Below are 72,089 nucleotides of genomic sequence, written 5' to 3'. Positions count from 1 at the left end.
AAAGAGAGATATATATCATTAAGAATCATCCAAAATGCATTGCAAAGGCATCAATGAAGGTGATCCCTTTTGAAGGCTTGGTGATTTTAAAAATGATCCATGGAGAAGGACTCATTCACAAATGTCTTCGGAGGGTTTTGAAAGAACTGAAGGCAGCACATCCTTTCTAGCAAAACAAGATATCTGCTAGGTAGACATAGGGCAAGAAAATATAGGGCATCCAACTGTTGGGAATCAATGTTCACAGTGACATTCATACAAAGCTTTGGAATGGCCTTTTGATCGTTATGGGAATGCCTATGCATATATGCTAGGTACCAAGCAAAATGGGTTGTCAATCTCACTGAAGGATCTAGAGATTGTGAATATTGGTGAGAAAAATAGAGGTAATTCTGGTATGCTTGACTAGCAGTTGTCCAGTCCCCTGGAATTAATGGCTAGTTAATATGTGGTCCTGTGAGAGAATCAATTGAGCTCCATCCTCTTCTTCTCGGAATCTGCTGATCAAATCCTTCATACCCACTAAGCAACTAAGGGGGTTGAGAAATAGAAGTAGCAGGAGATGGAAGAGGAATAAGTAAAAGAGGATGAAGAGATGGGTAGGCAAAATCATAAAACGAGGAATAAGTTAAAGAAGGAATGGCTGAAAATTTAAGTGAATCAATTAGGAAAGGTGTCAATTGATAAGCAGGAAAAGTAGAAGGTATATGGATAGATGGAGAAGGGCATGCCGGAGAAGGGGAAAAGACTCGATTTTCAATGAAAGAACAATAGGTAAAGATTGAAATTTGAGGAAAACCCTGAGGTTAGAAAAGGAGAGGTAAGATAGCTGTTGAGTTGGATTGATAAAGGGAAAGATAAGCATCATAGCGATGGGCCATTTGTTGGTAGTACAATAGGCTAGGAACAGAGGGACCTAAAACAGATCGTTGATGGTAGGCATCAAAGAAGGATGAATCAAATGGATGGATTTTGAAAAGATAAGCTAGGAGATCCACCCTCAGTTGATGCACATAAGAAGAAGCTCTATTCTGACGTTAGTTCGGGACTACAGAATCAATCATTGAACGCCATGAAGTGTCAGGGCAAGTAGCCACTTTAGAAGAATAGCACTGGAACATATTATTTATCCTTAACTCTAAATGATTGACATATAAGGCACCTTGTAAGACCACATCCCCCACATATCAAGCCAGATCTACATCATCTGAAATCAACAGATCACCTCATAGATACATATAGGATAGCAACATGGTATCTGTCGTCACAGAATCTTCAAAGACCATACGGACAACTTTTGTCAAAAAATCAGAATACCAAGCCCCACATCAACCATCCTCTGGAAGAGGGAGATCCATCGTTGAAAGCTTCATATAGAAGGCCAACTTCTGCAAATGATAGTGAACAAAGAAGGAATTGTCCAGAGGAACATACTCTTGAAAGTGCTCAAATGTAGACCATAACAAATCCATCCTGGACTGTAATCTTTCCACTTTATCTTGAAACAACGGACATAATGTGGCCTGTCTCTGGAGAACTACCAAGTCCTGGTGAGATATAGAAGGAATTGTAGGGATACTGAGGCTTGGAGGAATGGACCATGACTACGCCAGTTGGTCCTACAACTGCTTAATCTAGGAAGCTTGTGATTCCAATGTAGGGTGAGCAATCTGCAAAGCTGACAGTTTTGCATCTAAAAGAGTCTGAAACTCTTAAGCTTCTTTGGACATTTTCTCTTTCTCTTCCAAAACTCTAGTGACCTCTGACTGAGCTTCTTCTAACTAAATCTTCAAAGAACATAGTTCTTCTCTATGGGTCTCAATCATTTGTGTCTGCTACTCCATCTGCTTAAACAGATCAGCAAGAGTGTCTTTAGTAGAGGCTAACTCTGTGGTTGCCTTATGCAACTGGTCTTTGGATTGCATCAATTCTTCATAGAAAGAAGCATATAACTATTGAACACAAGTTGTCACTGAGAGTTCAATAGAACTCTAGATGTCATTACAAAGGAAAGGAATGGCATCCCCTGACACTAAATTGTTCAGCGAAGGAACCGATATTTCCAAAGAACCCTCTCGATGTGCCCTGAATAAATTATTGCATGTGAGGTAGGCAGGAAGGTCACTTCCAAAGGTAGCAAGAACTGTGATTGAAGGAATGATTGAGGGAGTTTTATCTGCCACATGCTTCAAGTGCTTCCACTGAATGACCAATGGAGGAGGGGAATCAAGATCCTTTATGTCAATAGGTTCTGAATCCTCTGAAGGTGGAGGGGGAGGTACTGGATCAGATGGAGGAGGAGGTAGCACACCCTTCTTAAGGCCTGAGTATATCAAGAAATCATATAAATAGGAACCATAAGTGACATTTGTGACATTCCCTCTGGTCACTTTGACAAAATGTTGGTCCATCTTCGTAAGCAAGTAAGTACTCCAATTAATGGCAACCCCTTTTAACACCATCCTTGGACAATAGTGGGATGGTGTTTTGGCAAGCATGAACTTGTCTTGGAGAAATTGGCAGACTAACTTCCAGATAGGATCAGTGATCATGGAAAAAGACACTCCTGAAGTGTAAATCACTTTCTTGACATCTAGAACCTCTTTGGTCTGGTTCTGTAATAGCTTGAGAATCTCATCATTTGAGAATAATTGTCTGGCTGTAACAAAGGGTTCTCCTTTGTAGGGAAGAGACAAAGCCTTCCCTAACCCTCTAGGTATCAATACCATGGAAGTACCACGAACCAAACCCGATTTCTTACTGTATGATGCAAGCAACTCATCACATAAGGATGGATCATCTGGAATCAATGGGAGTGAAGCAACCACAAAAGTTGCAAGGCTTGCTTTCGCTATAGGCTCAAAAGCCAGTAGGGAAGAATAATCCCTACTGATCAATGGGACATACTGGACAAGAGGAGGAGCGTAAGGCGCCATTCAGATGGAAAAGACACACACCACAAACACAGACAATCACAAAGAATGTCTGCAAATGAACCAAATAACGATAAAAAAGAAATCAATCAAAAGAAGCACACACACAGACGTAACTAACCAATTGACCACCCCCAAACAACCCACATCCTAGAAAAAAATCGGCATGACCTCTACACATATGCGACCGAAAGCTTCATGGGATGCAACAAACAGGCACCCAAGACCCCGTATCAAGCAAAAAAGAAGAAAAAAACTACAAACCGCAATCATATCATACAAGCAAACCATAATACTTTATAAACCTAATCAAGACCTAACCATAACTTTGACCAACAATTTCAGCTTAAAGGACTATATGTGCCCATCCCACGAAGCGTGTTTATTAAAAAGGAAAAAAGTGTAGTGAGGGGAATGGTTTTCATGAAGGGTTCATTTTAAGAAATTATTAATAATGGTGGAAATTTATTAGGTTATAAACCTTAATAAGAAAACAGCGACTCTTTCTTATAATTTTAATTACAATTTATTAAGGTGAAACAGTGCTTAAACGAAACCCGGACTTCGATACCGAGACTGGAGTCTCTAAATGCAAATTGATTAATTAGAAATTAATGGTGATGTGGAGTGCTTTTTTGCCAGCACGTGCTTTTTTGTGACGACTGGTTTGTTTTTTATTTAAAAATTAAAGTGCCTCTAAAGCGCGCATAGCACGTGCAAAGTGAACGGTGGGTATTTTTATGTTATTAGAAAAATGTGTGTTTAGCACGAGCGCGCGTGAAAAAGAGGGTGAATATAGTTTATTTTAACAATTAATTGTGGTTAAGGGATGACCTAAATAAATAAAGCATAACAAATAGATACCTGATAGGGATGTATATGCAAAAGACTGAGGGTGCACTGACTAGTCTCAAATGGAAGGAATCCAGTCAAAAAAGCAAAAACCACTACTGGAAAAAATAAAACACCTTAGTGTTTTTGTTTTTTTTTTTAAATAAATATCAAAGCAATACTAAGGGGATCACATGTGATACAATTAATGTTGATTAGTGTTTGGGTGAAATTGTTATTTTATTTTTATTTTGTTGTTTTTTTTAATTGTAATTTAGGTATGTTTGTATTTTGTTTTTTGTTTTTTAATAATAATATATATTTTTATTTTTAAAATGTTCCAAAAGCATTCAACTAACTATATTAATGGAGTTTTTTGTGATTTTTTTAAATTTAATTCTGATTTTTAGGGATTTTTAATGAATTTTTTACCATTTGTAGAGAATTTTAAAAGGATTTTAAATATTAGTAAATTTTTGCTATTAATTTTCTGTATTATAATCAGCAAGTTCAACCAAAAAATTGCCAAATTTAGTAATGAATTTTTTAATATTTTTTTAAATTGAATTTTTTAAATGTTTTTTAAGTGTTTTTAGGTATTTTTTAGTATTTTTAACGGATTTGTGAAAAATCAAAAGAAATGCCTGGCTACGTGTGAACAGCTATGTATGCTCGGGAACGGCACGCACCACCGCACGGACAAGTCCAAATGCGCGTCCTTGCGCGTGAACACCCCGCTGGCCACACCCGTACGCGCATGCACACCTAGAGAGGCCGCACGGCGTGCAAACAATGGAGGGAGAGGGGAGAAGGGGCAGGAACGGGGGCGAAAACGGGGGCAAACTGTGGTTAGTAGTGGGGAGGGAAGGAAGTAATCGAAGTTAGGTTAGGTGACGTAGGTTCGTGAAGTGAATTAAGGTGAGTAAGGTAATTAAGGGAGGTTAAGTGAATTAAGTTAGGTTAAGTTGATTAAGTTAAGTTAGTTAAGTAAAGTTAAGTTGATGAAGGTAAGTTAATTAAGTTACTGGTTAAGTTAAGTAAGGACAAACTAACCAGAAGAAAAAGGGAGGTGGTGGACGGTGTGGTGGTGGCGAGGGGAGAGGAGAGGAGGAGGCGAGGGAGGCGGAGAAGAAGGAGGAAGAGGGGGGCGTCGACGGCGGCGCGCGGCGAGGAGGAAGAAGGGGAAGAAGAGAGGGGCGGCATCGAGGGGAGGGAGGGTCGTGTGGCGAGGCGGTGGGCCAAGAGGAAGGCGGTGGGAGGGAGGGCCATGTGGCGAGGCGGCGGGAGGGAGGAGGAGGGAGAAGGGGAGCAGTGTCGCGTGCCAGGCGGGAGAGGAGGGAGAAGGCGAGGTCGTTGGAGAAGAGGACGAGGGAGGGAGTAGGAGGCGTGGGAGGCGGCGCGTGGCGAGGGAGAGAGTAGGAGACGTGGGAGGCAGCGTGTGAGAGAAGAGGACGAGGAAGGCACTGCGGGAGGTCGTGGAGGAGGGAGGCGAGGGAGGACTTGTGGAGAAGGAAGCACGCGGGGGGGAGAAACAGACAGGTACATTGTTTTTTTTTAAATGATTAGGGATTTTTTGTTCGTTTTTTTTTTCTCTTGTTTTTTCTTTGTACTTGTGGTTTTGGTTTTATGGATGGGTGGTTTTTTTTTTAAATTTGTGTGTGTGTGTGTGTTTTTTTAAAAGCTGAATTTTTTTTTTAGTTTTTGTTGGATAAGGATTGTTGTTTATTATTTTTTTGATTTGATTATGTTGATTTTGGTTGTTTGTTTTGTGTTGTTTTTTTTTTTGAAAATTTGGTATGGGTGTTAAAAAATGAGCACACCCCCGTCCCGCGCGCATGCGCGGGGCGGGAGTAAAAAAATTTGCATTAGCGGGATCAGACGGGGCAGGGATGGTGACACGCAAGCAACAGATGTCACAGGGGCGTCCGGAGGCGCATAAAACCAAAAACAGGTGCGTTCGCACTCGACACAAGAAATGCGGCCACACGGCAAAAAGGAGAAAAATTAATAAAACCCAAACCGTACGTTGGATCGAAAAATTGTAAAAATAAAAAATGTACCGAGAGACGAGGGAAAAATGATTGAAAAATGTGACACTGGTTTCGGGGCAAAATCAGGGTGTTCACATGGAAAAATGCAAAAAACAGACCTGAAAACACATACGTGTATAATATCAAAAAATCCACTCATCGGAATGAAGTGTGGAAAAAAGAAAAAATATGCAGAATAACGTGCCCAACAACCTATCATGGCAAAGCACAGTTTCGATCAAGATAGGATACGTTCACATGGGAAAAACTGCAAAAACGGACCCGAAAATGGACTCCGAAATTAATATGAGAATAACCAATTGCCGAAACGAAGTGCGATAAACAGGAAAAATGTTCGAGGGAAAGGGATTCACAGGGCTGGTGTATAAAACTCAGTGTGGGGGGATTCACAGGACTGGTGCAACTAGGGCATATTCACATGGAAAAATGTGAAAAATAAGCACGAAAAGAGCTCGAAAATTCGCAAAAATTAATAACAGATGAATCGTGCATCGGAATGATAGGGAATAAAATGAAAAAATATCAGGAGAAATGGTTAGGGCTGGGCTGGCATATTAGATTAGTGTTCCGAAGCCATAAAGATGCGTTCACATGGAAAACCATCCAATTTACGGGAATTGCTTCAAAAATTAATAACTTTAGAACCGTCTGTCGAAACAAGGGTTGTTAAAAAGGAAAAATGGGCAGTTCAAAGGAACGAACAGGGCTATAAGGTTGGATATGAGTCTCATTGAACGTAGGGTGCGTTCACATGAAAAAATCACAAAACAAAGAATAAAGGAAAACGGTCAAGGAACAGCTCTAGGGACAGGGTGAAATAGAACAGAGGAGTGGGAAAGAGACCCCATCAGAGCATAAAAAGGAATTTCCGCATTTGGAGGTCGATAAATGTATTTCCATGATGATATGTAGAAGTGATACGCAGGGACGCGTCCCCACAATTAAGACCTTAACAAGAAGGGTAAACCGAACATCAAGTACCTAGTACCACACATCAGACCAACCACGAACGTCCCCATACTTAAGACATGACCGTCACTAAGAAACAGAAGTGTAGGGTTAGAAAAACTTGGCCCATATTGCCGAGGAGTAATGTCGACTATCGAGGTTACGTCTTATGTCGTTGTCAGCTGCAGGAGGTACCAAGGTGTCTTCACAGCACACATCCTTCATGGCAGGGACCATGAGACAGCACCTAGGGAGGTAGCTGATGGAAGGAATCATAGGAAATTCGTCGATGAAGAGGGATATTGCACTCAACTCACGATCACTCAAATGGAATGAAAGAACAGGCACTCGTCCCATTACTAACATCACTTGAGGAAATAATGATGGAAACCCAGAGCTCACACCTGGTTTAGAAATTGACAAGGGAATGGTGCAAAGGGAGTATGTCAGGATGCACAATTGATGGTGCATCAGTGCGTCCAACCCATCTGGCATAGGTACAAGCAGGAAGGCTAGGGAGCCTTGCAGTGCAGTGTACATAACAGAGTGGCATGTCATGTGCTGATGGCAGAGACCCATCCCGTGGGTGCAGAGGGAAACGAGAACATACTTGACTCCAGGGGTCGTAACCTCTCTCAATCCTCACCTCTCGATAATTGATTGAAGAAACACCAGTCACACTCAGCCCACCCTCTATCTCATGCTCTGTTGAAAGATACAGAGGGTAACCCTTCCTACAATCCATTGATGTAATCCTCACTGTCACTTGTGCAAAGCTTGTATGCCTTGTGCGCAATTGATGGTGTAACTGTGCATTCCGCCCTGTGCATACAGTGCAAGAAGGAAGGCCAGCGAGCCTTATGGTGCAGTGCACAGGAACAGATCATGTGTTGTGCATTGAAAGGCCCAACCTGTGCGTGCAACACTCCGTTCACACATCTCACCTCTCATTTGATTTGAAGGGAAAGACTCCTCACTCACCCCACCCTCTATCTCACTCTCTAATAGATACAGAGGGCAGCCCATACTCACGTCCCCATCCTGTTAGGATGAAATCTCACATCACTCAAGGGGTTGGTGATGAAGATCATGTCAGTTGTGGTTGTCATCAGGATCTTGAAGACGAGGCGTACCCAGGGAGGCAGCCAACAAGTCTCGTACTTCAATGATTTGTAAGAAAGGTCGTTTGTTAAGAAGGACAGATGGACTGATATTGCAGAGACAACGCACCAAGGGAGGTGGCTTCAAATGACATACGGAAAAGGTTCTACTAATGAATCAACTATCCTGAACTACGGGGTGTTACCACCTTTTCCACAATCAGCTTCCCGTCCAAGGGTGTTTCCACATTTTCTTGGAACGAGGCCTGTTATGACAGGGAATTTCTTCCTTTTCTCCCATAACAGTTTTGTTTGTTGTTTTTTCTTTTTTCTCTTTTTTTTCTTTTTTCCTTCTTTTTCCTGAAGAAAGAGAACGGTAGAAACACCATGTGTCAGGACCAACCTCGCCACCATTGTTGCATTAGACGAGAAGAGAACAAGGTCGGGTTGAGATGTATCTACGAGGAATTAGCAGAACGAGACCGGCTCATGAGGAGAATCGTAAGGGCTATCAAAAGCACGACCAGAAGGACAGTGTGATGCCCAAAAGGGGGAGGTCGACTATGATTGTCAAGATCCCTAGGGGGGAAGTACTTCTTCAAACGATAGTCATTGATCAGGAAGGGATCATCAGAGGCATCAATGGTCTGCACCTGAACAGAGCCGTTAGGATTGACAGCAAGTACCTTGTATGGGCCCATCCACCGTTGTTGAAGCTTGCCAGGAAACTTGCCAAATCTCAAATCATAGGCCAGGACAAGATCACCTTCTTGAAACTCCTTGTGCTTGATGAAACTGTCACGATAGGCCTTGCGTCTCGCTTGAGTGGTTTCCATGCACTGTAGGGCCATCTGCCGTATCTCATCCAAGCGTTTCAAGTGCAGGAGACAGTGTTGCAGTGACTCATCATCTCCCAAGCGTTCTTTAACTACCACTCGTAAAGAGGGCAATTCCAGCTCAACAGGGAAGATGGCTTTTGTACCATACACTAGCTAGAAAGGGGACTGTCCTGTAGCTACCTTATGGGAGGTTCTGTATGCCCAGAGGGCCTCTGTAAGTTGATCGTCCCAGTCGCGACGATGTGCAGCCATTGTTCTTGTCAGAATCGAGCAAAGGATGCGATTGGTGACTTCAACTTGGCCATTGGCTGTGGGGTAATAAGGAGTAGACTTGCGATGGCGGATCTTATACAGCTCTGCCAGCTCCTCCATGATTTTGTTAAGAAAATGAGAACCTCTATCACTTACCAGCTCGAGAGGACTGCCAAAACGGATGATATTAGGAGATGTTGGCCAGAGAATCCTCCAGAGACTGAAGCCCTTTCTGATACTATCTTGTTGAGTACAGACCAACTGGTTGGACCCAACCCCTTGATAAATGACGCAATCAAGAGGCAAGCGTTAGAACGAGTCCAGAGATACGTGAGAAGAGAGAAGGAAAAAATCAAAGCTAAGAACGAGCTCGCAGTAGAAGCCTCCTTTGACGCCCTAAAAGCACTCTTTATAGAAGTCCCCATGGCAACTCAAGGTCCCCTTCCGAGTCAGATTTGTCCTAGATGGCAAGCCAGCAAATGTAGTCCCATTGCAAGTTTCTTCATGTAGCAAAATTAATAGTAGCATGTATGGCTAACAATGTCAAAACCCCTGAGCATTGGTTAGCGATATTCCCTGCCACTTTCAAGGGCGTGGCATTTCAATGGTATGAGAGATAAGTAGCAGGAACTTTTGGCACATGGGATGACCAGAAGTTGGCCTTCGTCACTAAGTTCAGGCGTGAAGGTTTTGAAGAGCAGATGCAAGAGGAGTTCATGAATCTAAGTCAGTCCTCTAGAGAAAGAGTAGAAGCTTATGTCTCACGAATGGAATCCATCCTGAAGAGATGGACTAACCATCATTTGGATGAAGGTATCCAGAAAGGAGTGTTTCTTAGAGGCCTACAACCAAAAGTTTGCAAGTCCTGGAATTGAGAAGACCAGTCAATCTGCAAACTCATTCTTCTTAGGATCGTTGTTGTGCCATCATAATAATGCCAGCTTCTGAGGGTTTTAATAGTGTATGTTGTGAAAAACACTCTATCTACCAACTTCTAGTGGGTTGCTAATTGGACGAACAGAAGATTGTCAGTGCACCAAGCATCCCACGTATCTTGCTATTGAGCATCCACCAACAAAGCCCAACTCTTTTCCTTCTTGTTTTTGTGAACCTCCACAGACCATGATTCCTGAAGCTTCTTCACAATCTCCCACTTGATGATGTCTGGAAACTTCTCAATGAATACCAAATCTTCCATGGATAGTCATTCTTTCTACTTCTGCTCTTCAATTTTTCCCCAAACAATTTGCCACCAAGATGCAAGTTTCCGCTACTTCAACAAGAAGAGGAAACAGTCCATCGCATAGAGCATGCATCATGATGGTAATATGTTTTCGCCATTGTGGAATGAACTTCTTGTGAAAAGTGGCTTTGGTAATAAGAATCTCCAACTCTTCAGTGGGAAAAGGAACTTCAAGAATCCATTGAATTTTCCTCTTCTTGGCAATGCCACTTCCTTCATTTTTAGTCTCTTCTGATGCTTGTTGATGGCAAGTTTCCCCGGCTGCGCGCCAAAAACATGGAGCCCCAAGAGGAACACCAAGGAAAAGGAGATTCTACTACAAGAAAGTCTATCTTGTAATATCAACAAGCTTTTATTTCATTCTTTTGATGATCAAAACAAAGAAAACAGCAAATCTTCACGCAGCATCATAGTAGATATCTCCCACCAATTTGATAGAATCAACCATAATCTTCAACATCTTCATAGAATCCTTCAATAGAACAATGAGCATAAAAGAATACACCATTTTTGAATGGAAATCAATCACATAGTATTCATTCTCAATGTCTTCATAGTTTTCTCTCGTTCAATCTCTCATATACAGTTACACTGTTTTGATAGAATTGACTCTCTCTCTCTCTCTCTCTCTCTCTCTCTCTCTCTCTCTCTCTCTCTCTCTCTCTCTCAATAGTACATCATCTCCTCACTACAATACTCTAATAATGACTCTTAATAATCCTTCTTAGGTCATGGATACACCTCCCAAGAGGTATGTCTGATGTGAAGAGGCACCAGAGCCCTACAGTGTCTCCATAGCTCACTACTGTCACTATCACTCCAGTCTTCTCTTCACTCTTCAGAGCAGCTACTTCTTCTATTTGTTTTAGCTCTTTTAAACTTAGATTCATCCTTTCTAAAAGTTAGAAAAATTTTCCAAAGTCACACATACATTCTACATAATACTTACAGAAGATCTACAGAACAGTACAGAACAGGGACAGAGCACATACAAAGCAGAGACAAAGGCTCTACAGAAGGTTTACAGAGGATTACAGAAGGTCATCAAAGAACATTAAATCCTCATAACTCAAACTAAAACCATCCCAAACTATCAAAAACTATTCAATAATCTTCCAAAAGATTTCAACCTTCATCAATTATCAATCCATACTTCATACAGAAGAAAATCAGAACAAAACAGAAGGTATACAGAAGGTATCAGAACCAATCACAACCTCAACAAAACCTATCAGAACATCACAGAGCCTCATATTTCCACTAAAAATCATCATGAGCTTCCAAAACGTAATCAATATCATCCAAAACACTCTCAAACACTTCCATTAACAACCATACATCACTCTAAATCCATCAAAAATCAATCATTCAGACCTCAAAAATAACAAAAATCAGTCAAAAATTCAGTCTTTTTCCACTATCAACACACCCTCACACACTCACTTCCTCACACTCTCACACTCCCTCTCTCAAGCACAAGCTCAAGCAAGCAAGAAGAGGAAGAAGAAGAAGAAGAAGAGGAGGAGGAGAAGGAGAACCACTTTTGGCCACACACAAGAATGAGCTTCTCATTCACTTTTCAACTTTATATACAAAACCCTAAATCTCTTTTGGGTGGTCATCCCCTTATCCCCTTTTTTACATGGCTGGCTGTGGTCTAGGCCCTTTTTCCCATTGTTCTCCTATCTTCCTAGCTTCCTTCCTACCGCCCATCTACCTTTACAAATTGCACGGGTGAGAGCTCGGCGCTCTTGAAATTAAATCATGATGTGCTTGCTCTCTTTTACAAAAGTATTGACTTGTACTTTTTCTTGTGCGCATTTCTTCTTTATTTAGGAATTTTTTACACTTCTTGTGTTTCCATATTTTTCATGTCGCGCCTTCGTCTTCCATTTACTTTTGCCTTAGCCTTTGTCTTCTACTTTAGATTTTCCACCTTGTTCGTCTGACAGTTCCACCTTGTTCATCTGACGGTTAACATGTTCAAGTCAATTTTCCAAGGCCCCAAACCGTGATTCGAGTCCAAGTGTCCGAGTAGACTTAGGTTGCTCAGACGTTTGAGTCTGAGTGGACCATCCAAGTCAGACATTTGAGTGGGTTAAAGCTCCTTGAACATTTGAGTTTAATGAGAATTCAGCCATCTGAAGCCTATGGATTGCCGTTCGAGCGGCATACAAGAAATGCTAAATGACAAGAAATGAATAAAACCAATTACATACACAATTATTGATACACCCACGGTTTTGCTTTCATGCAACAATCATCAGGGGAGACTTACAGCATACCTAGAGGACACAAATGCAATGATACCAAGGATTATTGCTGCTGGTGCCTCTTGGCCTGCAGCTCTTTGTATCTCTCTCAATAGCTCTCTCTCAAGCTCTCAATGTGCAAATGAGCTCTCTCTTTTCCCTTTCTCATGTTTTGTTTCTCTCTTTCTTTCCTTACTATCTATTTTTATTCCCGGGCATTAAAAATATTTTGTATTTTCTCTTTTGTTTCCCTATTTCCTGGTTATTACAAAGAATTATGTTTTTCTTTATTTTTCCTTATTCTTCAACCTTAATATGTCTTACTAATGAAAAGCAACACACCATTCATCTAATTAGTTCTCCTAAATCCTCCAACACCTAAACTATCAAACAATGAGAGATCAAGAACCCTTCGACTCCCTCACTTCCTATCTAAACCAAGCACCATTTTAGAGTTGAACTCCTATTTTGTTGCTTGATTTGGAGTCCACGAGCACTCAAGCTTGAATCCATTTGTCCTGGAAAAGGAACCAAAATGTCGACACTCTTGCAAGTACACTACCAAGACCAACGAACTACTTATTGCTTCAAGTGTTTTAAGCTGAGAGCTATGGCTACCTCTCACATAGCAATGCACACTCTCCCACACACAAATGTAGCGAGCTTACCTTTGAATCTAATCAAATTGCCTCCTCTCGTGCCAATCCACCAATAGCTCTACGATCCAAGATGTTCTTTCAAGCAAGCTCCATCTCCAAGCTCCATATCCATACACGCAAGAAAGGAGAAGAAGATGAAGATGAAGATGAAGAGAGGAGTAGAAGAGCTTCTCCAGGTCCCTCACTCTCTCACACACACTCTCCCTCTCTCCCTCTCTCATATATAAGAAATGAAGCAAGAGTAAGAAGAGAGCAAGTTTGGCCATACACCAAGAATGAGCTTCTTCATTCTGTTTTTGACATTTATACATGTCCTATCTCCTCCTTGGGCAGCCATCCCCTTTTTGGTCTCCTCCACTTTTTTTCCCCTTCTTCCTATTAGCATTGATCTTAACTTGTGCCTTTCATTATTTACAATTTACATAGGAGAGAGCTTGATGCTCTTTTACAAAATAAATTACAAATGTTCATGGTGCTCTTTTTGAAGAAATATTAAGGTGCGCTTATTCTTTTGCACCTCCCTCTTACATTTAAAATTTTTCTCCTGTGCTTCATGTTTTCAAATTTTCCTTAGTGTACCTTTATCCTCTGTCTTCTTCTTGCCTTGGGACTGTCTTCCACTTCCTATTTTCTGGATTTTCCATCTTGGTCTTTTGAGGGTTAAGAATCCACAAAACATTGAACTCACATTCACGAGACAATGTAGTTTGAACAGCATAACCCCCCAAAAATGGAGAGCAAAAGGAAATTTTCATTAGAAATCAGGATATATAAAAAAGCTAATCCACTCGCTTGTGAGGATGGATATATGTTAAACTACATACTAAGCTTTAGTCTCTCCAATGATCTGCTCTCATCTATAAAATAGATAGGAACACTATGAAGGAATTGGAGACAACACATTCTTTCCATCTGTTGATGCCCTATCTATGCAGAATACATAATAGGACAAACAATGCCTCATGGGGAAAATACCTAATCTTATATCAGAAACTCATAGAAACTATAACATCCAGGCACGTTTTTAGCGGTCCATCGAGAGACGAGTCTAAGCCTAGGGTTTCTTGAGTCCGCCTCACCACAGAACGTCCAGGGCCGGAACCCACTAGGATCGACCGTAAATTTGGGTTCCTAGTAGACAAGGTCTCCTGACAGCATTCTAGCGTCGGGTCCTAGATATCCTACTTTACGCAAAGATACCCAAACTGAAGCAGTCCGAAGCTGCACTTGGTTCAAAGAGAATGGGAAACGGGAGGGATGCACCGCTCAACCTCACTGCCTGTAGGGCATAGTCTCATTTCAGTCCCCTAAAATGGCATGAATTGGCTTCTAACTTAACAATACCTAAAGTCGAATGGCAATAAATCATTGTGAGAAGCCTCCCAAATCTATGGGACCACCCTACCAGAAGACAGACCCGTCGGGGATTCCACCCACCTGCTTCCCTTGATAGCTTTAGTTTTCTAATTAGGTCCTACAATATTTATGTGCGACATTTAAAATCAGCTTCATTAATTAAGCCTTTTAGGGAATAGGGTTCGTTCGCATAATTTATAGCACACCCACGAAAACAAAACAAGCAGTCCTTTTGACAAACAAGTTCCTTAACTTTTCTTCAAGTTAATCTTTGTCTCCTACCCATACATGAGAATTATGTATCCCTTTTGTCCAACAGAAGTACCCAGTCCAAATCACATGGCACCATAATTTCTATCCTGTATCTAGAATAGAATCTTCCAATGCCTCTAGACGTTGGGCTCACGGCAATCAACAGTTCCGTTCCGGTCTAGGCAAGGGGTGTCCAGAGCTCCATTGACCCCAAGTGACCTAGGAGTGATACACAACTTCCATGGTTGGCCTTTTCACCACTCGACCTTCGGCCCGTGAATCGAGCAGTGTCCTCTCAGGGTAATCAGTAGTGTAATCTTGGAGATGATCCACCTGTGCAAAATATCCTTCATTAATTAATCCAATTAAGAATCAAGCATAATCAAGACAATCAACCTAATATCATCTTCCAGTGAAACATTCCTTTATTTCCCATGGCTACTTGTCATTACTGACATTTGCCATGCTTTTACCATCCAACACAAGCACTTGGAATATTTATCCAAATCACAAATGCAACAATCAGTTGATCGCAAAAAGCATTTAGGGTGTTGTCCAATCAATCAACAAAACTAATTGTATTTTTCCCAAACAATACGAGAATAGACGGGATAATAATTCCATCACATATTCACTCTCCCCCTTGGGATCAAATAGCGATTCTATACAAAATTTACTTAATACTTGTATGCACAATTCCTAATGTTATTCTTTTTACAATTATGATATTCATAACCCCTGACTGATTGCTCTATCAACGAATAAGCCATACGCAACTAAGTGCAATTAACTTCCCTTGATACATGCACTTTGCAAACTCCATCTTTCGAATTTATGAGAAGAGGCCTATCCCTTCCCATGACCTATTCTCGCACATCATAGTATGGAGCCTAACGTATCTCATGTGAGAATCAAAGCAAGCATCTATCAATTTAGAAATACATTACTTACGACCAAAACCGCAGTTGGATTGACAGTGATGCCTTCACCCAAATCTTCGTTGTTTGATGGTTGTAGGATTGCCATCCGCACACGACATTCTTTGCTTGGAGGCCATTTTTCACAAGTAGACTCAAGAGATTAAGAAGGCGGAATAGATTCAAGATGGGAGAGTGTAAGAGAAGATGGCTAAGTCAAGGATCGAGATAGAGGGAATCGAGCTAACTCTCTCCCTTGCAGCCTCTCGAGGTAACTCTCTCTCTCTCTCTCTCTCTCTCTCTCTCTCTCTCTCTCTCTCTCTCTCTCTCTCTCTCTCTCTCTCTCTCTCTCTCTCTCTCTCTCTCTCTCTTTCAAGCTCTCTCTCACAATCTCTTGGAGGGGTATCCTTCTCTCTACCTCTCTCTTGCAGCCTCTCGGGGTCTCCTTATGCTTCCTATCTTTTCCCCCCTTCCTATGATTGGGGAGGAGGGGAGGGGGGGGAATGGATAGTGGGGATGTGGTGGTGGTGGTGGTGACCACCACCTTTTTCATGGCAACGAGGGCTCATGGCCTCCCAGCTGGCCTCGCCACACCGTCTTCTTCTTTTGCTTCATCATCATCGATCTCCTTCCTCCTCCCTCCGTCATCGTCATTGTCAACCCCCAAGCCACCAGCCACTTCACCTCTCCCTTGTCTTTCTATGGCTCCCCCTCCACGTCGTCAGGGGGCCGTTAAAAAAATTTGATTAACTTTATCAAAGTTAAGGGGGGGTCGTATACAGGAGCGGTAGGACATTACAAAAACTCAAAGATAATTACATAGAGACATAAGAACACAGACTTTAGTAATAATAATCAGAGAATGAGAAGTAAAACACAAAGAACGTGCTGAGAATAAAATAGAAACGCAATGAATGATGGCACTAATTGTCAGATATGCTATATAATAGTGAGAATCCAACATACATAGGTCATGAACATCAGAGAAGAGCCCAAAAATGAGAATGACACAGTGTGCCTCATTAGGTCACGTTTTTACAACTGCCTACAAACTACACTTCATGAGGCATTTTAAGACTGGTTCATGCAACAAATAGTAAAGACTAAGGCTCTAAACCATGTTAAGGGCAAATATAGTGTGAAACCACCATAGCTAACACCTAGCACATCCCGATAGATGGGTGGCATAGCCATGAATCAAACCCTTGCATGAATCATGGTGTCAAATGCTTTATCCAAAAAAACTAACATATCTAGTGAGAAAAATCATGCCTTACTCACAGCCTTGCACCATGAAGTAAGCCACAAAGATAAACAATAAGTAGAGCCTCTCTTGTAGGATACTTATAGCCCTCTACTGTAGTTACATAATCCACTCAAAAGATAGTCAAGACAAAATAAAGGAATACATAGTAAATATGATGGAAAAAAGACACAAAATATGATAGTGCAACAAGAGAGTGTCTCATGAGCTATGAGGCTCATGAGCATCATGAGAGTCAGTGATAGACTACTCATCTGCATGCTGCTCATGTGATACAAGAGGTAAAACATTTATGTCATGAATCTTACCCACTGTAAGTTCCTTGATTGGCATCTGTTTATGAAAATCATGCAATACATAAGTTATATTAGCCTTGATAACATCAACATCAAAAAATTGATTTTCAGCATGATCAATCTGCTTAACACTCCACAAACTAGTAACCATTTTCACAAGTCTATGATACTCAACATGTATCCCATGAAGTTTCTCCTTAAGGACATTCTTTTAATGAATAAGTGCTTCCATATTTTCAAACACAAAGGACTATTGCAACATTACATAGGGCGCGACTGAGAAAGAGTAAGCTACTATTGTGTGAAACACTGCAGCAGTGACTTGCATAAAATTGATTCCAACTACTTGTTGACCCTGTGAATCCTTTTGTGGCTCATCGTAATCAACTTGAACAATGTCCCCTTGCATTATAGCCAGAATAAAAGTATCTATAAAATTGCTAACATGTAATGAGCCATAGTCCTATAGTACAACCATTTCAATGAAATATGCGATGGCTGAGAACTCATTATATACAATGACATCCATAGTATATCATAGAGAATGAAGATATAAAACCATAATAGAATAAGTAGATTAATGCTCCAAATGCAAAGAATAATTGTATTGACTTGAAAAAATATCAATGATGCTCTAGCATTTTCATCATAATAAATGTATGGCAATGTACCACCCAATTTGGATCTTATTCTTCTACAGAACAACTTCCTCAAGAGAATTAATGACTCCAAAATAATGAGAAACTTGGAAATCCATTACATTCCTTAGTTGAGAAACCTCCTATTGTATTAATGCTTTCTCCTCTTGAAGCCGATTAATATCAGACAAAGCTTCAATTGGTGCAACATTGGCTGCATTTCTCTCCTTTTTAAGCTCAACAGAAAACCAATGAATCATCTCAGTTGGAGATTAAATCATGGAGTGCACCTCATGGGGAACTTCAAAAAAACCTTGCAAACTGCCTGCATTCTGCAATGCTTCATAGTCAACCAACTCTTGCAAAGGAAATGTAGTGCAAATCTTGCAATCTTGCTCTTCCTACAAAGGAATTATAGTGCTAATCTTGTAATTCAACAATTCTTGTAGCAGAACACTAACTTGTTCTTCAGATAGAGCAATGCAATGATGTGAAATATTATCTTGCATGTTGGAAACATTGGTATCCTGAACAAATACATCCAAATATGGTGCATTTTGCACTACGAGTAGTGGCACTTATTCAAGTTCCTTCATTGAAATCCAACTTACTAGCTGCATTATCTTCCTTAACATCAATAAGAGAACCAAGAAGATCATGCACAATCACATCTTCATTGCAACAACCATAATCCTCAAACTTATCATCCATAACAAATCATCTTCTTGAATACATAATTGATCTTTGGTTAAAGAATCATGTAAAGTCCATTGCCAACAATAGAGTATATCATTGTGAAATCCACTAGTATCCCGAGGAAGATTTATATAACCATAGGAAGTGGAAATATTAAGTGATAAGGATGCTAAAAAGGGAGGAAAAGAAAACAAGAATATCTAAAGAGATTCAATTGAAAAAGTAGATGGAATAGGCTAAGTAATAGGAGGATCAAGAGGAATAAGCATAATAGTAGGTTTAGAGATAAATGGACAAGGGATAAATACAAGGATATGAGGAGATAATGTAGGGTGAAAAGTAAGCGTAGGAATGAAATTAGGATTAATGTTAAGAAGGGAGATATAAATAACAATATTCTAATAAGAAATAATATCAATAGTGTCAATTTCATTAAAAAAAGATTGATAGTTAAAGGCTTGGAAGAAAACATATGTGAATGAAGGATGTTCGGCAATGTAAGAAAGGACTTGTGAGTGTAAGGATTGGATATCAGATTTTAAAAATGTGCTTCACTATTGAAAGTGAACCAATATATCCTCCTCTAAAGGTGGATGTCAAGCATAACCTTTACACCATAAAATCTTCTAGACATAAGTTTGCAATCCATCTAAAAAGCTGAGCTCCATTGAATGAACATACATGGCTGCTTGTAGAATAACATCCCCCACATAAATATTTATATCCTTCTCATTAGAATTTGTAAGTCTCCTGTGATATACATGAATTACAATAACTATACCTCATGGAAAAATACATCATCAATACCACAATCAAATATTGATTTCAGTAAATCAGCAAACCAACGATAATATCACCTCTCTTTTGGTACTTCCAAGTCAATAGTACTAAGAGACATATACAAGGAAAACTTCTGCTATTGGTATTTAATCCAAAAGTAGGGAGAGGCAATACACGATCAGTAAAGCAAAGGAAATCTTGATGCAAATAATCAATACGCTATTGAATATGGTCCACCTGAGCAGAAAGAGCATCACTTAATTTGGCTTGCTACTTTAGGCTTTCTAGCTCCTCTATTGGAGCCCCAAGAGGAACACCAAGAAAAAGGGGATTCTACTGCAAGAAAATCTATCTTGTAACATCAACAAGCTTTTATTTCATTCTTTTGATGACTAAAACAAAGAAAACAGCAATTCTTTACGCAGCATCATAGTAGATATTTCCCATAGATTTGATAGAATCAACCATAATCTTCAACATCTTCACATAATACTTCAATAGAACAAGGAACATAAAGGAATACACCATTTTTGAATGGAAATCAATCACATAGTATTCATCTTCAATGTCTTCATAGTTTTCTCTCTCAATCTCTCATATATAGATACACTATTTTGATAGAATTGGCTCTCTCTCTCTCTCTCTCTCTCTCTCTCTCTCTCTCTCTCTCTCTCTCTCTCTCTCTCTCTCTCTCTCTCTCTCTCTCTCTCTCTCTCTCTCTCTCTCTCTCTCTCAAAATAATACATCATCTCCTCACTACAATACTCAATAATGACTCTCAATAATCCTTCTTAGGTCGTGGATGCACCTCCCAAGAGGTATGTCTGATGTGAAGAGGCACCAGAGCCACTACAATATCTCTTCATAGCTCACTAATGTCACTGTCTCTCCAGTCTTCTCTTTAGTCTTCAGTAGTTGCTTCTTCCATTTGTTTTAGCTCTTTTGAACTTAGATTCATCCTTTTCAAAGTTAGAAAACTTTTCCAAAGTCACACATACATTCTACAGAGCACTTACATAAGATCTATAGAACAGAACAGAACAGGAACAGAGCAGAGACAAAGGCTCTACATAAGGTTTACAGAGGGTTACAGAAGGTCACCGGAGAATAGCAAATCCTCATAACTCATACTAAAACCATTCCAAACTATCAAAAACTATTCAATAAGCTTCCAAAATATTTCAACCTCCATCAATCATCAATCCATGCTTCATACAGAAGAAAATCAGAACAAAACAGAAGCTATACAAAAGGTATCAGAACATCACAAAGCCTCATATTTCTACTAAAAATCATCATGAGCTTCCAAAACACTCTTAAACACTTCCATTAACAACCATACATCACTCTAAATCCATAAAAAATCAATCATTCAGACCTCAAAAACAACAAAAATTAGTCAAAAATTCAGTCTTTTTCCACTCTCAACATATCCCCACACTTAGAAAGGAAGCGTCCTGGCGACCTAAGGAAAAGAAGAATATAAGTTCACTAAATAGCTCAATTTGATTTTCTTTAGTATCTTCAATAATCACCCCAAACCATGACCCCAACTTATCACCTGTATCTCTAAAAAAGAATACTACTAAAGGAAAACTTCATTATTCATTAACACATCTAATAAACAATAAAAAGTCATGACAAATTTGTAAAGGATATAAGAGGTTCTTCAACTTTCCATCGTAGGCTTGCCATCCACCATTACCATCAATAGTTGAAAAGAGAGCTCTCAAACAAATTATTCAACCAATACGAACTCATCACATACAAATTAATACACACAAACACAAACACAACCATCTGAATGGCACCTCTAAAAAATGTCTCATTAAGAAGCACAGAAGATACACCCAGGGGTATCAATGAAGATGATCCCTCTTGAAAGCTTGATGATTTTGAAAGTGATCCAAGGATAAAGAATCATCTACAAAAGATTTTGGAGGATTCTGAAAGAATTGAATGCAGCACATTCGTTCTAGCAAAACACAAAGGGCATGAAAATATAGGGCATCCAACTATTGGGAATCAATGTTCACATTGACATTCATACAAAGATTTGGAATGGCCTTTTGATCGTTATGGGAATGCCTATGCTTATATGCTAAGTACCAAGCAAAATGGGCTATCAATCTCACTGAAGGATCTAGAGATTGTGAATATTATTGAGAAAAATGGAGGTAATTTTGGTATGCTTGACTAGCAGTTGTCCAATCCCCTGGAATTAATGGCCAATTAATCTGTGGTCCTGTGAGAGAATCAGTTGAGCTCCATCCTCTTCTTCTCAAAATCTGCTGATCAAATCCTTTGTACCCACTAACCAACTGAGGGGGTTGAGAAATAGAAGTGGCAAGAGATGGAAGTGGAATAAGTAAAAGAGGATGAAGAGATGCGTAGGCAAAATCATAAAATGAGGAATAAGCTAAAGAAGGAGTGGCTGAAAATTTAAGCGAATCAGTTAGAAAAGGCATCAATTGATAAGCAGGAAAAGTAGAAGGTATATGGATAGGTGGAGAAGGACACAGCAGAGAAGGGAAAAAGACTCGATCTTCAATGAAAGAACAATAGGTAAAGATTGGAATTTGAGGAAAACCCTGAGGTTGGAAAAGGAGAAATAAGATAGCTGCTGAGTTGGATTGATAAAGGGAAAAATAAGATTCATAGCAATGGGCCATTTGTTGATAGTACAATAAGCTAGGAACAGAGGGACCTAAAACAAATCATTGATGGTAGGCATCAAAGAAGGATGAATCAAATGGATGGTTCTTGGAAAGATAAACTAGGAGATCCACCCTCAGTTGGTTAGTGCTCTGCACATAAATAGAAGCTGTATTCTGGCATTGGTTCAGGATTACAGAATCAATCATTGAATGCCATGAAGTGTCAGGGCAAGTAGCCACTTTAGAAGAATAGCACTGGAACATATTATCTATCCTTAACTCTAAATGATTGACATATAAGGCAGCTTGTAAGACCACATCCCCCACATATCAAGCCAGGTCTACATCATCTAAAATTAACAAATCACCTCGTAGATACATATAAGATAGCAACATAGTATCCGTCATTACGGAATCTTCAAAGACCATACGGACAACTTCTGTCAGCAAATCGGAAGACCAAGCCCCACTCCAACCATCCTCTGGAAGAGGGAGATCCATCATTGAGAGCTTAATATAGAAGGCCAACTTCTGCAACTGATAGTGGACAAAAAAGGAATGGTCGGGAGGAACATACTCCTAAAAGTGCTCAAATGTAGACCATAATAAATCCATCCTGGACTGCAATCTTTCCACTTTATCTTGAAACAACGGACATAATGTGGCATGTCTCTGGAGAACTACCAAGTCCTGCTAAGATATAGAAGGAATCATAGGAACATTGGGGCTTGAAGGAATGGACCGTGACTATGCCAGTTGGTCCTACAACTGCTTAATCTGGGAAGCTTGGGATTCCAATATATTGTGAGCAATCTGCAAAGCTAAGAGTTTCGTATCTAAAAGAGTCTTAAACTCTTGAGCTTCTTTGGACATTTTCTCTTTCTCTTTCAAAACTCTAGTGACCGCCGCTGACTGAGCCTCTACTAAGTGAATTTTCAAAGAAGATATTTCTTCTCTCTGGGTCTCAATCATTTGTGTATGCTGCTCCATCTGCTTAAACAGATTAGCAAGAGTGTCTTTAGTAGAGGCTAACTCTATGGTTGCCTTATGCATCTGGTCTTTGGATTGCATCAATTCTTCATAGAAAGAAGCATATAACTGTTGAACACAAGCTGTCTCACTAAGAGTTCAATAAAACTCTGGATGTCATAACAAAGCAAAGGAATGGCATCCCCTGACACTAAACTGTTCAGTGAAGGAACTGATATTTTCAAAGAACCCTCTCGATGTGCCCTGAATAAGTTGTTACATGTGAGGTAGGCAGGGAGATCACTTCCGGAGGTAGCAGGAAATTTTACTGAAGGAATGACTAGGGGAATTTTCTTTGCCACATGCTTCAAGCGCTTCCACTGAATGTCCAATGGAGGAGGGGAATCAAGATCCTCTATGTCAATGGGTTCTGAATCCTCTGAAGGTGGAGGGGGAGAAACTTGATCAGATGGAGGAGGAGGAAGCACACCCTTCTTAAGGCCTGAATATGTCAAGAAAGAATATAAATATGAACCATAAGTTACATTGGTAACATTCCCTCTAGTCACTTTGACAAAATGTTGGTCCATCTTCGTAAGAAGGTAAGTACTCCAATCAATGGCAACCCCTTTTAACACCATCCTGGAAGCTGTGAAGAGCTCCTTGGATAAATAGTGGGATTGTGTCTTGGCAGGCATGAACCTGTCTTGGAGAAATTGGCAGACTAGCTTCTAGAGAGGATCAGTGATCATTGAGAAAGACACTCCTGAAGTGTTAATCACCTTCTGATATTGAGGACCTCTTTAGTCTGCTTCTGTAACATCTTGAGAATCTCGTCATTTGAGAATAACTGTTTGGCTGTAACAAAGGGTTCTCCTTTGTAGGGAAGAGACAAAGCCTTCCCTAACCCTCTAGGTATCAAAACCATGGAAGTGCCACGAACCAAGCCCGATTTCTTACTATATGATGCAAGAAACTCATCACATAGGGCTGGATTGTCTGGAATCAAAGGGAGTAAAGCAGCCATGAAAGATGCAAGACCAGCTTTTGCGATAGGCTCAAAAGTCAGTGGAGAAGAATCCCTACTGATCAATGGGACATACTGAACAAGAGGAGGAGCTTGAGGTCCCATTCAAATAGAATATACACACACACCACAAACATAGACAATCACAGAGAATGCCTGCAAAACAACAAAATAGCTATCAAAAAGAAATCGATCAAAATAAGCACACACAAACGTAACTAACCAATTGACCACCCCAAACAACCCACATCTTAGAAAAAATGTGGCATGACCCCTACAAATATGCGACCGAAAGCTTCATGCTATGCAATAAGCAGTCATCCAAGATCCCGTATCAAGTAAAAAAGAAAACTACAAACCGCACCCATAATCGTATCACACAATCAAACCATAATACATAAAAAACCTAATCAGGACATAACCTGAACTTTGATAAATAATGTCAGCTTAAAGGACTATACGTATCCATCCCACGAAGCGTATTTATTAAAAAGGGGAAAAAAATACAGTGAGGGGAATGATTTTAGTGAAGGGTTCATTTTAAAAAATTGTTAATAATGGTTGAACTTTTATTAAGTTGTAAACCTTAATAAGAAAATGACGGTTCATTTTTAAACTGTTAGTTACAATTTATTAATGTGAAACGGTGCTTTTAACAAAACCGAAACTGCGATCCCCAGACTCAGATCTCTAAATGCATATTCATTGATTAAAAATTTAATGTGTCTGAAGCGCTCTTCTTTTTCAGCGCATGCATTTTTTTGTGACGGCTGGTTCTTTTTTTTTAAATTAAAGTGCCTCTAAAGCGCACGTAGCGCGTGCAAAGTGAACGGCGGGTTGATTTTAAGTTATTAGAAAAATGTGTGTTTAGCGCGAGCGCGCATGGAAAAGTGGGTGAATAAAGTTCATTTTAACAATTAACTATGGTTAAGGAATGACCAAAATAATTAAAGCACGAAAAATAGATACCTGGTAGGGGTGTGTATACAAGAGACTGAGGGCGCACTGAGTAGTCCCAAATGCAAGGAATCCAACAAAAAAGCAAAAACCACTGGCCGGGCTGCATGTGAACAGCTGTGTGTACTCGAGGACAGCACGCACCACCGCACGGAGAAGACCAAATACACATCCTCGTGGGTGAACACCCACGGGCAGCTCCCGATCATGCGAAGAAGTCGTGGCACCCGCGCGAACACACATAGACATGGAACCACCGGGCAACAAGTGGCCTGCGTATGGAGGGTGGGGGTAGAGTGATGTAGGGGTAGAAAAAGGGGCTAGAAAGGGGGAAAATGGGGTTAGGTTAGTGTGACCAGGGTAGGTTAGTTGAATGAGGGGTAGGGGAGTCAACTAGGTCAGGTTAGTTAGCTAAGTGAGAGTAGTGAGCTAAGTCAGGTTAGTTAGCTAAGTTAATGAGTTAACTAAGTCAGCTAGGTTAGTTAACTAAATGAGGGTTAGGTAAGTAGAGGAGGGTTAGGAGAAGGAAGGAGGAGGCGGCGGAGGAGAGGAGGGAGGGAGGGGTGGCGAAGGAGGCGAGAAGGATGGAGGAGACGGAGGGGGGTAGTGAGGCACTGGCAGCGAGGCGCTAGGAGGAGGAGGCGACGAAGGAGAGAAGGGAGGGAGGGGTGCCGATGGAGCTGAAGGCATAAGGGAGGGGAGGAGATGGCGAGAAAGAGGGAGGAAGGGGGCGATGATGAAGAGGAAGGAAGGGAGGGAAGGGGCGATGATAAAGAGGAAGAGGGAGGGGGTGATGGAGAGAAAAAGGGAGGGAAAGCGATGGCGGATGCGGCCGAACAGGTAAGTAGTTATTTTAAAATTATATATATTTTTTAAATTGAGTGAGTTAGTGGTTTAGGGGTTGTGTGCGGTTCTGTTTTTTGTTTTTTTTTTTAATTGTTTGTTTTTTTTGTTAGTAGTGTTTGTTTTTTTGTTTTTATTTTTGTTTTTTATTTATTTTTGGATTTTGTGTGTGGGGTTGTTTTAGTTTTTGTTTGGAAAGACAGTAAAAAGGGAACACACCCGTGTCTCGCGCGCATGCACGGGGCGGGAGAGAAGAAAAAAAATTTACATCGGTGGGATCAGACAGGGTGGGGACGGCGACACACGAGGCACAGAGGCCACGAGGGTGGCCCAAGGCACTAAAAACCAAAAACATGGGCATTCACGCGCGACATGAGAGACATGGCCACACATTAAGAGGAAGAAAAAGTAATAAAACCCAAACCAAACATCGGATCGAAAGACCGTAAAAAGGAAAAATATGCAAAAAGGCATGCCAGACAGGCCGATCACGTTAGAACACAGTTCCGACGAAAATAAGATCCGTCCACATGGGAAAAAAATAAAAAATCAGACGCGAAAAGGGATTCGGAAAGTAATATGGAATGATCCGTGCACCAGAATAAAGGACAGTAAAAAGGAAAAATGTCCGAAAAAATATAATCATCAGGGCTAGTACATCAAATCTCAGTTCGGATGGGTTAAAAGGTGTTCGTATGGAAGAAACAAGAAAATGGCGCTAAAAAACACCAATGAAAATTAATAATAATAAATCCAAATGGCGAAATAGGGCAGAGAAAAAAGAAAAATTGTGCAAAAAGGGTGGCCGGACAAGGCAAGCTAGTCAGAATGGAATTCCAAAAAGAGTAGGGCAGGTTCACATGGAAAAAGGGCAAAACAACGCACGAAAAAGACACAAAAACTAGCAAAAATTAATAACGGACAACCCGTACATCGACAGGATAGGGTGTAAAAAGGAAATGTGTCCACGGGAAGGCGTAGGATAGGGCTGGTATGCTAGATTATTGTTTTGAAGCGAGAAGGGCACGTTCACATGGAAATATATCCAATGAGTGAGATTTGCTTCAAAAATTAATAACTCAAAAATGGAAAGCCGGAACAAGGGGATGTAAAAAGGAAAACTATGGCAGTCAAAGGGACAAGCTGGGTTATGAATTTAGATATCAGGTCTAGTGAACATAGGATGCGTTCACATGGAAAACCATAAAACTGTTCAAAATGGGATATCGAATGAACCGTAAGTCGGAACAAGGATATATAGAAAGAAAAAATAGCCAGTTTGAAGGGACGAACAAGGCTATAAGGTTGGATGTGAGTCTCAATGAACATAGGGTGCGTTCAAATGGAAAACTGTCCAAGTTATGGGAAATGCATAAAAATTTAATAACTCAAGAACCATCAGTCGGAACATGGGTTGATAAAAAGGAAAAATGGGCAGTTCGAAGGGACGAACAAGGCTGTAAGGTTGGATTTGGATTCCGGTGAATGTAGGATACGTTCACATGCAAAACATCAAAATAAGGGATAAAGGAAAATAGGAAAGGAACAACCCAAAGGGTGGGGTAAAGTTAGACGGGTGGGTGGGAAAGGGACCCCATGAGGGCAGAAAGAGGTCATGGCATACATGCATGATCAACTTGAGGCATATGCAGGGGGTATGCACATCAGACGCGTAGGGACGTATCCCCACACTTAAAACCTTAACGGACAGAGTAGATTGATTGACACGGCCACAGACTTGTCAACGGACTGGACGTTGGCATCCCCACACTTAAGACATCACATACACTTGCAAACAGAAAAGTAGGGTTAGGAACACTTGGCCCATTTCACGTATGGTCAAAGGAACCGTCACTGCTACAGAAGGGTTGGAGTCGGCTGTAGGAGAGATACCATAGCTCGCTCCATCATTCGACCAGCATGGCAAGGACCATGCAGCAGCACCCAGGGAGGTAGCTGGTTGATGAAGCCCGTCGGGGGAGGTGTCGTTTGACGAAGGATAGTCACTCAGCTCACTAGCACTCAGATGGGATGAGAGAACAGTCACTCGCCCCATAACTTACATCACTCGAGTGAATATTGACAAAAACCCAAATCTCACACCCGGTTTCGGAATTGACAAGGATGTGGTGCAGAGGGAGTATGCCAGTGTGCACAATTTATGGTACATTAGTGTGTCCAACCCGTCTGGCATAGGTGCAAGTAGGAAGGCCAGGGAGCCTTACAGTATCATGTTCAAAATAGAGTGACGTGTCCTATGCTGATGGCAGAGACCCATCCCGTGGATGCAGAGGGAAAGAGAAACATACATGACTCCAATGGTCGTAACATCCCTCAAGCCTCACCTCTCAATAATTGATTAAAGAAACATCTGTCACACTAAGCCCACCCTCGGTCTCACGTTCTATTGAAATATACAAAGGGTAGCCCATTCCTGAAACCCATTAAGGTAATCCTCAATGTCATTTGTGTAGAGCTTGTACGCCTTGTGCACTTTTGATGGTGCAACACTGCATCCCGCCCTGTGCCGGCATACAGTGCAAGAAGGAAGGCCAAGGAGCCTTATGGTGCAGTGCATAGGAATAGATTGTGTGTTGTGCATTGAGAGGCCCATCCCATACGTGTAACACTCCGTTCACGCATCTCACCTCTCATTTGATTTGAAGGGAAAAACTAGTCACTCACTCCACCCTCTATCTCACTCTTTGATAGATACAGAGAGGGCAGCCCATACTCACGTCCCCATCCTGTTAGGATGAAAGCTCACATCACTCAAGGGGTTGGTGATGAAGATCATGTCAACTGTTGTTGTCATCAGGATTTTGAAGATGAGGCGTACCTAGGGAGGCAGCCACCAACGAGTCTCGTACTTCAATGATTTGTAAGAAAGATCGTCTGTTAAGAAGGACAGGCAGACTGATATTGCAAAGGCATCATGCCAAGGGAGGTGGCTTCAAATTTTTTGCTGAAAAGGTGCGTTGATGATGAGTCAACTATCCTAAATTGTGGGGTGTTACCACCTTTTCCACAGTCAGCTTCCTGCTCAAGGGTGTTTCCACCTTTTCTTGGAACGAGGCCTGTTATGACAGGGAATTTCTTCCTTTTCTCCCATAACAGTTTTGCATTTTTTTTCCTTTTCTTTTTCTTTTTTTTTCTTTTTCATTAATAAAGAGAATGGTAGAAATACCATGTGTCATGACCAACCTCGCCACCATTGTTGGATCAAACGAGAAGAGAACAAGGTCGGGTTGAGAGGTATTTGTGAGGGGCTAACAGAACGAGACCACCTCATGAGGAGAATCATAAGGGCTATCAGAAGCACGAAGAGAAAGACAGTGCAACGCCCAAAAGGGGAAGGGTAGGTCGACTGTGATTGTCAAGATCCCCAAGGAGGGAAGTACTTCTTCAAAAAATAGCCATTGATCAGGAAAGGATTATCAGGGGCATCAATGGTCTGCACCTGAACAGAGCCATTAGGATTGACAGCAAGTGCCTTGTATGGGCCCATCCACCGTTGTTGAAGCTTGCCAGGAAACTTGCCAAATCTCAAATCATAGCCTAGGACAAAATCACCTTCTTTGAACTCCTTGTGCTTGATGAAGATGTCATGATAGGCTTTGTGTCATGCTTGAGTGGTTTCCATACACTGTAGGGCCATCCACCGTATCTCATCCAAGCATTCCAAGTGCAAGAGACAGCGTTGCAATGACTCATCATCTCCCAAGCGTTCTTTAACTGGCACTCACAAAGAGGGTAATTCCAGCTCAATAGGGAAGACGGCTTCTGTACCATACACTAGCTGGAAAGGGGTCTGTCCTGTAGCTGCCTTATGGGAGGTTCTGTATGCCCAAAGGGCCTCTGTAAGTCGATCGTTCTAGTTGCGACGATATGCAGCAATTGTTCTTGTCAGGATCGAGCAGAGGATGCGATTGGTGACTTCAACTTGGCCATTGGCTCTAGGGTAATAGGGAGTGGACTTGCGATGGCAGATCTTATACAACTGTGTCAGCTCCTCCATGATTTTGTCAAGGAAATGAGTACCTCTGGCACTTACCAACTTGAGGGGAGTGCCAAAACGGGTGATAATAGTTTCGTACATGAATAGAGCTACACTATTACCATCGTCCCGCTTCAAAGCTTTAGCTTCACACCACTTTGTGACATAATCCGTACATACTAAGATGTATCTATTCTGCTTCTGTCTGGCAGGTGGATCAATGGGATCCACAAAATCAATCCCCCACTTCTCGAATGGCTTTAGGGAAAGAATAGGTTGCAGTATCATGGCACTTGTTTTGGTGGGTTTTCCCATTTGCTGACAAGCATCACATCTCTTACAATAGTCATATGCATCCTTGTGGAGGGTCGGCCACCAGTATCCTGCTAACAGAGCCTCGTGGTGGGTCGGCCACCAATGTCATGGAACTTGTTTTGGTGGGTTTTCCCATTCGCTGACAAGCATCACATCTCTGACAATAGTCATATGCATCCTTGTGGAGGGTCGGCCACCAATATCCTACTAACATAGCCTTCCTGGCTCTCGCTTCTCCTGTGAAGTGTCCACCACATGGTTCATCATGGCATGCTTTCAATATTATGCCGATTTCATCCCCTGCAACACATCTTCGCAGCACTTCTTCTTTGCCTCTCTTCTACAGTGTACCACCTAGCAAAGTGTAGGGGGCTGACTCTAACAGAAGCTTCTTCTTCTCACGGCTTGAGATGCCAGGAGGATACTGTTGAAGTACCAAGAGTTTGGCTATGTCTGCATACCAGGGAGTAACTGTTTCAACTAGAAACAAGGAAGCATCAGGAAGGTCTAGATCATCCTGTTCCTCTTCTGCAGTTTGAGAAATCCATGAGAGATGATCGGATAGGGCATGGGAACGGCCAGGCTTAGTGACCACTTCAAAGTCAAACTATTGGAATAGGAGCAACCATCTCATTAGCCATCCTTTAACATTTGCTTTGTTCATTAGGAAGGACAGGGCTTCATGATCCACGTAGAACTTGAAATGCGTTTACAATAAATAGTGTCGAAACTTCTCTAGCGCAAACACCATTGCCAATCACTCAAGCTCTGTCACTGTATAGCTCCGTTCCCTATCAGTGATCTTCCGGCTTGCATAATATATCAGTTAATCTAATTTAGAGGGGCCCTTTTGACATAGGACAGCACTAGCCCTTCGACTAATGCATATATATGCACATGGAACTCCTTCGTCCAGTCAGGAGGCTGCAAGATAGGTGCTTGGATAAGGCACTATTTTAGGGTATTAAAGGCTCATTCGCAGTCATTAGTCCAAAGGAAATCCTCATATTTCCTTAGGAGCTTGTGCGAAGGGGCTGCCTTAGTTGCAAAATGTGTAATAAATCTTCTGTAGTAGCCCACATGGCCAATAAATCCTCTCAATTGCGTGAGGTTTATTGGTGCTGTCGAGGCGGCAATCTTCTCAATCTTTGCCGGATCTGTTGCAATCCCCTATGCAGAGACAATATGGCCCAAAAGAACTCTCAAGAAGACACCAAGACACATTTGTCGGGGTTGAGAGAAATCCCATACTCTCAGCATTTGTCAAATCATTGCTCTAGGTGTCCCCAATGCTCACGGATTAAGCTATAGACACAAAAGTCATCAAGATACACCTCAATGAAATCATGCAAATGATTCTGGAAGGCGGTCACCATTACTCATTGGAAGGTGGCAGAAGCATTATCAGATCCCAAATGGCATCACTCTATAGGCATAGGTCCCCCATTCTGTGGTGAAGATTGTTTTGAATTGGTCCTCTTCTGCAATTTGGACTTGGTTACATCCGCTGAATCTATCCAAGAGGGAATAGAGCTCATGGCCTGCCATTGTGTCCAACAGTTAGTTTGTAAAAGGGATAGGGAAATGATCCTTCTTCGTCTTCGAGTTTAGCTTTCGAAAGTCTATACATATTCGAAGTTTCCCTTCTTCTTGGGTACAACCACAATGGGCGAAATCCATTCACTGTTAGCCACGGGATAAATGAACTCGGCTTCAAGAAGTTTCAATAATTCAGCCTTCACCAGAGCAGAATAATTAGGATTCATACGCCTTTGTCTTTGCCTTACAGGTTTGGCATCAGGCTCTAGGTCAATGTGATGTTGGCATACTGTGGGATTAATCCCCTTTAGGTCTTTGTACGACCAAGCAAACACATCGAAGTTCCTCTTTAATAGATCTCACAGGACCATTAGTTCTTCTTCTGGAAGATTGAGACCCACTTTTAGGTGATGTTCAGTACCGTCTGTATCCAAGAATGTCACTTGCCTTTCACCTTCCGCTTTGCGGATAAATGTCCCACAGATTGCTTCTAGATAGAGGTTTGACTCTTTCAAAGGAGTAGTGTCATCGTCTGATGTTCCACTACAAGAACCAGTGTCCTCCTTCTGAACAAATGACTCATTTGTCTGTTGAGATTGCTGGAAGGGTATCAGAGCTTTGTTTGCTTCTGTGTGAGTGGTGATTTCTTTTGGACTTAGGGATTCATCTTCAAAGGATGCGTCTAAGAATGTTACATAGCATGGACCTTCTAGAAGCTGGGGCTTTGATAGCTCTGGATTTTGTTGGCAAAGGGCATCATCATCATCTTTTCTCTAGACTAAACGGTCAGGGCGACAGGAGCCACTGGTGAACTTATTTTTTATGTGCCTTTGATCAATTGCTTATGCAGATTCTGCATACTTTGTGGTCCATTGATCAACCCAAATGAAAGCATAGTCATTCCCTCCAACACCTTGAGATCTTCGGCCTCTGAGGTCTCTAGTAGGGACATCGACAATATCATCCACTATCAAAGGATCTTCTTCAATCGCACTTTCATAATCTTCTTCGTTTTATTCCTCAACATTTTCATCCTCTTCCTTTGGAGGCTCTGTCTCTGCTTCTGTAGAGGCTCTGTAAGAGAAGAACAGATCTTCTATCTCTGTGTCTGTTTCTGCTTCTGCTTCTGTCTCTGGCTCTATCTCTGCTGCTATCTCTACGACTGCCATTTTCTGCTTCTGCTTCTGTCTCTGGCTCTATCTCTGCTGCTATCTCTACGACTGCCATGTAACAGGGAGAACAGTACATCCATGCTTCTATTTCACTGTCAGAGGTGATTTCAGAAGTCAATTCTAGTTGAGACAGGAGCTATTCTCCCATGGACAAGGACTTTTCTTCCCTTGGTCTTTGACTTACGGTGCCCAATGTTAGGGACTGTGCCTCTGTTTTCTTGGGAAAGATCTATTTAATAGCCTCTTTGTCTCCTAATGCACCATTTGTTACTTCGCTTTGGAGGAGTCAGTTATGACTTCGATAGATGTGGATCCATTGCCTTTTTGCGATCCATACAATTTCAACACCACTTTGTTGGGTCCTCTGCCTAGGGTTAGGGTTCCTTTGAACCAATCCATCCTGGCTCTCGTAGAGGGTATGAGGTTCCATAAGAATTTGATTTGACCACCAAATATGTCAGCCAATAGTCTCTCCCTGCAAGGGTTGTTTTTGTGTATGGGAGGATGCCCAATGATTTAATTCTGCTTTGGTTTGCCAATCTGATAAGCCACTGTGTAGGTTGAACTCCTTGCAACCCTAAGTCCTTCATTGTCACATCCGTCATTATGTTTACTGATGAACCTCCATCAATCAATGCATCTGATATAAAGCATCCTTCAATCCATACACTAATCTCTGGGGTTTCAGAATCTAGGAAGGTGTTACCCACATCTACTTCCTTCGCAGGTTTTGCGGCTCTGTTGGACTTTATTGTTGTTGGGGAAGCAATCCTTAGGCCACGTCTTCTTCTCAAGATGCTTTTGAATTTCTTTTGACAGCTGGGAGACAGCATCAGCAACTATCAAAATGTTAAGTTTGGTTTAAAAGTGTCTAGGTCTTTTACCAAGTCATATTCTTTGATAGGATCCACAGGCTTCTCCAGCCTGCTGGGAAATGGGGCTACATCCATTTTCATATTTCCTTTTTCTTCTAGTAATGGCAACAACAGCACTTCTTCTGTTTCTAAAGGTGCTTCTGCATCGTCTATCTCCTGGACCTCTAGTCCTGTTTCTAGGACTGTCTCTGTGACTCTCTGTGGCACTACAGTGCTCTGTACTGCACTGTTTTGTCCTGTATTGCTCTGTTCCTCTGTTGACAGGTTGAACTTCACAGTCTTGGTAGGGGAATTATTTTCATTCTAAACAATTGGTTCCTTCTTCTTGGCACGCATGATAGTGGCAACTTCCAACTCTACCAAATTGGAGGCAGGCTCTTGTACCTTCTGTTGGCTATTAGTGCCATTGGCCTTTACAAGGGCTGGACTTGAACAGTCCTTTGCAGTGTGGCCTTCTCCTTTGCATCAGCTGCATAAGGGCTTGTAATCCCCAGATTGTCTAGGGTTTGGACAATTCGGGGAGATATGACCCTTTTCTCCACACCTATAACATTCCACCTCTGATCTCTAACCACCGCCAGACTGTCGTCCTCTGTAACTTTGAGAGGGAAACCTCCTTGGACTGAAATTAGGACCAAATTCCCTAGGCTTTGGTCCAATATCATGTGTTGTCATTTTGGATTCTAGCAAGTTGAATCTTGCATTTTCATCCTTCTTTTTTCATTCGTGCATCTCTTTCAGAGAGCAATTATCCTCTGTATGACTCTTCCGCAAATAGTAGGAACAGAAGGCTCCAGGAATGGTTGGTTTTCGAGTACATTCAATGGCTAAATGTCCCACTTGATGACACTTTTCGCACCATGTATTAGAGCGCATCACATCTCTCCCAGCTCCCGTAGGGGTGGATATATTGGCGGTATTCACTTCAACGTCTGTAGCTGCTCTGTAATCACATCTATAAGCTCTTTCTTGATACTTGCAAATGAGTTGGATAAGTAGTCCTTCAGATTTTCACCTCCTAAAGTACTTGTAGCAGGGTTTTGTGAAGTTTCTATAATTACTACATACACTGGTTGGGTCGATCCAGAGGGTCCTTTGTTCTGGTTCTGATTCAGATCTCCTGCTAAGACTTGGGATTGTTGATTCCAGTTGGTAGGGCTCCACTGTTGTTGAGTCACCATTGGAGGAACTGTTTGAGGCCACTATTGTTGTGGTTGAACCATCATTTGAGGCACTGTCATCTGTGGCGACCATAGTGGATTAGGTACATTATATTGTGGCATTGTTTGCATCTAGGGATAGGGGTAGGGAACTGTCCCTAGGACTGCATTTGATGGATATACCATTCATGGTATTAGAGAAGGTAAGACTCCTCTTCCTGGAGTCATTGACAACCTTGCTTCAACTTCATCATACAATCTTGCACCTTCCAGTGCAACTTGCAAATTAACTGGTCTTCTCAATTCCACGAACTTGCGAACTTCTGGTTGTAGGCCTCTAAGAAACACTCCTTTCTGGATACCTTCATCCAAATGATGGTTATTCCATCTCTTCAAGATGGATTCCATTCGTGAGACATAAGCTTCTACTCTTTCTCCAAAGGACTGACTTAGGTTCATGAACTCCTCTCGCATCCGCTCTTCAAAACCTTCATGCTTGAATTTAGTGAGGAAGGCCAACTTCAAGTCATCCCAAGTGCCAAAAGTTCCTGTTGCTTGTCTCTCATACCACTGAAACGCCGTGCCCTTGAAAGTGGCAGTGAATATTGCTAACCAATGCTCAGGGGTTCTGGCATTGTTAGCCACACATGCTACCATAAATTCTGCTACATGAAGATCAGGGTCTTCATTGTACTCTCCCTTAAAAATTGGCAATGGGACTACATTTGATGTCATGTTATCAATATTTCCAGGACAATCTGACTAGGAAGGGGACCTTGAGTTGCCATGGGGACTTCTGTAAAGAGTGCTTTTAGGCATCAAAGGAGGCTTCTGCTGCGAGCTCGTTCTCAGCTTTGATTTTTTTCTTCTCCCTTCTTACGTACCTCTGGACTCGTTCTAACGCTTGCCTCTTGATTACTTTATTCATCAGGGGCTCGGCTCCAACCATTTGTTCAGTACTTAACAAAATAGAATCAGAGAGGGGCTTCAGTCTCTGGGGGATTCTTTGGCCAACATCTCCTCTACTTCCTTCTTTTCAACATCTCTGAATTCGGCTTTCAAACCACTACAGAGGGGGAGATATTCCATTCTGAAAGTATCAAAACTCATTCTTCTTAGGATCATTGTTGTGCCAACATTATAATAATGCTAGCTTCTAATGGTTTCAACAATGTATGTTGTGAAAAATACTCTATCTACCAACTTCCAGTGAGTTGCTAATTGGACAAACAGAAGATTGTCAGTGCACCAAGCATCCCACGTATCTTGCTGTTGAGCATCCGTGAACAAATTCCAACTCTTTTCCTTCTTATTTTCGTGAACCTCCACAAACCATGACTCCTTAAGCTTCTTCACGATCTCCCACTTGATGATGTTTGGAAACTTCTCAATGAATACCAAATCTTCCATGGATAGTCATTCTCTCTACTTATGCTCTTCAAGTTGTTTCCAAACAATTTTCCACCAAGATGCAAGTTTCTACTGCCTCACCAGGAAGAGGAAATAGTCCACCACATAGAGCATGCATCATGATGGTAATATGTTTCCGCCATTGTGGGATGAACTTCTTGTGGAAAGTGGCTTTGGAAATAAGAATCTCCAACTCTTCAATGGAAGAAGGAACTTTGCAAACATCCATTGAATTCTCCTCTTCTTGGCAATACCACTTCCTTCATTTTAAGCCTCTTCTGATACTTGTTGATGGCAAGTTTCCCCAGCTGCGCACCAAAAACATGGAGCCCCAAGAGGAACACCAAGGAAAAGGGGATTCTACTGCAAGAAAATCTATCTTGTAACATCAACAAGCTTTTATTTCATTCTTTTGATGACTAAAACAAAGAAAACAACAATTCTTTACGCAGCATCATAGTAGATATTTCCCATAGATTTGATAGAATCAACCATAATCTTCAAAATCTTCACAGAATACTTCAATAGAACAAGGAACATTAAGGAATACACCATTTTTGAATGGAAATCAATCACATAGTATTCATCTTCAATGTCTTCATAGTTTTCTCTCTCAATCTCTCATATATAGATACACTATTTTGATAGAATTGGCTCTCTCTCTCTCTCTCTCTCTCTCTCTCTCTCTCTCTCTCTCTCTCTCTCTCTCTCTCAATAATACATCATCTCCTCACTACAATACTCAATAATGACTCTCAATAATCCTTCTTAGTTCGTGGATGCACCTCCCAAGAGGTATGCCTGATGCGAAGAGGCACCAGATCCACTACAGTGTCTCTTCATAGCTCACTATTGTCACTGTCTCTCAAGTCTTTTCTTCAGTCTTCAGTAGTTGCTTCTTCCATTTGTTTTAGCTCTTTTGAACTTAGATTCGTCCTTTCCAAAAGTTAGAAAACTTTTCCAAAGTCACACATACATTCTACAAAACACTTACAGAAGATCTACAGAACAGAAAAGAACAGGAACAAAGCAAAGACAGAACAGAAACATAGGCTCTACAGAAGGTTTACAGAGGGTTATAGAAGGTCATCAGAGAACAACAAATCCTCATAACTCATACTAAAACCATTACAAACCATCAAAAACTATTCAATAAGCTTCCAAAATATTTCAACCTCCATCAATCATCAATCCATGCTTCATACAAAAGAAAATCAGAACAAAACAGAAGCTATACAGAAGGTATCAAAACCAATCAGAACTTTAACAGAACCTATCAAAACATCACAGAGCCTCATATTTCTACTAAGAATCATCATGAGCTTCCAAAAATAATCAATATCATCCAAAACACTCTCAAACACTTCCATTAACAACCATACATCACTCTAAATCCATCAAAAATCAATCATTTAGACCTCAAAAACAACAAAAATTAGTCAAAATTTTAGTATTTTTCCACTCTCAACATCTGTGGAAGATTGAACAAAAGAGATTATAGGAGCAGGGGGAGGAACAGAGAGTTTAGTAACTTTACATTTCAACTCCTCAATTATCTTCTGTGCTACTGCAACAATTTTGTTGAAATGTTGCAACTCACCCTCACAAGTACCCAGCTTAGAAGCTAAAACCACAATCTCAGAGAGGGTAGAATCATGCTCCTATGCCAAGGAGGCTTGAACATCTTTAACAATAACTAGCTTGTTGATCATCAAAGCAATGGTTAATTTTTGGCCTTCCAACAAATTCGTAGCTTTGGTCATCTCATTGTGAATATTAGTATGAGTGGCTTTTTCTAATGTTGAATTCTCCAAAGCTTTACTCAACTAACTATTCAATGAATCCACCTTTTCTTGCACAGATGCATAAACTCCTATATACATAGCTTTAAGAGAAGAAGTCATCATTGTTTTCAGTGTTGCCTAGACATTAGAGACCATCTAGAAAAGCATGGGCCTAGATACTACTATTCTAAAAAATGGTAGAGTTTGAGGATCAAGTTTCCCATCTCATTGTGTTGCAAATAGATTGATACAAGAAAGGAATGTAGGAAGGGAACTAGTACAAACAATAGGCATAGGAGCCTGTATAGGAGAAGGATCATGAATAGGAATAGAACAAGCAGAAGTTTGTAGGAAAGAGCATTTCTTGTGGATCGCCCTAGTAGGAGGTTCATCTTCCTCATCAAAATTTTATTGCATTGAAGGAGGGGAAGGAACTATAGATGGAGGTTGCACATGAGTATCATTAGAATTAGGAATAGGAATGCCACCAGGGGAAGGCTTAAAATTAATCACCTTCTAGAGGAAGACTCCATAAGAAACACTACTAAGGTGCCATTTTTGAAGTCATTGAAAATGTTGATTCATGTTTGTCAAAAGGAACAATGCCCAAATTAACTTCACGCCCTCAAGGATCTTGGCAGAAGTAGTAAAAAAATCCTTAGGTATGCATTTTGGCAAAAGCTTGCCAGCCATAAAGCAATCCTAGAGAAACTGTCATTATTTCTTCCAAATAGAAGAGGAGATATAAGCCACTGATACCCATTAGCTAGTAATGACATTATTGGCCACTAAGGGGATGGAAGTCTCTTTTTGAATAAGAGAAACAATCTCCTCACTTGATTAACAAATGGTTGCCACTAGGAATAGGAGAAGCAGAAAGGGGTAAAAACATAGCTTCATTAATATTGGTAGAAGAAAAATAGAAGCTACAACCATACACCAACCCAAAATGCTTTCTATAAGTTTCTAGAAAGGAATAATAGATTTTAGCATCCACAGGAAGAAATGTGAAGGCAACAAAATGATGGAGGCTAGCTCGACGAATACAATCTATATCCAGCAACAAGGAGTAGTCGTGAACTAGTAGTGGGACATGATGCTGACCACTGTGAGTGGGGGTGCTATCCAGAGTACATAAGATATATGACACACACACAAACTAGGAAACAAGAAAGTGAATTCTTGCAAAACCAACACAAAGACTACCATTGAGAGAAAATCAAGGAATAACAAAGACCAACAAGACTAGACCAGCCAAACAATCCATAGCCTACGCAAGAAAAATTTAACATGACCTATACACACATGTGACTGATAGCTTTATGATATGCAACATACAAGCACTTGAAAACTTGGTAGTTAAGCACACAAAAGAAAATCAAAAAACAAGTATACTACGAACCCTGACACTAAAACCAAAGACCAAATACAAAGGACAAGTGACTCATAACAAGACCATTGTGTATGAGGGAGGTCAAGTGCACAAAACATTGTAACCAAGTTTTCATCTCGCATAATATGACCAACCTAGACTAATAACCCCATCCCCATAAACGTATTTCGTCAACCTATGGTATGGTGAGGTGAGTGGGGGACTGCTATTTGTATTCCTTTTATGCATTATAAATTTATGTAACATTTAATTTTAATTAATCTCATTAATACAAGATGAATTGAGTTTCACAATCCAACCCCACTCTAACTTTGACTTGATAGAGATATCTACAAATGCAATTTCTTTTTACAATTAGATGATGTTTGGTGTAAAGTGTGATGGTAGGGGTTTATTTTATTACAAGTTAATGTGTCTTAGTACATATGCAAATTAAGTGGGATTATAGTGCATGTGCTCATGCAACGGTGGCGGGGGTTCCTTTTACAATTAACGATTGAGTTGATTTTATTTAGAATTTAGGGGGTGCAATTTGTTCATTTTGTGGTGCAATGACGGGTTCATTTTAATTACAAGATAGTTGTGTTTGAGGGTACACATGGAGAAGGAAAAAAGAAAAGAATGCGATAGTATGTGGGACATCTACAGCAAGGTCTAATAAGAAAATGATAATAAGGACACTACTGCTCAACTCTCACAATGACTAGAAATCCACGAAAGAAATAAACATATAGGTGGCTAAAAGCTAGTTGACCTCCTATAAGAATAAATTGAAAAAACCTCAGCTAATCACAATGAGCAAAACAAAAGTGATATAGACACACTGTATGTATGAATTTGTGTAGACAAATTTTTATGTTTGATTTTTGGTTGGTTTTTTGGGTTTTTTAATTTTTAATTTTAGTTTTTAATGAGAATTTTGATTGTTTTTTATTTTTATTTTTAATATAATTTAAAATATTTATTTTTTTTATTTTTAAGGATTTATTTTAAAATTTTAATGATTTATGGTAAATTTTAAGCATTTTATTTGGGGTTTTTAAGATTTTCTAAAATTTTATGTGATTTTTAGATTTTAAAATAAAAAATAATTCATTGTTAATATTTTTAAAAAAAATTATATTTTAAAAAAATTAGACCTGTTTTAAATTTTTAAAGGTTTTTATGTGTTTTCGAGTTTTCATTTGAAATTTAAAAAATGTGTGTTGTTAAAATTGGGTATTAATGAAAAAAAATTAGGTACTCGAATGCATGTGAACCTTTACACCACATGACTTTTAAGTTTCCAAATTGCATATTAGGTCTCCTACCTTTCACATCCCTAATCATTGAAGTCTAATGTCACCTAGATCACACACACACACACACACACACGCACGCACACACACAAAGCATTATAAGTTAAACTTTTTATCTATATCTCAACTACAAGCACTTGGACTAATGAGATGTTGTACCCTTGGTCTTCAATGTCTATAATCTTTTTTTTTTAACTTATTAGAAACCTTACTTTATGTTATGTTTTTTGAACTTAAGTTGTGTTTTCCATTTCTGTCCACAAATAGAAAATTCTTCATGAGGCAGGGGATGAGCCTTAATTTGTAGATGCCTCTACTTTGGTGAGGGCAAAGGGGAGGTTGTGCATGCTTGTGAGGAGGTCCAATAGGAGCACGAAAGCATGACAATGGGATGAACAACCCAAGCGAATGTGCCTACATTGGGTGATGGAACATGGGAGTTGAGATATGGTGACGAAGCTACTCAAGATGAAGGATGCAGTTCTCAAAGCCCAACCATAGAGGACACAAAGTGCAAGATAGTGCTACAATTGGTATTTTTGAGCAAGCTGCACAAAGTGTGAGCTAGTGGATGTTGGAGGGGGAATCAGCCTTCAAGGCCAAGTAAGTCTAAATAGGGACCACCAATGCCATCCTAAATGTGGGAGCAATATTGATGACCAGGCCATCTAGTCTCTTTTAAAGGAAGGATAAGGACCTCAAAGTGTGAATGCTCTTCTTCCTTTCTCTCTCTTCCTTTCTTCCTTTGTATAAACATGAGAGGTGGTTTAGACAAAGTAGGCCATAACAATGTTGCTCTACCTGCTTTTTTGTGAGGGTGGCACACCACCCACATTTCAACATGATGCGAAGGGAGTTAGGAGGCCCCCTCTTGCTTGTAGACACCTAACTCTCTTAGATGCAAGATGTAGCAATCTTCCTCTGGTGTAGCTTAGCCCAACTTAAATCTATTGCATGAGGTCCTATTGAAGCCCTTTATGGATGTTGATGAGGTTCTCTTGAAGTTACAGATGGAGAAATCATGTAGAAGGCCATCCATGCCTAATACAAAAGTGAATGCTAGGCATGCGGAAAGGTCAATATCATCCTATTCCTGTGGTTGTTGATGATGTTCATGACAATCAGAGGAAGAATTAGCTAGCCGTTTTTGTTAATGATTATGACTATCATAAGGAGAGGTGTGAGAGCCTACATTTAGATTGACTATGGTGTTAGGGTGGGAGCTATGCATGTCATGATGAGAGCCTCTCTCTCTCTCTCTCTCTCTCTCTCTCTCTATATATATATATATATATATATATATATATATATATATATATATATATATATATATATATATATATATATAAAGCCAAAACTACAAACAATCTCTAAAGCCAAATTTGTGATACCCTCAAAGCATATGTGCATATGGGCAAATCCTCAAGTTTGAATTTTACTAATGGGCCCTACTGTTGATGTAAGAGATGCAAGCATCATTAGAGATTGGCACGGGCTTGGTAAGTTCAATACTCTCATAGCTTTTGTGATCAATGACCCGCTTTCAAAGACTAGATCGATTACCTGCTTTAAGCAATCCATTAATAGGTGCAATGAGCATATGATGCCATCTTCCAAGCATGCAAAAAAAGGAGCAATATTTGAGTCCAATGGAGGATTTTTGCAAATGTGCAGATATTTTACATAGGTAATGGAGATGCACTCTGTAATGGAGATGTAGTCTAATACTTAGGTTATTGCATGCAAATAAATGTTATGCCAACCTACAAATTCTCTAAAACCTTAGACCTCGAAGGTTGACATTACATATCATGTTTGCAACATCTTTTGAACATGAATTGCAACAAAATATTTGATTGTTTCAGGATTTTAAATTTATTCATTGTGCTTTTGTATGGTGGTGGTAGGCTTACCAAGTAGGAATTCAAACAAGATAAGGAGAGCTCACTCTACCTCCACTAAAACTAAGAAATGATGGAATCATAAGCTAGCTTTATATCTAGCAACAACATAAAGCTTCTTTCAATTTTCTCATTGGATTTCATTGAGTTCTATTGAGATATTAGATGTCTATTTTATTCATGCATCATTGGCCTATGGCATACTTGCATCATTGTCATAGGTGTTGAGCAAGTTATTTTTGAGGGGTTACATGCATGAGCATTGCTTGCCCCTATTCCAAAACTCTCCACTTGGAAGTGTTCAAGAATCTATTATGGTGAAATTGCTTTGGATTTTTGTATAGATTATTAGATTACATATAAGAATCAACTAAACATAACTTTTTTGATAGTTAATTGTAAGAGACTTAATCCTTTTTGTTGCATAGACATGTAATCTTCACCATCTAAAGAAAAGACTATTCAACTTAAATCATAATATACATGCTTATGTTGCATTGTCACGCTTGGAGTAGACTTATACAATCTTAGGTGGATGTGGACCTGTATGTTTTGATTTCATGAATGAAAGGGTTTAGGCTATGTCTTTTGAAATTTATGAAGCAATTGAAAACTGATTAACAAAGTCCATCTTTTAAGTCCTGCTAGACCACATTAGTTGAGTTTGAATATCATTTTTTTGAATAAAAGATTGAAACTATTAAGATTCTAATATGCATTCTCAATACATATGCACACTCACATAAATATGCAAGCACATGTGTGGTGTCTATGTGTGCATGTGCATGCACTATTCATTAAAAAGGGTTATGGAACCACGTCATATCTATAAAATCATCAATTGGGTCTTGCTTGATGTGCATCTAAAATTATCACCTTGTTTGTGCTACATAGATCGCTATGTATACATAATAGGTAGACATGGAACTATAGGTTTTCATTTCATGGATGAAAAGGTTTAGACTAAGATTTTTGCAGTATGTGAAATGGTTAAAAAATAATAGAATAGGTTTAGCTGATGACTTTTATAGTTTGTGAAATAACTAAAACCTTATATAGTTACAAACCAATACGCATACATGTATAGATCATAAATAGCATACTTAGATGCATACCTCTTGCATTACTCATTAATTTCATGGATGTTTGTGCAAAGGAATATCGAAAAGTTTGTAAAAAATAAGAGAGCATATAGTATGGTTTATTTTGTGAGCTACATGGTCATAATAACAAAAATTATGTCTGTGTGGAGTCTTTATAGCTTGCAACACTTGCCTCATGAAGCATGGCTTAGGGCATGTGAAGTGCACTTTGTAATGATTATAAACATTGAAGGCCACATGTAAAATATCACATTAGTCCAAGTGCTGGTAGTTATGAAATATAAAAAAAGAAGTTTACATTGTAATGCTTGTCATATCAAAAGTGTTTTTTGTCACATCATGGACATAGGTATTGCTTGTTACATCAAAGAATATATGGATAGCACATTAAAATAGATTAGTCCAAATGCACTAAGCTATAGCATGCGGAAAACTTAACATTTTGTCCAAAATATATTTTTTCCGTCTATTGTGTTCATTGACACAACTATTCATTTGTTGCAGTAAACCATGAAGCTTGCCAACACTCATTTGTAATGAGTGCACTTCCTATTGTAGTAGATAGACTTGCTCTTGCATATGGAAGAAAGGTAATCAACAACCTTTGTTGCAAATCATAGGTTATCTACATGCCCCCAAAACACAATCCACATGTCATCTTACTAGCACATTAGTTAGCCTATTCGTCTCACAAACAACTCTCGAAGGAGTCTTTACTTTAGCTCTCAATTCGATTGAGACTTATCGAAGTACATTTTGTATGTGCTTTATTCATGCAAACCTTTGGCTTGCTCATTTAATTCTATTGAAAACATCTCAAGCATACCATCAGTATGTTCACACAAACTTGTTTGTATCTTAGACAACTCTCTCATCTTACTTTCAAGACATTAAAATATGCAAAACTTAGAGTTGGATTGGCTTTCCTCTCATTTGTGTAATTGTTTTATGTTTCCCAAGAAACATTTCTGGTCTCTTTGTTGCTTCTTTCATTTTACGCATGTCCACTTTCTTAGAGCCTCTGACATAAAACATAGAAAAAAATCAAATAAAATAGTTATAGCAAAATATGATAGAAATGTGAAGAGAGGGAGAACAAGACGTATTTCATACCCACATAAATGACACAAATCAAGCAAGTGACAAAGAGATGTTGGCATTGTTGTCTTGGCAAATTTTAAATAGCTAGAAGTGGAAAATACTACTTCCAGAAGGTTTGTCATAGCATTTATGATAATGGCTTCACCTCGATCCATAAATATATATGCTTTTACATTAAAGAGAAAACTTTATTAATTAGACAAAGAATATACAAAGAAGTCAGTGATACTTGTAAGATCATATAGGCTAAACTTTATAGGATATCTAGACCAAAAGGAACCTAGCGTGCCTTGCAAGGATACCTCTAAGGTTATGTAGGCTAAGATAATTATATGTTATGTAGACCAAAAGGAACCTAGCAAATCAACTATACATATTGTTGATTCTAGTGAATAGTAAATAGGGCCCTAGAAACCACTTGACAAAAAACTCTAATAGCTCTAAAAGGGCATAAAATCCAAACATAGTTAGTGATCACTTCTCTTCTGCTTTCACCTCTCAATGAGGTGAAAAAGTGTTAGATATGATCAATGCCCCACCCTCATTAGGTGCTACCAATGATCCATGGTGCTCAAAGTTGTAAGGCCCCCATTATGAGGAAAAGCCAAGTGTGAGCCCGGACATTGGTGGAGTTCTGACTTGTATATCAGATGAGGTCTATGTGACCGGATGGCAAAAAGGTGACCATTGTGGGTCTAATCTTTGGGTTAGACGAAGTGGTTAAGCTGGTAGCAACTCGAGGCGCATTGCATCGAGTTGCGGTGTAAGGGAGTTAAAAGGGGCCCCTATTGTGGGGTTCGGGAATATTCCCTGGCTGACTAGTGGAGGCTCATATGGTAGGTCGGCAGGCCGACCTAACGACCTTCGCGGGCTATAAAAGCTAAACCCCTTCGTAGCCATCACTCACTCATCTTTCACCCAGTCAAAGTTGTTGTTCCAGCTAGCCTTAAGCTCTTCACCTATCTTCTGTCTAGATCGCCATCTAAGCTTCACACAGTGGAAGCGCACGGGTGGACAGAGCCATCTTTGTATCAGTTGTTTGGAGTTAAAGAATTTACTGATTCTCCTCTTATCTGTTGTGTACTCTCTATCTCTTTCTCAGATTCTGTTCGCTGCGCCGTGTAATATTTTACAAAAAGATAGGGCTTCAGGTTACAATTATAAGGAGTTCATGATGTAAGAGATGCACAAGGCTAAACTTATAGGAGATAAGGTCCATCTTCAAGTTATGGGGGCAAGAAGAGCCTAGGTTTCCCCCATTTCTCTAGAAGGTTAAGCATATCATATGGTGGCAAGAAGGTAGAGAGAGATGACTCTAAACTCTTAGGGTGTAGGTTTGCAAGAGAGGTCTCTACACACACACGCACGCACGCACACACACACACACACACACACACACACACTCTCTCTCTCTCTCTCTCTCTCTCTCTCTCAGTCACTCACACATGCACGCATGCATGCACGTACTCTCTCTCTCTCTGTGACATTAAGGGCATATGGTGGTCATAAGGTTATGTAGGCTAAGATAACCCTATGATATAGAGACCAAAGAACACCAATAACATAGGTTGGCATCATTGTCTCACTAGATTTTAAATTGCTAGGAGGAGTGGAAAGTACTATAGAATGTCTGTCATACCCTTTGTAGTACTAGCTTCACCTTGTTCCATTAGTATATAAGTTTCTGCATTAAAAGATAAAACTTCATCAATTACATAAAGAATATGCAAATAAGTCAATGATACTTCTATAAGATTATGTAGATTAAGATAATTATAAGATATGTAGACCAATATTAGCCTAACATTCCTTGCTTAGGATACCTGTAAGATTATGTGGGCTAAGATAATCACATGATATGTAGACCAAAAGGAGCCTAGAAAATCAATTGTACATAACTACCAATTATAGTGAATAGTGAATAGGGCCTCAAAAACCACTTGAAAGATAATGCCAATAGCTAGCTCTAAAGCGGAATAAAACCCCAAGATGGTTGGCAAGCACTCCTCTTCTGCTTTCACCTCTCAATGAGGTGAAAAAGATATGGCCTAAGGTTTCATTCATAGGGGGCTTATGGTGTAAGAGCTGTGAAAGGTTAAAATTATAGGGTAAAAAAGATAGAGCCCATCTTCAAGTTACGGGGACAAGAAGAGCCTAGGGTTCCCTCACTTTCTCTAGAAGGTTAAATATACCATATGGGGCAAGAAGGTAGAGAGAGAGGACTCTAAACTCTTAGTGTTAAGGGTTTGAGAGAGATGACTCTAAACACACACACACACACACACACACACACACACACACACACACAGTATGTGCACGTGTGCATGTGCATGTGTGCGTGTGCGTGTGCGTGTGCGATCAAAAGGAGCCTAACAAAGCAATTGGACATACCCATGCAATAGACACCAATTAGGCAAGTGATGAATAGAGGTTGTCACAAAATCCTAGAGGGCATAGGATTTTTCATGTCTCACATATGGAAATGTGTTCTTGCCCTATCTAAATATATTCCTAATGTGTAGGTGTGATATGTAGACCAAAAGGAGCCTAGCAAACCAATTGTACATATTGCCAATTATAGTGTATAGTAAATAGGGCCTTAGAAACCATTTGGTGAAGAAACCAAGAGCACACACATAAAAGCAATGGAGACTTAAGCACACACATAGAGATAGGGCTGAAATCTTCTTCCTCTTTCTTCTTCTTCCACACAAAGAACTAAGTCTACAACATGATAAAAGACTAATATGAAAGTACCACATTATATGTACATGTAGTCACTAAGTGTGAACCCACTAAAGGTGGTATAATGTATTTACCATAACCAAGGATGGACTACATGGCTATAGTCCAAACGTGTAGAATCGTTGGTGTATCCTCATGTCGGTCACCTAACATGCCAATGAATAATATCGTGCCACATCACCAAGGCATGTAGTGGATGCCAGCTCATGTAGAGCTAGCTCAACCATCACAACATTAGTGTCACACACACACACACACACACGCACGCACGCACGCACGCATGCATGCGCGCGCGCACGCACGCACACACACACATAGAGTTTAGAGTCATCTCTCTCAAACCCTTAACCCTAAGAGTTTAGAGTCCTCTCTCTCTACCTTCTTGCCCCAAATGGTATGTTTAACCTTCTAGAGAAAGTGAGGGGACCCTAGGGCAAGGAGCATGCCTAGAGGTGAGAGCTTGTCAATGAAAGAAAAGTGAGTATGGAGCTAATTCAAGAGTCAGTTTCTATGCATCTGTTGGCTTCAAAAGAAAGCCTATGAAGAGGGGTTTGACCCCTAAATGCTAAAAGACAAAGAAAAAGAAAAAGAAAAGGAATTTGTGAGTGCATGGTGTGTAGAGCGTGCATATGGTTATTGCACGAGCGGGTTTGTCATGCCTTTCTCAAACACTGCGGGTAGTTTAGAAAGGATGGGGTGGATTCACTTGAGCAAATGGTGCTTAAACAAACTTTATACATGCACATGAAGCATGCATATGGTGGACTAGATGTGTCTAGCCATGTAAACACTGCAATATAGCATTGAGGGGGAGTATTGAGATATTGAGAGGTAGCAATTGTGGTTGTGCAATGCTACATTGGATGGGTGAAAAGATTAAAGGGAACACCTTGCTTAAGAGGAAGTGTTGAGAATACAAGCTGCGATGTTTGTGGATATCATGGCTAGAAATAATGATATATTTTTGTATATTGGCTATTGAAGACAAGTTGGATAAACCAACTATCTACTGTGGGCTTATATGATACATCTAGAGATTGTTTAGTGTGAGGATATGGATGTAAGGTGTGGAGAGAAGTGTGCAATATAGGTGCACACATGTAAGGTGTGAGTATAATGTGTCACATGGGGACACACATGGAAAGTGCGAGGGATCATTTGTGGAGCATCTCCTCTCTTTATATATGTAACCATTTTATGCAATGACAGATAAGAAAAAGAATAGTTGAGTGTGCATATTATCTCTTCTATATGATGGAGTTCCTAGTCTACTTTAATCGACCTTGATCACATGTTAATCATATGTATATGCAGTGATTAACCCACATTGGGATTGTTAACAACTAAGGACATATGGTAGTTGTAAGGTAATATAGTCAAAGATAATCCTATGATACATAGATCAAAAGGAGCCTAGCAAAGCAACTTCATATATCCATGCAATAGACACCAAATAGGCAAGTGGTGAATAGAGGTTGTCCCAAAATCCTAGAGGACATAGGGTTATTCGTGTCTCACATATGGCAATGTGTTGCGGTACTATACCCTATCTATATATATTCCTAATGAGTAGATGCAAGAGAGATAAAAAGAGGGGACTCTAAACTCTTAGGATTTAGGGTTTGAGAGAGAAGACTCTAAACTCTCTCTCTCTCTCTCTCTCTTTTAAAGAGAAAGAGAGAAATCGAATATTAAATGATTGTTAATCTTGATTAATTTCTATCTTAAATTATAAATATCATTAACCTAAATGTACTAAATTATTTCTACCTTAAACTAAATGGTAGATGTCATTTAAAAACCCTTATATTCTCACCACTTAATAATACAATTTTTGATAGGGTTAAAAATTAGCCTCATATAAGTATGCATGGATGGCCTTCTCATGTGTTAAATCTAAAAGGCTTGGGTAAAAAGATTCTCTCTTTTGCATTTCATAGTTTATGACTCCATTTTGTGAATTAAAACATGTGTGAGTATTTACCTCAAAGGGTTTTAGACAATAAGAAGGCTTAACAATATCAGGTGAAGGCATCTACACTAAAATAAAAAACTTCATCACTCACATAAAGAATATACAAAGTAGTAAGAGGTAAGAGAATTCAAGATGGCATAGGGCTGTTTGTGTCTCACACATGGTAATGTTTACTTTACCTTACCCTATCTACATATATTCCCAATGTGTAGGTGTGAGAGAGGTAGAGCGAAGAGGACTCTAAACTCTTACTCTTAGGGTTTAGGGTTTGAGAGAGAGGACTCTAAAGAGTCTACACACACACACACACACACACACACACACACACACACACACACACATTGCGAGTGTGAGGGGTAGGCTAAAATGGCTAGAGAGAAAAATAAAAAGAGAGAGAAAGAGGATTTAAAACTACCATTGAACTTGAATTATTTGTATTTTAAACTATTAACTTTTAATATAAATGTATTAGATTCTTTCTACATTAAACTAAACAATAGATGTCTTTGAGAAACCTTATATTCTTATCTAATGCTACATTTTTTGAGAATGTTCTCTCTCTCTCTCTCTCTCTCTCTCTCTCTCCCCCTAGATGTATCCTAACGTGTATAATGTCCCATTCCACATCTCAATATAATGTGCCTAAGTCTGTATGCTTACGGAAAGAGAGAGCTTTGCAAATACGTGTAATGTGGAGCAAGGGGGATTGGCATGGCTACTGTCTTTTCCACTGATAGAAAATGTGAAGTGAGTGAGGCGCAACATGAGCTTCACAAGTCCGCGGAAGATGTGGAGAGGCAAGTAACAATAGTTATTGGTGATATAAGCCTTAAGGTTGGAGATTTAAGAAAATCAGAATGATAATTAAGATCAAATGAGTTTGAGGTTACTACGGAACCATTAAGTCATTAAGAAATTATTAAGAAAATTAGAGCAACGGTGAGAGTGAAGGATATAAAGCGAAGAAGAAACACGAAATGACACCACGCCGCCTTCCAGGCTGCTCTCTCAGACAGACGGGCGGTAACGAACCTGCAACGTCTAGGGTTCAAGAAACAGGGGATTTGCAGCCCGCGTCAAGTAATTCTGTAGATACGGCTTTGCAGAAGCGAGCTTTGCCTCATCTCTGTAACAACAGGACATCATTTTCCTCTCAGGAGGGTAGGCCATGGCTCACCTCGGCGGAGGTGCCGAGGCCCATGCCAGATTCAAGCAGTACGAGTACAGAGCCAATTCCAGCCTCGTCCTCACCACTGACACACGGCCCCGTGACACACATGAGCCGACTGGAGAGCCGGAGAGCTTATGGGGCAAAATAGATCCCAAGGGCTTCGGTGATCGAGTGTACCATGGGAGACCGCCGGAGCTGGAAGAGAAGCTGAAGAAGGCCAAGAGGAAAAGGGAGACCAAGGAGAAAGAGGGAGGTGAGGCTGAGGCCCCTAAGAAGTCCAGCAAGCGGCACCGCCCTGGCCAGGATGCCAGTGTGCTCAACATTGTCGATGATGGCATGTATAGGCCAAAGACCAAGGAGACTCGTGCAGCTTACGAGGCCCTCCTCAGTACAATTCAGCTGCAATTTGGTGATCAGCCGCAAGATATTCTCAGAGGGGCAGCTGATGAAGTACTGGCTGTTTTGAAGAATGATAAAATTAAGGACCCTGACAAAAAGAAGGAAATTGAAAAGCTTCTCAACAGTATGCCAGCTGAACGCTTTGCAGAGCTAGTGCAGATCGGGAAGCTTATCAAGGATTATCACGATGCTGCAGATGCAGGTAGTGGTGGTGCAGGTGAAGCTCTCGATGATGACATTGGTGTGGCAGTTGAATTTGAAGAGGAGGAAGAAGAAGAGGAGAGTGATCTCGACGAAATCCAAGAAGAGAGTGAGGGAGAGGAAGATGGGCAGGAAACGTATGAAGCGGAAGCCATGCAAATGGGGGGTATTGATGATGATGACATTGAAGAAGCAGATGAAGGTTTGAATGTGCAAGATATTGATGCTTATTGGTTGCAGCGGAAAATTTCTCAAGCGTATGGCAACATTGATCCACAGCAAAGTCAAAAGCTGGCTGAAGATGTTTTGAAGATGCTAGCTGAAGGGGATGACAGGGAAGTTGAGAACCGCCTTGTGATGCTTTTAGATTATAACAAGTTTGAATTAATCAAGTTGCTCGTTCGAAATAGACTGAAAGTTGTTTGGTGCACACGCCTAGCCAGGGCAGAGGATGATAAGGAAAGGAAAAGGATTGAGGAGGAGATGAATCAGGGAGGTACAGCTCTACAAGCAATTCTTGAGCAGCTACATGCAACCAGGGCCACTGCCAAGGAAAGACAGAAGAATCTTGAGCGCAGTATAAGGGAGGAAGCAAGAAAGCTGAGAGAGGATGGAGGTGATCAAGAAAAAGGGCGGCGCCATGAAAGGGAAGGCCCAGGTGAAGGTGGTTGGTCAAAGGGACAACATCAGATGCTTGACCTTGATCAACTAACTTTTCACCAGGGAGGCCTTTTGATGGCAAATAAGAAGTGTGATTTGCCAGCAAAATCCTACCGAACTGCACGGAGAGGTTATGAGGAAGTGCATGTTCCGCATTTAAAGCCAAAACCATTTGCTGAAGGTGAAGAATTGGTTAAGATCACAGACATCCCGGAGTGGGCCCAACCTGCTTTTCCAGAGATGAAGACGTTGAACAGGGTGCAGAGCAGGGTCTATGAGACTGCCCTCTTTACTCCAGAGAATTTATTGTTATGTGCTCCCACTGGTGCTGGTAAGACCAATGTAGCTATGCTGACAATCTTGCATGAAATAGGTCTAAAAATGAAAGAGGATGGTCAAGTTGATCTGAGCGGCTTCAAAATTGTATATGTTGCTCCAATGAAAGCACTGGTTGCTGAAGTTGTTGGGAACCTTTCCAAACGGCTTCAGTCATATGGAGTCACTGTGAAGGAGTTGACAGGAGATCAGACATTGTCAAAGCAGCAGATTGAAGAAACTCAAATTATAGTGACCACACCAGAAAAGTGGGACATTATAACAAGGAAATCGGGAGACAGAACCTACACTCAAATGGTAAAACTTCTAATAATTGATGAGATCCATCTGCTGCATGATAATCGGGGGCCAGTGCTGGAGAGCATAGTAGCTAGGACAGTGAGGCAAATTGAAACTACACAGGACATGATCCGGTTGGTGGGTCTCTCAGCCACACTTCCCAATTACGAGGATGTAGCATTGTTTTTGAGGGTAGACAAGTCAAAAGGGTTGTTCTTTTTTGACAACAGTTACAGGCCATGCCCTCTGGCACAGCAGTACATTGGAATTACTGCTAAGAAGCCCATGCAGCGGTTCAATCTCATGAATGAAGTCTGTTATGAAAAGGTAATGGATATTGCTGGAAAGCATCAGGTATTGATTTTTGTTCATTCAAGAAAAGAAACCGCAAAAACAGCTCGCTATATACGAGACACTGCCCTTGCAAGTGATATGATCGGGCGTTTCTTAAAGGAGGACAGTGCAAGTCGAGAAATTCTGCAAACTGAAACAGATACATCTGTTAAAAGCAATGATTTGCGCGACCTTCTGCCTTATGGCTTTGCAATCCATCATGCTGGCATGATGAGGGTGGATCGTACTCTGGTAGAAGACCTGTTTGCTGATGGACACATTCAGGTCCTAGTATCAACGGCAACTCTTGCATGGGGTGTCAACCTTCCAGCTCACACTGTGATCATTAAGGGAACTCAGATTTACAACCCTGAGAAGGGGGCTTGGACTGAGTTGAGCCCCCTAGATGTTATGCAGATGCTTGGGCGAGCTGGTAGGCCACAGTTTGACACCTATGGAGAGGGCATTATTATTACAGGGCACAGTGAGTTGCAGTACTACTTGTCTTTAATGAATCAGCAATTGCCAATAGAGAGTCAGTTTATATCCCGACTGGCTGATAACCTGAATGCAGAGATCGTGTTGGGCACAGTCCAAAATGCTAAGGAAGCTTGCACATGGCTTGGCTATACTTACCTATATATCAGAATGCTTCGGAACCCTGTGTTGTATGGCATTAGTGTAGATGCCCTGGAGAAAGATAAATTCCTTGAAGAGAGGCGTGCTGATCTGATTCATTCTGCTGCAACAATACTGGATAGGAATAATCTGGTCAAATATGATCGTAAAAGTGGCTATTTTCAGGTGACAGATCTTGGAAGGATTGCCAGTTTCTACTACATCACACATGGGACAATGGCAACCTATAATGAACATTTGAAGCCAACAATGGGAGATATTGAGCTTTGTCGGCTATTTTCACTCAGTGAAGAATTCAAGTTTGTAACAGTGAGGCATGAGGAGAAGACAGAACTGGGCAAGCTGCTGGAGCGTGTGCCTATTCCTGTGAAAGAAAGCTTGGAAGAGCCCAGTGCAAAGATCAATGTGTTGCTACAATCCTACATCTCCCAACTCAAGTTGGAAGGACTGTCGCTCACCTCAGATATGATATTTATAACCCAGGTATGTATCTCGCTCTTTTTTTTATCATTATTTGTGTCAGTGAAATGTAGGTTTTGCTGTGCTGCAAACACCAGGATGAAGTTGTGGTTAGTAGAGTGCATCTCATCCACCAATCTGTTGAATATCATTTCTTTTTCCTGTGGTACTCTGTCTCATGTCAGTTCAAACTGACATGTCAAATATCTTCTGCAGAGTGCAGGCCGGCTGATGCGTGCATTATTTGAGATTGTTTTGAAGAGAGGCTGGGCTCAATTGGCTGAGAAAGCTCTTGCTCTTTCAAAAATGGTACAACGGCGGATGTGGAGGAGTCAGACTCCTTTGCGCCAATTCAAGAGTGCTGGTGTCTCCAATGAAATTTTGATGAAAATTGAGAAGAAGGATCTGTCTTGGGAGCGCTATTATGATCTGACTTCTCAGGAGATAGGAGAGCTTGTTAGGAATCCAAAAATTGGGAAGGCTTTACATAAGCTTATTCACCAGTTCCCTAAATTGGAGCTAGCTGCTCGTGTTTTGCCAATTACAAGATCAGTGCTGAAGGTAGAGCTGACAATAACCCCAGATTTTCAATGGGATGAGAAGATTCATGGATATGTGGAACCTTTTTGGATTATTGTGGAGGACAATGATGGTGAAAACATCCTTCACCATGAGTACTTTGTCCTGAAGATGCAATATGTTGAGGAGGACCACAACCTGAGCTTTACTGTCCCAATTTATGAACCTATGCCCCCTCAGTACTTCATCCGTGTTGTATCAGACAAATGGTTGGGATCAGAGACTGTGCTACCTGTATCATTCCGGCATCTCAGGCTGCCTGAAAAATACCCTCCACCAACAGAATTGCTGGATTTGCAGCCGTTGCCAGTATCTGCATTACGAAACCCTGCTTTTGAGGCATTATACCAGCACTTCAGCCATTTTAATCCAATTCAGACTCAAGTATTTACTGTTTTATATACCACAGATGATAATGTTCTGATTGCAGCACCTACAGGAAGTGGCAAGACGATTTGTGCAGAATTTGCTGTTTTAAGAATGCTAGGGAAGAGTTCTGAAGGAAGTGGACACTGTGTATATATAGCCCCAGTGGAAGCTCTTGCAAAAGAAAGATACCGCGATTGGGAAGCAAAATTTGGGCAAAGTCTGGGTTGTCGTGTGGCGGAGTTGACTGGTGATACAACTGTGGATCTCAAGATTCTTGAGAGGAGTCAGATTATTATAAGCACACCTGAGAGGTGGGATTTACTTTCTCGCAGATGGAAGCAGAGAAAACATGTTCAGCAAGTGAACCTGTTTATTGTGGATGAGTTCCACTTAATTGGTGGACAAGCGGGCCCTGTCCTAGAAGTCATTGTCTCTCGAATGCGGTACATTTCTAGAAGTGAGAATCATATTAGAATTGTTGCTCTTTCGACTTCTCTTGCCAATGCCAAGGATATGGGGGAATGGATTGGTGCCAGCTCTCATGGTCTTTTTAACTTTCCACCTGTTGTTCGTCCGGTTCCCCTTGAAATACACATTCAGGGTGTTGATATTGCAAATTTTGAGGCTCGAGTGCAAGCCATGACCAAACCCACTTACACTGCGATTGTACAACATTCAAGTGCAGATAAACCAGCCCTTGTATTCGTCCCAACTAGAAAGCATGCAAGAATGACCGCAATTGATCTGGTTACATATTCAATGGCAGCAGGTAGTGAAAAATCTCAGTTTTTACAGCTGAAGGAGGAAGACCTTGAGCCTTTCTTGGAGAAGATTAAAGATAGTGCTCTTGCTCATGTTCTCAGACAGGGTGTAGGCTACCTGCACGAAGGTCTTACTGCTATTGAGCAGGAAATTGTAAGTCAACTTTTTACTGCTGGTGCGATACAAGTTTGTGTTGCTAGCAGTACCATGTGCTGGGGCATGACACTTTCTGCGCATCTGGTGGTTGTGATGGGAACTCAGTATTTTGATGGGCGAGAGAATGCTCATACAGATTATCCTATTACTGATCTGTTGCAGATGATGGGGCGAGCAAGCAGGCCTCTTATTGACAAGTCTGGGAAATGCATCATACTTTGCCATGCACCTCGGAAGGAGTACTATAAGAAGTTTTTGTGTGAACCTTTTCCAGTTGAGTCTCACTTGGATCAGGCCTTGCATGATCATGTGAATGCTGAGGTTGTAGTTCGGACGATTGAAAACAAACAGGATGCTGTTGATTACTTAACGTGGACTTTCATGTACCGCCGGCTCACTCAAAATCCTAACTATTATAATCTTCAGGGTACAAGTCACAGGCACCTTTCAGATCATCTTTCAGAGCTTGTGGAGTCAACATTGTCTGATTTAGAGACAAGTAAATGCCTTGCAATAGAGGATGACATGGATCTTTCACCTCTGAACTTGGGAATGATTGCATCTTATTACTACATCAGCTACACCACTATAGAGCTGTTCAGTTCTTCTTTAACTGCCAAAACTAAGCTGAAGGGGCTTCTAGAAATCTTGGCTGCTGCATCTGAGTACTCTAAACTCCCAGTAAGACCAGGAGAGGAGGAAACGATAAGGAAAATGATAAACCATCAGAGGTTTGGTATTGAGCGTCCAAAGTACTCTGATCCACATGTCAAAGCAAATGTCTTGTTGCAGGCACATTTTAGCAGATATGTTGTGACTAATGTTTTGGCATTGGATCAGAAGGAAGTTCTTATAGATGCAAGCAGATTATTACAAGCAATGGTTGACGTCATTTCCAGTAATGGGTGGCTAAATCCTGCCCTCGCAGCTATGGAGATGAGTCAGATGGTAACACAAGGTCTCTGGGAGAATGACTCGGTTCTACTGCAGCTTCCTCACTTTACCAAGGAACTTGCAAAAAAGTGTCAAGAAAATCCAGGCAAAAGCATTGAGACTGTCTTTGAACTTGTTGAAATGGAAGATGATGAGAGACGAGAACTGCTGCAAATGAGTGATGCACAACTCCTGGATATTGCAAGGGTTTGTAATCGTTTCCCCAATATAGATGTCACTTATGAGGTAATGGATGAAGATAACATAAGTGCTGGAGACAATGTGACTATCCAAGTCAGTCTTGAAAGAGAGCTGGACAGCCGGCAGGAGTTGGGCCCCGTGGATGCACCTAGGTTTCCAAAACCGAAGCAGGAAGGTTGGTGGCTTGTTGTTGGGGATCCCAAAAACAATCAGCTTTTGGCAATCAAGCGGGTGTCCTTACAGAGACGGGGTAAGTTCAAGCTTGATTTTACTGCCCCAGCAGAACTGGGGAAGAAAAATTATACCTTGTACTTTATGTGTGATGCATACTTAGGCTGTGATCAAGAATATGAGTTCTCAATAGATGTCAAACGGCCAATGGAGGACGATGATGCATAATGAATGCCCAGAAACTCTTTCTAGAGGAGAACAAAGGCAGATATGCCAGCTGTGGACAGATAACACGCCTCTGTAATCTTACTATAAGTTGACAATCGACAGATAACATGCCTCTGTAATCTTTATTATCAGTTGACCATCTGGTGAATTGGCTGGCTCTGTTCTGGAATTTAAAAGATTTGAGTTCTTGTTATTGCTAACTTTTCTGTTGGTTTGGTCAGAGAGCTGAGATTTTCTGCTGAACTCGATTGATTTTATTATTCTATTCTGCCTTTTGCTCATGTCATCAAAGCTTTTCGTTTTCCTAAGATTCTGTTAACTGGAAATTTTCAATGTATTGTGCTTTATCGAAATGTTGCTTAGATCAGAGACATGGGTAAATGGAAAAATAGCAATACTTACACGCAGGCATGCACTCTTGCATTGAAAGTAGAAACAACTGAACTGAATCAGAAGAATCTTATATAGAGTAGAACCATAATACATTGAAAAGAGATTATATGTGGTGTGAGACACTGCAAGAGAATTCAGGATGAGTGAAACCTGAAGTGTCTTTGATTAGGAAGAAGTGGCTTCTTGTCAAAAGATTTTATTGGTCGACCAACAAAACATTGGTTGACTGCAGCACTGTTGTGGTGATGTGGGCACCATTTGTTGGCTGTCAAAACGTCGTGTTAAAAGTAGTTTTGCAGAGGTAGAAAGTACTACTTGGTAGAGAGGCAACCACATTTGACTGAAAATTTTGGGGTGGTACCTAGAAAATCTGTAGATTAGTGTTAAAACATCTATTTGAATTTGAAGCTATTTTCCCTTTTTTAGTCCACAGATTGTGACATTAAACCTTGGCTTTTTGTGAGCTGGAGAGGGAAGTTTTGAATCATGCTACTCTAGCTTTAGTTTTTATGACTAAATAGTTTGTGAAGGATAGTATTAAGACTTTTCCTGCTTTTTTTTGTGGGAAAAAATTTGCAATTCATTTTACATTAGAACTTTGGTCTTTGTGAACAGTGCTTAGAAGTATTTTGCCACCCTGTCCTTGCTAGACTGTATGTTGTGGTTGGATGTTTTAAAATTTAGCGTTAGTTTATCTAAGACGCCCATTACCACCCTCTATATCTATAATCTAGAGCTCAGGCTCCAACATCTTGCTGGATGATCTTGACCTGAGTGTTGAGCAGCCTAGTTGTGTTTGTGTTCGGCTGGGCGATGAGAGGCCAGAAGTAATGAGAGGTTGGAGGTAATCGGCTTAGCACATGGAACTCACTTGGGTGATGAGGGTGGGCATGTCAAACATTGGCCAATATGGCATCAATCACATGGATCAGTCCTCAAATTCATTGTTGACTATGAATTCTTTAGCATGGGTGAGAGTTGTCGTCCTCTAAAAATCATTATTGACTGTTTCGGACAGACTCTTTAGTTCTACTTATTTGTGTCATTGTCACAGTGTTTTTGCTGAAGTCTTCAATAACTTGCTCATGAGGTTGAAATTGATTGCTTTGTATTTTGTTGGTAATTATATATGAACCGATCCACTTGTGTTGAGACAAAACATCCAACCTTTCCAAAACCCACCGCTGGCCCCCCCACCCCCCTCCCCCCCTTCCCTATTCTATATTCTTTGTGCACCCCTATTACTAAACTTGTAGAGAAGTATCATGAAACAAGAAACATAGAACCATGTAAATAAAATAGACAACCAAGAGAGAAGCAATCAGGGAACCACATTATTCATATTCCATTTTTCAATACCTTGAACAAGAATACACAAAAATATTGTGCTCCTTTCTCTCCCCTCAACTTCCCTTCACAAGAGGTGGTTACACAACTCTCCTTCCACAAAAGTGCACCTAATAATGTGACCACACCTTAGGATATTGTGAATACATTTTCATGCCTCCTAAGAGTAAGCATATATGCTACTGTGGCTATTTAGGTCCTACCACCTAGCACAACCTACTAGATTGGCTTTGTGAAAGCTAAGACTTGAAACCACAAATTTCTTTGATCAAATAACCTACTAGATTGGCTTTGTGAAAGCTAAGACTTGAAACCACAAATTTCTTTGATCAAATAACATACATTGTACCTATTTTATGGTCACATGCTAGGATTGGGAACTTGCCATGTACGATGACATCCACATAAGATAATAGATAATATCAAAAACATAAAATGATGACCAAATTAGTAACTAGACACTTCCAATGATAAGGAATAAAACATATCTATTAGAAACATGCTAAGGGAACTCAAGCATCTGCAACATCTCTCATGTATACTGTCATGGAACAAATTTGGACAATCTTGAACTATGAGATGGCAAATCTATCCCCATAGACATAGAGAACTAGCATACAATAACAACTTAATGAAAATCCAAAGAGCACTAACTTTGTATCATAATCCAACATATAAGGATCGCAATGAACATGTATATCAATCTCCTCCATTCCCCCTATGGTTGCAATAGCACAAAAAGAGCCTTTCACACACACACACACACACACACACACACACACACACACACACACACACACGTATGCATGTATGTATATGTATATATCCCATAGCAGGTCAAACAACACATCACATAGAAACATCTTATTGTTGACGGAGAGAAACACCACAAGGAATATAGGAAACACCTAATGTCATGAGAACCTGATAAGAGACTTGCCAACCTTGAATAATTGTTGTTATAAGATCCGAGATACACACTCCACCTTCTTATATACTTAAAAGATATATGGTGAATATTATGCTAGCGCAGAGAGAGAACAAATTAGAGAAAATAAAGATGTAGAGAGGAAGAGAGAGAGAGATAGAGGGATTGACAATACACTAGGGATTGGAAGATGGGCTAGTCCCCCCCCTTATGGAGTTATATTATTGACAAGGAGCAAGCTCCTCCATTACACATAAACCGGTTCTTAACTTGTAGTTCTTGGGAACAAGATCACGGTTCCTTGCACCGTATACAACCGGCTAACACTTGCACAACTTGGAAGTTGGCACATTTTGATCCTTCTTGGGTCTCTCCTTCTCTGCTACACAATGTGCAGGGCTCTCTTCTTGGTGCTTGATTTTAGCAGAGCTTCTGTAGCACTTACACAACTCGAGGGTTGGTGAGCTTGAACTTACATCCTTGCACAGTATACAACCACTGAGCACTTGCATAACTCGGAAGTTGGCTCCTTTGATCTTCTTGATTTCTCTTCTTCTCTTCTACACAATATGTGCAGGGCACGGGTAGAGCTCTCTTCTTGGTGCTTAATTTTAGCAGAGCTTCTGCAACACTTTGTGAGACTCAAACTGCCTTATCTCTTCCTCTTTCATGCATGCAAAGTGATACTTTCTTCACACTCTCCACACCTAAGGAGAGCCTCCCTTTTATAGGCTCCAAGAGCTTCTCTTCTTGGAGAGAGACTTGAGTGCCAAGATTGGAAAGGTTGATCTTCATGCAAGATGTGGATGTTCCAAGACCTACTCTATAGCACCAATTTTGGAATATCTCTTTGTGCGTTGCTTGGATGGATAAACATCCAATACAAAAGTTGTAGATCTTGCCGTTCTGATAATGTTAGTAGGCCGTTTTTAGAGATCGGCTTTCTATAGCGAGATATTTTAAAAAAATGGATTCACCATGTCTATTTTAAGAAAATCAGCTTTTTAAACTCTATTTCTATAGTAAACAGTTGTGATTGCATTCACTCGAGGTCGCCGTGATAGAGCATATGCTATCACATTCTTAGTTCTAGATGTGTGAAGGATTTGAAAGTGAAACATAGAAAAGAAATTTGCCCAATACATCTATTTCCTTGAGAGCTTCTTTTGAGTGAGGAAGTATCTTAGACTTTGGTGATCTGTTTTAATAACAAAATCTGCACCAAGTAAATAGTGTTTCCATACTTGAAGAGCATGTACCATTTCCATAAGCTCTTTCTTATATACTAGAGCATGTAGCTCATGTTCCTTGAGGCATCGGCTATCAAATGCTACTGAACACTATATTGGGGAATATGGAAATTTCCCATAAGTTTGGGACACGTGGTCAAATCTTTGGATTTGTCATAACTTGAATACTATAACTCCAAATTGAGCACTGTATAGCTCATTAGATTCCATTTTTCAAGTGCTTTCCAATGATAGGTCATATCATATGGTTTTGAGAAACTTATGGACATCACCTTTTTAGTATTCAAAAAATGAGAATTGGGAGATTCCCAAACTCACTAATATTGTGTTACTGCATGATGCTCTTGGTTAAGCACAACTCCAATGCAATCCCTAGAAGCATCGCAATGAGCTTCAAAAGGTTTTTGACGATTCGAAACTATGAGAATTGGTTCTTGAGTCACAAGAAACTTAATTCTTTCAAAGGATTGTAGTTGCCTTGATCCCCAACGAAAAGGCATTTGCTTCTTAGTAAGGTCATGTAGAGGAGATGCAACATATGCAAAACCTCATATGAACCTCCTGTAGTATGAACATAGGCCCAAGAAACTTCTAACTTCATGTACAAAAGTAGGTGTAGGCCATTCACCAATGGCTCGAATCTTCTCAAGATCCATTCACACCAAATTGTGAGAAATAATATGGCCCAAGTAATGAATTTTCGAAAGGAAAAATTCACTCTTCTTAGCATTGACCTGAAGTCTATGCTTGCAAATCTCTTGAAAAACAATAGATAGATGTTTTCTATGCTCTTCTTCAGACCATGAAAATATTAGAATGTCATCAAAGAAGACACCTATGAACTTTGAGTGAGGTCTGAAAATTCTCTCCATCATTCGATTGAATGTGGCGGGTGCATTAGTCAAACCAAATGGCATGACTAATAACTCGTATAGTCCAAATGTTGTACGAAAATCTGTCTTATGAACATCTTCTGGTGATATTTGTATCTGGTGATAGCCATTCTTGATATCAATGCGACTAAAGATACTAGCCCCTTGAAACTTATCCAAGATATAATCTATCCTTGGGATAGGAAAACGATTCTTGATTGTGATCTTGTTCAAAGATCTATAGTCTATGCACATATGGAAAGAACCGTCTTTCTTTTGAACAAGTAAGACTAGAGAGCAGTATGGAGAAGAGCTAGGTTGAACTAACCCTTTTTCCAACAGTTCATTTAGTTGTTTTAGGAATTGATGATGGTACATTTTGCGGTTGCAAGTTTTTTCTTAGTCTAAATGGCACGATTTTTTCCCAATCTACATAAATTAGTCCATTCAAAGCTTTTGCAATATCAATGCCAAATCTTTCTAACTACTCTAGTAAGCCATCCATCACTCAAAAGTACAATAGATGCCGTATGATTTACTATTGTAAACAACTACATTTTGCAATCTCCTAATTATGGTATGCAATTTGCTTACTAGAAAATAAGAGTATTACGATCTTTTCTACAGTTTTTGCTTTAGATTATGCTACCAATCCTTCAAATCAGCTTGCTTAGATTATCCTTTATTAGGTGATAAGATATTATATCTAGTGTAGTTGTTGTTCTTTATGACCACTGCTATAAATTCTTGGAATTCTACGAACTTGTAGCTCTAGTGGAATAAAATAAGGATATATAACACTGTTGCTTCTTTGCAACTCTGATATCATTATATTTTTGTGTTGTCATATGCTTGGAACTGTTGCTACTTATTACTATCTTCTTAATAAGATTTTATATTGAATAAGATATTTTTGTCTCCTAGCTATTTGATGAGATATTACATTTTGTTGTTGTCTATTGTTGTACCATTGCTCTAAATGCATGCAGATCTCTAGTCATATGTGTAATGATCAAAATACATATTACATTTTAGAGATACTGTTATTATAGTGTATGCCCTTGAAACTATTTTATGCTTGTTATTATTTCAAGCTTGCTATGGAAAAGAGAGAGAGAAAAAAAACCCTAACAAGCTATCCCTACTACAATCTTATGACAAATATTGTTGTTTTTAGCAAATATCTTAGTAATGATGTTAGAATTGGTTACAATTGTATCCCTCTATAGACAATAGATGATGGCTAAGAGTGGCCCTTTTTGATCATGGAGGAATCAGTCAAGAATCCTTCTTAGACTGAGAACTCTAATTCGAGGCATTGATTCTCAAGAAAGAGTTACTAATTGAGATGATACAACTTGTAGTCTTCTTGATATAAAGCTTTATTTTGTTTGTAGTTTTTGAAACTAATGCCAACACTAGTTGGTTCATGACCCTCTTATGATGGTAGTCCAAGGAGTAGCCCCTACTATAACTTACATCTTTGTTTGCAGTCTCCCTCTAGATAAGGATGAGATCTCACTCATTGCAGATTGGATTGCTGAAGGTATGATCCATGCTTTCAAGCTTTCCCTTAGTTTGATTGGCACAATTTTTCCTTATGTACATGAATCGGTTCTTTTAAAGCTTTTTCTTAGTTTGAATGACACAATTCTTTCTTATGTAAATGCATTGAGGAACATGAAAGGTTTGGAGTATTTTCACCATTTCGGATTTGCCAAATTATGATGATAGAATATTTTGCAACAGATTTCAGGTCTGAGACAGCATGTATTTGGATGCCTATGGCTTATGTGATGCTTCTACTGATGTTTATTGATACCGGATCACTTATGGACGTTATGCCTCTTATGTGAGACGCATTTGGAGCGGATTTAGCTCAGCTGGCTATTTTGAACAATCCTAGATTTGTCCAAAACAGGGCAGCCACCTGTTACTTCAATTTTATGCTTACAGGTCTTGGCATTTGATGCTCGATTATGCCCAGTTGGTGCCTATATATACGAGAATGTATGCCTATGGTTTGCCTATGGATTTGAGCTTGGATTGAGCACTGATTTGCTCAGTTTACAGAGGTTATATGTTGCTGGAAACTTTAGGGCTGAAGCTATTTATGCTACAGTTGGGTTATGCCTATTGGTCATGGGGTGCTCCCGGCTACTCGGTATGATGTCATGATGTATTTAGACTATGCCACATGTCTTGTTTATGCTCCGGAATGCTTTTGAGCTGAGATTAGAGCTTGATTTGGGTTTGACTGTCACTTCTTTGTAGTTGGCATTTCATCTATGACATGGTTTATGCCTAGGCTACCCAGTACGGGTTATGATGTCTTGGTGAATGCTTTATGCTTTGGATGTGGATGGTAGTTTTTTGAGCTCGTTTCGACATTCATTTGAGTATTCCCTTGAGAAGTTGGACATTGACTTGGATTTTTCCGTTACGACTTGGCTTTTTCCATTACGACCTTGGATGCTATTGAGACATTGTCTTGGTTACCTATCTTTGGTACTTTGACTTGGTTTGCTTGAGCTGTTGAGCTCGTTTATCCGCCTTTTTGTGCTAGTGGGAGCATCTTGTATGCTTGACCGACATTAAGTAGGAGGTTTATGCTATTTTGAGCATTTTGCAGATACTTGAGACTTTGGGATCTCTTACACTTAAATGTTGCATGATATCTTGGAGTTGCTTTTGACCTGAGCTTGGGCTTTGCACTCTTGTGAGCATACACCTACCGGTGTCAGGTCTTGCCAATGTTATGTATACTTTGCCGTATTGTCCAGGGGGTATGCCTACTCACAGACGGATACTTTGGTGACATGTTTGGGTGTTTGCTCAGGGTCTTGATGACTGTTTGGTACTGCTTTATGCCCGTTTATGGCTGGTCATGTCTTGGCTGTCATTTCTTGACTTGGTGCAGTGATTTAATCAACAATTGCTTCTCATAGTACCCTGCTATCATTTATTACAGCAAGCATATAACTCCGGACTAACATGGATTTCTCATGATGAAATATTCTGAAATGATGTACTTTCACTAGTACTTGGTGGGCAGCAGCTTTGGTTACACTTTTCTCGCCATTTTCTCTCGATTTTGGTGATTTTTTGGTCATTTTCTGTAGTAAACAACAAGCAATTTTGAACTATCTATAGTCTTCCAGCCTGCATTATGGCGAGTTCGTCCACTGATCATGCTATTTTCAACATCACTAAGCTTGATGGTACAAATTACTCTTATTGGAAGAGCCAGATTTGACAGGTGTTGGTGCAGAAATCGCAGATCAAACCATTGAGGTTGAGCGGGCATCCACTTGCAACTATGCCAGATGAGGAATGGCTTGAGCTTGATGAGTTATGCAAGTCCACTATTGTATTATCTCTCACAGAACAGGTTCATTACAATGTATTTGAAGAAGAACAGAGTGCATGGCAGTTGTGGGATAAAATCAAGAATCTCTATGACAAGAAAAGTCCAGCGAGTCAGATGTATTGGCTGAAGTAGCTTATGGATCTGTGCATGAAGGAGAATGTGACTATGTCTGCTCACTTGAGCCAGTTCCATGCTATACTCAAGAACTTGACTTCGTAGGACATCACTTTTGCAGAGGATGTCACTCCTCTTTTCTTGCTTGGTAGTCTTAATGAGTCATGGGATGTATTCCGCACTGCATTATGTGTCTCTACTACTACCTTGAAATTATTTGATGTTGAGAGTGCTCTTCTGCAGGAAGAGGTTAATCGTAAGAATTTGGATGCCTCTCGTGTGTCGCATGCTATGGCAGTTAGAGGCAGGAATGATGGGTATGGAAAGCATGGCAGTGGAAGTGACCATGAACGGGATTCTCAGAAATCTCGGTCCAAGTCTCGTGGGAAGTCACGTAGCAAATCCTGTGGCAGGAATGCATATGTTACTTGTAACCATTGTGGGAAAAAGGGCCATATTAGGCCACAATGCCATGAACTGTGCAATGAAAGATGTAAAGATAAGGGGAAAGACAAAGTGCAGGATAAGTCTTATGATCGCAGCATAGTGCCTGCAAAGTCCAATGTTAAAATTGAAGAGATCAATGTTATGCAAGCTGAGGATGTTGATGATGATGATTATATCCTTGCAGCTTCTTCTAGTGCTTTGCTACAATATGTAGTCAAGCAACAACATCCTTCCAACATCACACCTCATTCTATGTTTTGCACTCTTGGAGCTCTAAGCTTGTTAGAAACATCTATATCAACTACATTTTGCTCATGATCAAGCTACTTTGTAGTTGTGTTCATTGTTGCCCCTTTTGGAATGCTTATGTCATCATATCTTAGCATTCACTTTGGGTTTTGTGGTCAATCCATAGTGATTCTCTTCTCTAGTAGCCATCTCCTATCTACTAGAGATCTTCATAATCAGCTTTCATCTTCGTCATTTATTTCTTAACCTAAAGAACTACATTTTGCTCCCTTCACAATGTAGATCCCTTCACACGTGTTGCCACCTAGTCAATCAAGAAAGTGTAGTCATCTTGGAGCTTTGATTAGCATCATTGACTTGTCTTTGCTCACCTCTCTACGTAAGACAAGTAAAGGTTGTAAGAAGCAGTAACTGTTGGGGGTAAAGGCGCCTCCGCCTAGCCGCCCATGTATTACCACACTGACAGTCGCCACTGCACATTGCAGGTGGCGGGCGCCCATCACCGTCGCTTTATTGTTTATTCTTTTAGTGATAGTAAAGGAAGGCCCGGTCACACATTGTGATGGTTGGATTTCCCATTTCTTGTCTCTCTCTTTCTTGCTCTTGCTCTCCCGCCATAACTCTCGAGTGCAAGCTTCGATCCCTCTCACCTTTCAGTAACATTCTGTTAGATTCCAGATTCTTCTTCATTTTGTTGCATCATTTGAGAGGCACCATTAAGTTCTTATTCTTCACCTTCCCATTACAAGTTTGACACACTCGTGCTATGGCTTGTTTCCCTTAGGATGGAGCACAACCCATTGGGTGCAAATACTACAACAAGCTAGGACACTACAGTGAAGCTTGTCATTATCGACCTTTTTGCCCCACCCTAGTGAAGTATATATGCCTATTTCTAGTCAATCTTGCCATCTCATCATTCTGAGAAATGAAGTTTGGGAGAGATAATGGTTGTTTGCCTTTAGCTCCATAGATATATCTAACTATGTCCACAATTAGATAGACTTTCCCAAGATCTCTTTAACCAAGTCTATGTATTTGCAATAGACTTTTCCTTGCTCTATCTAGTCCAAACTTGCATGTAAATAGCCATACTAGCCCTTAAAATTTAGCAAGTTAGATCTGTCCAAATATGTCCACACTAATAATACTTTTCCAATTCCTCTTTAATTAAGTCTATGCATCCACAAAATACTTTTCCTTGCTACTTGATCTAAAAATGTATCTCAATAGCAATATTGCCCCTGCCCCTACGCCCCCCGCACCCCCCCTCCCCCCCAACCCGAAGTTTAGCAAGTCATTGAGAACATATGTACATCTTATTGTTATTGTAGCAAACACTTGGATGGATCTCCCTTCAGCTCTCCTCTTGTGGATTATTTGCAATCTCTTTTAGAAAGCTTATAACACCTCATAATTGGTTACTTCCAAAAACAACATCACCTTGCACATGTAAAGTAGTAGCATATGCTCAATTATGTTGCTCTAATTATCCCCCCTTGATCATTTGTAGCCCTGATACCTCTTATGAATGTACTCATGGTTATATCATAGATATGGGAGGCAAATTAGCCCTCAATCCTATAGTCCAATCTAGATATTGATAGTGTGACTAGTCCACCATGTTGTTGGAAAAACAAAGAAATCAATGTAGTGATGCAACTACAGCCCCAATCTTACTTTCTACTTGCTGCGACGACCTTACATGTGTGTGGGAGCTTTCACTCAACCGCTAAGACCCACGGATCGGTTATTGCTTCAAGCGTTCCAAGCCGAGCACTAATGGCTACCTCTCACATAACCGACGCGCCATCCATATCTACGGGTGTAATGAGCTTACCTCCGTGCCGCTCGAGTTACCTCCTCTCCCGCGCACTCCGATAGCTCCACGATCCAAGTGCAAGATTCAAGCAAGCTCGATCCTCTCGCTCCAAGCTCCAAGCTCCATTGCCGCGAGCAAGATAAGAGAAGAGAAGAGAAGAGAAGAAGAGAGGAGAAGATGGAGAGCTTCTCCTCCTCGGTCCCTCACCCTCACACACTCACTCCCTCACACTCTCACACTCCCTCTCTCAAGCACAAGCTCAAGCAAGCAAGAAGAAGAAGAAGAAGAAGAAGAAGAGGAGAGCTACTTTTGGCCACACACCAGAATGAGCTTCTCATTCACTTTTCAAGTTTATATACAAAACCCTAAATCCCTTTTGGGCGGTCATCCCCTTTTCTCCTTTTTTACATGGCCGGCCGTAGCCTAGGCCCTTTTTCCCATTGTCCTTCTATCTTCCTAGCTTCCTTTCCACCGCCCGTCTACATTTACAAATTGCACGGGTGAGAGCCTTGCACTCTTTGAATTAAACCATGATGCGCTTGCGCTCTTTTACAAAAGTTTTGACTTGCGCTTTTCCTTGTGCGCCTTTCTCCCTTATTTAGGACTCTTCTCCTTGTGCGTCTTTGTCTTCCATTTCTCTTTGCCTTGGACTTTGTCTTTGTCTTCTGCTTTAGCTTTTCCAGATTTTCCACCTTCGTTCGTTTGAGGGTTAACATTACCCCCCTCCTAGATAAGTGCCAGTCCCATGGCACTCACCATCGTAGGTAGCAGGCTGTAGCATGCACCGAAGACATGGGTGAAAAGGATGCCTGTGGTTTCCGTGGAGGAGTGTTGGTGGTGGTGTGGAAGAAGGTCCTGGGGGCCTGTTGGTGGCCAAGGTGGCTGGTGGAAGATTGTTGGAGTTGGTGGTAGGGCTATTCTGTGTTGGGGATTGCATTGATGGCCATCACAAGTGTTGGTTTGTTGGGGATTCTGCACATGACGATTCTTTGTGGGCTTGTCGGATGGTAAGGGATAAGCATTCAGAGTTGGGTGTTGATAAAGAGCGAACGACACTTTCGTTGGAGTCTTCAACACCTGCAATTGAAAACCTCTCATGTGGTCTCTTCCTAAGGGTAGTGCTAGTCTTCTCTATTGTGCACAAGACATAGTGCAATTAGTTTGGGAGATAGATCGAACTCTAAGCAAGCTGAGAGTATTGTCCTACACTTGAGGACCCAAACTATATAGATAGTTCGGTGAAGATATTATGTGAGTGCTTGTGCATACTTAGATATTATGTAGTTAGAAGACCGCGGGCTAGTTGCTCGTAACAAGGCGTGGATGAAGCAAAGTTGTCCATGTTGAGAAGAAGTACACGTGAAGGTATATGAGACATCCTTTGCATTGTGACTGCACGACGTAGCATAATTGAATACATGGACACCGCACTTTTGGTAGCTGGAAGCTATTGGAATTGCTTAATGAGGACGGTGTACTTTTCATGGCCAATCGTACGGTGCTTACCACCACTGATTGCAATGGTACTAAGGCAGAGTGCAAGAGAGAATTGTGCAAGTGGGTCAGGGTGACATGTCTAACCATAGGCGAGACAAGCTCCCTAGGTGTGTCCTTCCCTTGATGTGCCCTGAACAATTGTGGGTGATGCTAAAGGGCTAGGGGACTAGGGACGGACCCAGTCGACCAAGGTCACTGGACGTACCTAATTTGAGGACCTCTAGGTGCTGTGCTATGATTGTGGGTGCTTCTTATCTTTTCGTTCATTTCATTTCTCTTTTTTTTTCTTTTTTCTTATTTTCTTTTTTTGTTTTCTTTTTTGTTTCTTTTTCTTGTTCTTTTTTCTTTCTTTCTTTCTTTCTTTCTCTTCTCTTTTTTTTTTTTTGGACTTGCCTGAGTACAACCATTGCAATATGTTGAGGCTATCAACCTTTCAGTGGGTTGGAAAATGTCAAGCTTTGAAGGCTCAAGAAATGGATATTACAGTGATGATTGTGCCCTAGCCTCATTGTTAGAGAAGCAGTTATTGAGATGGGGAGATACACTTGAGATATTGCAAACCTCCTTGCAACACACGCGATGCTGGTACAATTGAGGTAACGACTGCCGTGAGCCAACTATAGAGCTTGACCTAGAAAGAGAGCGTAGCCCATGAATATGCTTTGGGCCATGTGATGTGGGCGGTCGGCAAGGGTGATTTTTGCTTTCAGCAGTGTGGCTTTGCCGCGGCTCATTGTGGGGTTGATGGTCTTGCGGTGATTGGGCATTGAACACTTTCACACAAAGACCTGTATCATCCTGCATCCACTTGTCACTTCATGAGAGTGCATGCATGGTATATGCCGCAACTATAATAAACCAGTGCAACGCAAGGAGACATCACTTATCTGAATTCTATGGTGTTGACTTAGATATTTATCACCTGCGCTTGATTAGCTTTTTCTTTTGCTAAAGATGTGAAATACATTAAACGTAGATATGAAAAGTTCGTACAATTGGGGAACATGTCAACACTTAGCCATTTGAAGACAAAGAGTCCTGGTCAGGTAGCTTTTAATAAGTCGTTATACAACATGGGGCTACTCTATTTGTACGAGGCGGGGCGAGTCTGGGTGGTCGGGTGATTGGGGCTCTGCTGGTGCGGGGCTCCCGTGGGGTTGGGCAGGGAACATGTCGGCCGGGACATGAATGGTGTAGTCCCGGGCCACTACCGTTTCCAGAATGTCTTTAAACAATTCATTAAATTCTGCCCTATCCCTGGCCGCCTTGTCACTTTGTGAGCACCTGGTGCCCCAGCGTACGTTGGGGGTCTGTGCAACTGGTGTTGCCACATTTTGTGTGCCTCCCAGAGCGTCCGCTCCCCTAGCCTGCAGATTCTTCGGCCTTCGTCTGGGGCGGTGTCGCTTGGGGCCGTGTTTCTTGGCGTACCTTTTAAGAGTGGGCACGTAGCGCACTGGCGGAGAGGCGTGGGCTGCATGTTCCCTCGGCTGCAAAGAGCATCCTTGCAAGCTAGCTGCCCTTGGTTCTCCATGCTTTCCCTGCTGCAGGGGGACCTGTAAGATGCGAATCAAGGATTAGGATTTGTTACATGATAAGACCATTCATATGTAAGGGATTATAGTGCGGGTTATCAAGCGCATAGGACGAGGAGGGGAGGGGTAGGGCATGTAGTGCTTGTTGTAGAGGGATGACCCCCGTGATGTATATTTAGCCTCCTGCCATTAGCAGATCTTGGTTCACGTCGAGTTACATCGACTGGCAATCATGGATTTAGACAGGGCTCCTCCTCGGAAGGATAGACCGGAAAGGGAAGAAGGTGTATAGAAAGGGACTATACCTTGTCTACACCATCAGAGTTGTTGGTCAAGGCTTCCTATGGCGGTAATGTGGGTTGCATGCCCTTCACTTGGAGGTGGGGATGGTCACACAGCTTTTAAATGCGTGATGAGAGGAGGACTTGAGAAGCTTAGCCTGTCAGACCCAACTCTTCTCCCTGTGCGTGACTACCATTGCTTGTGCCAAATTGATTATCTCGCATTGAAATGATAGGACTTACATCTTGTACAGTGTTTGAAACCCTAGCAATTGCCCTAACCAAAGGAAGGGAGTTTTAAGTAAACTTTACATGGAACTGCTCTTGATCCCAAGGGAGAGAGCAAATACGCAATGGAAAGGTTATCACAACTATTCCTATAATGTTGGAAAAGGATACCATTGTTTTTGTTGATTGATCAAATAACATCCTAAATGCTTTTGCATTAAACTGATTGTTGGCATGTGATTTGGATGATTATTCCAAGTGCTTGTTTTGATGGTAAATGCATGGTAGGGGTCAGTGATGACAAGTTACCATGGGGAATAAATGAATGTTTTTCTTGGAAGATGATATTAGGCTG

General features: G+C 40.7%; 1 protein-coding gene across 1 annotated transcript; it reads left to right on the top strand.

The window, feature by feature from the left end:
* Nucleotides 1-50,497: 50,497 nt before the first annotated feature.
* On the top strand, nt 50,498-57,624 carry EMB1507 (U5 small nuclear ribonucleoprotein helicase). The gene is made up of 2 exons (XM_087680180.1): nt 50,498-54,029; nt 54,222-57,624. The coding sequence occupies exons 1-2, from the start codon at nt 50,697-50,699 to the stop codon at nt 57,402-57,404; spliced, it is 6,516 nt and encodes a 2,171-aa protein (XP_087536306.1). The 5' UTR covers nt 50,498-50,696; the 3' UTR covers nt 57,405-57,624.
* Nucleotides 57,625-72,089: the final 14,465 nt, after the last annotated feature.

Source organism: Lygodium microphyllum, chromosome 6 (genome assembly GCF_053477565.2).
Source record: "Lygodium microphyllum isolate KBCC chromosome 6, Lygodium_microphyllum_v1.1.10, whole genome shotgun sequence".
NCBI classification, from domain to species: Eukaryota; Viridiplantae; Streptophyta; class Polypodiopsida; order Schizaeales; family Lygodiaceae; genus Lygodium; species Lygodium microphyllum.
Note: the sequence above shows the minus strand (reverse complement) of the source record. Positions and strands in the feature narration are given on the sequence as shown.

Bases quoted from the DNA above. Each gene is read 5' to 3' on its own strand.
- EMB1507 (XM_087680180.1), top strand. From the start codon at position 50,697: ATGGCTCACCTCGGCGGAGGTGCCGAGGCCCATGCCAGATTCAAGCAG. The intron at 54,030-54,221 runs GTATGTATCTCG...TATCTTCTGCAG, and splicing joins ATATGATATTTATAACCCAG to AGTGCAGGCCGGCTGATGCG.